Raw genomic sequence first — 72,089 nt, 5'->3', positions numbered from 1 at the left:
TTTCTCAAGTATGAATATGGGATACATTCTCAGTTTCAAAACACAAAGAATTTCCATTTCACTCTGCATTCATTGTAGTCGTCAGAATTTTTGTTTATTCTTTTTTGTTTCTATTCTTTTGTTGAAATTTTGTTCTGTTCATCTATTGTTTTTCTGATTCCATTGAGTTGTCTGCAGCCTGCTGAACTACCTTAAAACAATTATTTTGAAATATTTGTCAGATGATCTATAGATCCCCATTTCTTAGGGTAAGGTCTGGAAACATATTGTGTTCCTCTGGTGGCAGGTTTCATTGATGTGTGCATGTGCGTGTGCATGCACGTGTGTGTGTGTGTGTGTGTGTGTGTGTGTGTGTGTGTGTTTGTGTTTTCTTTGAAACCTCCAGTTGTGGTCTCCACATTTCAAGAAGGAATTGCATTCGGTCATTACTGAGTAGCTGGAAAAGAGAAAGACTCTCACCAGTCAGCCTGGCTATAATTTCTTAGGATCTTCTTACCTTTTCAATAGATTCAGTCATTCCATTCCTCTGGTTCCCTCTTGAAGGAAAGGGGAAGACTTAAGATTGTGTATTTCCTCTTGATCCCACAAAGCTAGGCTGGGTGCTAACAGGCTCCCATTTATTTTCCCTAAGTCAGTCTTCTGAAGTGTTCAATGTCAGCACTTTCTCCCAATATAGCAGAAATGGAACATCTATCCATGAGTTCATGCACAATAAGAGCCCAGAAATAAGACCATACATTTCCAATTAACTGATCTTCCAAAAGAATGCTAACTCACCATAGAGGAAGAGCAGTGTCTTTAATAAGTGGTGTTTGGAAAACTGTATAGTCTCACACAAAAGAACAAAATTTAACCTTCATCTCACACTGTATTAAAAAGCAACTTAAAATGGATTATTATAGACTTAAACATAACACCTTGAACTGTAAAACTACTAATAGGTTCTTGATACTGTCTGGGCAATTGTGTTTTTGGATATAGTCCCCAAATTAGGAAGAAAATGCAAAAAAAATGCAAATAGAACAACATCAAACTAAAAACTTTCTGGATATTAAAGGAAACAATCAACAGAGTTGGGGGCAACTTATGGAATGGTATAAAGTTTCCACATGCAGGCTGAATAATTTCTTAGGACTATGATTAATACTAAAATATTATAATAGTTGAAATTTGCTAATAGAATGGTTCTTTCTTGTTCTTGCAGCAAAAAGAAAATAACTATGAAGTTACCATATATATGTAGTAATCATTTTACAATATATAGTGTGTTAAATATTTCATACACTTAAATTCACAGTTTTTCTTTTTTTAATTCATTTATTCACATGTGCATACATTGTTTGGGCTATTTCTCCCCCTTGCTCCCACCCCCTCCCTCTCCTTCACAACCCCCTCACTTCCAGGCAGAACCTGTTATGCCTTTTTCTCTAATTTTGAAGACTAGACATAAGCAGTAATAAGATAGATATAGCATTTTTGCAAGTTGAGATAAGGATACCTATACAGAGAGATTCTTAGCATTGCTACAATGCACAGTGTATTACAACCTGAATTGATTCATCTCTATTTGACCTCTTCACTACTTCCCGGTCACCTTCCCAAACAGACCTCTGTCATTTTAAGGTTACTGTATTAGCTCCTCTGCAGTAGGGACATCAAACACTTTCAAATTTTGAGTTTCCTACCTATCCCCATTCCTCCCGTATGTACTCTCCCCTTAGCGTGTGACCCTAGTCCAACAACATTGCTGCCTTTGCCTTAGAACTAAAGTCCACACATTAGGGAGAACATATGATTTTTGGTCTTCTGGGCCTGGCTAACCTTGCTCAGGATGATGTTCTCCAGTTCCATCCATTTACCTGTGAATGATAAGATTTCATTCTTCTTCATGACTGAGTAAAACTCCATTGTGTATAAATACCACATTTTCTTAATCCATTCATCAGTAGTAGGGCATCTTGGATGTTTCCATAATTTGACTATTGTGAATAGCACTACAATAAACATGGCTGTGCAGTTACCTCTGAGTCACATTCCTTTGGGTATATCCCTAGGAGATGGATTGTTTGATCATATGGCAGATCTATGTTTAGATTTTTAAGAAGCCTCCATGTTATTTTCCAGAGTGGTTGCACTAGTTTACATTCCCACCATAATTGTGTGTGAAAGTTACTTTTTCCTTGCATCCTTGTCAACACCTGTTGGTGGTGGTGTTTTTGATGATAACTATTCTAACAGGGGTAAGGTAGAATCTTAATGGGGTTTTGATTTGCATTTCTCTTATGGCCAGAGATGGTAAGCATTTTTTCCTGTGCTTTTTGGCTATTTGAATTTCTTCTTTTGAGAAAGTTCTGTTTAGTTTAGTTTACCATTTCTATATTGGTTCATTGACTTTGGGAGAAATTTCTAATTTAAATAGATTTTTTACCTTGTTTTGTTAAAAAAAACTCATTAAAATATTATAGTTGTGCAGGGGTATGCATTGTAATATTTACATATGTACTTTCAATATATCTTAGTTAGATTTACCCTCTTCATCATTCTCTTAGCACAATTTCAACTTTATTTCTAACTTATGTCATTAAAGATGGGAAAGATGCTATCTTCAGTATGTAAATAACTAATTTGTATCATGTTTTCTCAGAATTTACTTGTGTGTTTGGTATATACGTGGAAATGTCACAAGGAAACTCTCTGTGTAGCTATGTTAAACAAACAGAAATGTCATTTTTTTTCTTTTACAAAATTGAAGAACAGGAGGGCTGAACAGGTCCTGTGTAGGACATGGTACCAGTGGGAAGGGGAAGAGGTAAGAAAAGGAAGTGGGAGGGTAAATATGGTGCAAATACTTTGTACACATGAATCTAAGTGGCAAAATGAGGCCTGTTGAAACTATTCCAGGAATTGGGGGAAGGGGATAAAGGAGAATGATGGAAGGGGTGAATTCAAGTATGATATATTTGATATATTGTAAGGACTTTTGTAAATGCCACAATATACCCACACCCAACACAACAATATAAAAGAAAAAGAATAGTTGGCATTGAATAATTTTAGTGACCTTAAATAATATTGTGAAGTAAGAATCATCAAATGTTAGAAATGATGAAACAGAAACAAATCATTTAAAAAGATAAATAAATGCAAATATTCATTAATAAAATAAAACAGAAAAGAGAGTGTGTTATGCAGATAATAGTAAAAAAAATCTTATGTTGAACTGACATTTTTTGTTAGCCTAAGTATATACCTCTTATTTTTGTATCAAATTTCTATCTATATGTTCTTGCTGTGTGACAGATATTTGTTTGGTAATATACTATTAATGCCTTGAAGACAATAAATGTTCAAAAATATCTGAAAAAATCAATTATAGTACTAGGCATATAAGTAGTAAAATTGTAATACTGTTACAAATATATTGGATGTCATAAGAAAGATACTATATTTTTGAAACAACTTTTAAATGATTCAAAATGTTTTTGAGGCTGAGAACATTCTTTTATGGAAGGCAAATGGCAGTCAAATTTATGAACCATTAAAGGCAAAAGGATGGAGTGATGGAAAACAGACTTTCCTAAAATATGCCTTATTATTTATGTACTTCAGAGGACAGGAAATTATAGGAGGAAAATAGAAATATTTGCAGAAACCATTAGTTTTTGTCTCTGGTTTAATGTGTGAATGAGCACATGTCCCAGTATCATTAACATTTGACACAGAAGTCAGCTAAGTAGGTGAAAAGCCATCTTGTGGAGACAAAAATGACACAGAATCCTTAATGGAATATAATTTCTCTGTTTATTACATTTTTAGCAGAAACCTAAATAAGCAAACTGGAAGAAAGTTGATCACCACAGACAAAATTGTATCAGCAGTGTTTATAATGGTGAATATTAAGAGACAAATAGTTGGACATCAACATTTGTATCATAGAACATCAAATTAATACACATAGTCCTGTAAAGTGTAGAATATTTTTATTCATAAATCTCAGGGTTCACTTCTCATTCTTTTTAAAATTAATTTTGTTTACTTTTGTTTTTGTTTGCTTTAAACCTATTGAAGATGAAGAATGGGAAAAGACATTAGAGATAGTTTAAATTCCATTCTTAATCATTATTAGCATGTGTTGCTATCAAATATTTTTCTATTTCTGTAAGAAATTTAGACTTCTAAATTGCTGCAAAGTACAGGTAGTAGAGTACTCTCATTTCTTACATGTTTCCCATAAACTTTAGTGAAATCATAAGGAACAAAATAATCACAAGTTTTATAGTAAATACATATTTAAGTTAGCCAGACATGTAATATTGGATGAGTGTATTAAAATTTTGAATCTCAGTTTTGTTATTTAGAAAATGTCTTATAAGAATTCTCAGACACATTGGTGAGGAGGAAAAGAAAATATATGGGTAGTCCATTGTATTAATGGTAAGGTACTAACCTCAACATTTGTTTTTATTGTTGTGTGAGTTTCTTGCAATAAACTGGAAATGATGCACTCTCTTACTGGAAAGAATTATTTTAATAGGTACCGTACCAATGTTACCAAATGGTATTGCTTTACTCTATCCTAGGAACCACACATATAGATCAGCTCATATATGTCAAACAAGGCCACTAGTTATAACTATTTCCTCTGTTTTAGAATAGGTTCACACTTCCACTGGCTAATAGATAATTATAATGATTGCATATTAATCTAAGCCATGGTTCTGTAAACTTTTTTTGTAAAGGATCAAAGAGTAAATATTTCAGCCTTTGTGAGCCACACAATGTGTTACAACCTCTCAAATGACTGCCATAGACAATAAATAAACAAATGGTTATAGTTGTGTTCCTATAAGACTATTTGCAGAAAGAGGCTGATGGCCAAATTTGGCTGTGATCTGTAGTTTGAACCCTCATCTATTCTACTGATATTAGTTCTTTAAGACAGTGTGAATATTACCATTTTTGTGAGCATTTTTAGAGTATGAGTCTATTTGTAAATGACTTCAGGAGATGATAAAATTACATGGAAAGATTTATTATGCTAAGCACATAAGCATTGAGAGTATGGTTTTCTATCAAAGGATGCATTCATTTTTATATGCATACCAATGTTTTAAAAGAGCATCTCAAATGAATATGACCACACCCTGATTTGTTACCCTTGTCTAGATTTATAAGAGAACATTAGCATGATTCATTTATCATGCTTATGTCATTGTTCTTAGAATATATCCCAAAAAGTTATCATTAGGCTGGGCATAATGGAAAATGCCTATAATCCCAACACATGAAAGGTTGAGGTAGGCTGATTGTTGAGTTTGTGGCCAGTCTGGGCTGCATAACAACATCCTGTATCAAAAATATAAGTTTTCATTTTTCAGACTTTCAAAGTTCTAAGAGGATGTCATTAATTTTTTATACTTAGTAAATATTATCATTACTATGACATACACTCACACTTATTGTCTCATGTCATGAGATAGTTGCTGCACTCTATACAATTTCAACATTCTTCTAGACAGAAAAAAATGGAAAGAGTAATGTTAGTTCCTGTGCTCTTATTTTATCAGAAAAACAGAGTCAGAAATTTCCATGCCAACTTCAATTTATGTCTCATTGGCTAGAAGCATGTCAATAAGTCTCTTCCAGTTATAGCAGAAGTGATATGAAGTTAAGTTGAGAATGGGCATTGAGGAAGCAAGCCAACAATAATAACCATACCAGTTAACACTACGCCATAATACTAGTATAAAAAGATGAAGGCTCATTAATAGTTGGAGGATTAAGACTCATGTTTTATAACTGTTTCCTCATCATGAGACATGTATAAAATGGTAATAAAAATTAAGATTATTTTATAAACACAAAGATTTGTCTTCTTACAGTTTAGGGTGTCTACCCATACAGTTTGTCTTTCTCAGTTCCCACCTAGTCACTTGAAGGCATTCATTTCTTGGCATATCTGAAATCCATTTCAGGTACATCAGTGTGCCAAATAGTACTAAATGGTAGTTCAGCTTAGACAAAAGTAGTTGCTGAGAGAACAATGTTAAGAGCATTCGTATTGTGGGTCAGACACATATTTGTTTAAGATAATTATATAAAAGTTTAACTGAGGAGACAGCCTAAGCTAGTGAATTAGGATCCTGTTATATAATGTGCATTATAAAAATTAAGCATTAGAGGAAAAGATGATGAACTATTGCAGAATTTAAAACTATATTGGTTAGATGTGCTGAGTGACAATATCCATCCAGTGGAACATATACCTGACTGAAATGTCTACTCTCCTCAATATGTAGCAATTAATAAACTTTCAGTGATGATCCATATATAATTATGAATCCGTTATTATGTTTTGGTACATTTTTAATGACGCTGGAAAATTATTCCAAGGTATGTTTGTCCTCAAGAAAAAGGTAGATCACGCAATTGTGAAGGCAATAAGATGGATTTATGAACACACATGTGAATGGATAAAAGACTACAAGACATTTCACCAAGTCAACTTCCAGTGGTGAGATAATATGGAGGGGGGTTATTATATTCTTTCTACTTTTGTACTTTTTGACAGCTTATAAGCTTTTTGTGCTGAATATATACTAGATTTTTATCAGAAAAAAATCAGTTGGTTGAATTTAATGCTCAATTCATTTCAGTCTCTAATATCACAATGTCAAACTAAAAGGTAACTTTTGGTCACCAAAATGGGACTTTGTGCTTCTTGATAGTTGTCCAGTTTTTCCTGCCCACTGTTGTGTTTTTCTTATAATTTAATTACCACTGTATTTTATTCTGATATTATTTTATTCTGTGATTTCTGAAAATAGTATAAGCTTATAACCAATGCATACAGTTAATTTAATAGTTCTTTCCCCAAGCTAATCCTTTTGAAAACTTAATATCTGTATTAATGAGTTTCCTATGATTTTTCTCTGACTGATGACTAATCTATTGAATATTAATGGGCTAATTAAAATTTTCAGACTTGCTACTGTTTGTAGCTGGAAGAACACATGTAGAGTTTAAGCCAGTTGTCTTAATTACTAAAATTATAACCATTTTTCTACTTTCTTTAGAATTAAGCTGATGATTTTACATCAAAAAGAAACAAAGAGATATTCTCTTTCACCTTCATTCATTCAACTGCAGGATTCTCTAGCATTGTGGCCAGTAAGAGCAAGCCCATTTTTTTTTCCTGTAGACAGGACATTTTTTTTTATTTTACTTACATTTTATGAGTATAAGAAACTGTTCAGGGTCACTAATCTCATCACTGCTTTTATTAAGCAACTGATAATGCTAATGGCAAAACTTCAGAGTTCTAACAGCTGGACATCTTTCACTGGTTCCCAGACAAAACAAGAGTTTCTCACTCAGATAGAAGAATCTGAATTTCCATAGGCTAATTATAGGTGGAGCTAAAAGAGGGTTAAAATCCAAAATTAAAACAAAACCTATTTGATTTCTAATCTGGGATTAAAAGATATTAAAGTTTATATCAAGTATCATAGTAAAAACAAAGCAAAATTAATTTTTAAAATGCTTAACAAACTTGACAAATAATATGGGTATAGGATAATTTGATATAATTGTTTCATTATTTCCATAAATATCTATGGAAAACTCTGTGCCCATGCACTATGGTAGCTTCTGGGTAAACAATGAGGAGCAAAATGACCTTGCATTTACCATCTTGTGGTTATAACAGAGAAAATGCTGTACAAAAATTAAACAAATGTGAGTTTATGTTTAAAAATTATTATTGTAGACTGGGAATGTAGCTTAGTGGTAGAGAAATTAACTATCATATATGAAGCCCTGGATTCAAGCTTTAGTACTGCAAAAAATATTTCATTGAGATTTCTAGAGATGACAGAAATGCATGTGTTCATCATACTACATCTAAGGAAATACTCAACAAGAGATACAAGTATGAAAAAAAGAAGAACAAAAGCCATTGAAATCTGGAATTTACTTCTGGAATTCAGAATTGAAAGTTATTTACAGACCAATAACTTGGGAAATATCTGATATATACATATGTATTTATGTGTATAATATTACGCATATACATACACACATATACATTTACACACATATTTGATATATACCTGACAAATTTATTTGATACACATGTCATATATATGTGCACATATGTACACATGTGTATATGTATATAGACATAATTACATATGAGGGTTTTAGAGCTCAAAACATACCTAAAGTAATACTTCAGAAAATGTATAAAAATAAGTGAAATTTTTGGTTAAGGTTTATTCCATGAAATGAAAGAAATATTGATTTTATAATATAAAAAGAAGATGCACATTAAATTTTGTTAATTAGATATTCATTTTAATAAGTGTATGTTTGAAAGATTCTTTTTCAAATTATCTGTCTGACACAGCAAAAAAATGTAAGCTATATGCCTGTATAAGAATTGCTGTTCCGTGAAGCAACACATTAATTGAAGCACAACCATAAACAGATTTCATGCCTTTTGTATTCTTTGTAACTGAGCTAACTTAATTTGGCTCTGCTACTTAAGAATTTGTAGTGAAATATATCAAAGGAAAATAATAAAAATCAGTAGTCAAATGAATGTTTACTTTCTAATAAATTTTTGTTAGGATATATTCTTTATACAGGGGGGATTCATAGCGACAATTCCAATTAGACTAGTATTGTACATTTTCCCCCATTATCTCTTATTTACAGTACCCCCATTATTTCTCATCCACAGCCCCCTCCCATCCCACTTAAAGTATTTGCAAGAGGTTATTTAATTCTGTTCCACAAATCTATTTGAAGTCCATCAAACATATACTGTCACCTTAATCTCCTTCTTTCATCCTTCCTCTTCCCACTAGTACCCCCGCCCCACACACACTGTGCTTGTTTTTCAGTCCTGATTGTTGTTATTAATATTTAAGTTGATGTTCAAAGGGGTCTCTCAATGTATGTCCACTGTGGGTGTGTTTTACTTTGGTCTGTTCAATCTCTTCTAATACTCTCCCTTACCCCATGACCTTCCTCCCCCCACTTTTCAACAGTTTTCAATGCACATCCTTTTATCCTCTACCTTTACATCTTATATGCAATATTACTGATTCCCTATCATTCTCTTTCTTTTCCCTCTTTCCCCAAGTTCCATAGAGTTGTTGCACTGTTACAAACTTGTTCTACATTTGAGTTTGTATGTGATCATGATTGTTTTCATATATATGTTTATCTTTGGGTCTATCTTCCCCATGTGAGGGAAAACATGCATGTTTTTTATTTCTGATCCTAGCTAACTTCATTTACCATGATTTCCTCCAGTTGCATCCATTTACCTTCAAACCCCATGTCATTATTCCTTGTGGCTGAGTTATACTCCATTTTTATATGTACCACAAATTCATGATCCATTCAGCAGTTTTAGGGCGTCGGGGTTGTTTCCAGAGCTTGGCTATTGTGAATGGTTCTGTGATGAGCATCAGTGTACAGGTCTCTCTACTGTATCCTGTATTACATTCTTTGAATAGATGCCCAGGAGCAGTATAACTGGATCATATGGCAGATCTATCTCAAGTTTTTTGAGGAATCTTCAAACTGCTTTCCATAGTAGTTGTACTAACTTGCAATCCTACCAGCAGTGAATAAGAGTTCCTGTTTCGCCACATCCTTGCCAGCATTTGTTGTTGTTCTTACCCTTAATTATGACCATTTTAACCAGAGTGAGATGAAATCTAAGTGTAGTTTTGATTTGCACCTCTTTTATAACCAGGGAAAGTTGAACACTTCTTCAAATATTTATTGGCCATTTGTACCTCTTCCTTTGAAAATTCCCTGTGTATTTGATGTGCCCATTTCTCCATTGGGGTATTGATTCTTTAGCGGCTGAGTTTTTTGAGTTCCTTGTAGATTCTGGATATTAGTCCCTTATTGAATGAGAAGATGGCAATGAATTTCTCCCATTCTGTGGGTTGTCTCTTGAGCCAAGTGACTGTTTCCTTTACTGTACAGAAGCTCTTTAGTTTGAAGCAGTCCCATTTAGTCATTGCTTCTTTTAGATGCTGAGCCTTTTGAGTTCTGTTTACAAAGTTGTTCCCTAGACCTATTTACTCCAGTGTGTTTCCTACTGCTTCGTGGAGTTGTTTCAAGGTTGCGGGCCTTATATCAAGGGCTTTGATCCACTTGGAGTAGTCTTTGGTGCAGGGTGAATGACAGGGAACTAGTTTCACACTTCTGCATGTGGGTATCCAGTTTTCCCAGAAGCAAAAAGAGGCTGTTTCTTTGTTGAAGAGGCTGTCTTTTCTCCATTGTGTGTTTTGGGCTCCTTTGTCAAAGATCAGTTTGCTGTAGAAGCGTGGGTTTATGTCTGGATCTTCTATTCTGATCTGTTGGTCTTCCTGTCTGTTTTTATGTCAATACCATGCTGCTTTTATTGTTATGGCTCTGTAGTATAATTTGAAGTTGGGTATTGTGATGCCTTCAACATTGCTCTTTTTGCTCAGCATTGCCTTGGCTATTCAAGGTCTTTTGTGTTTCCATATGTAATATACAGTTGATTTTTCTATTTCTGCTTAATGTCATTGGAATTTTGATGGGGATTGTGTTGAACATGTAGATTACTCTTGGTAGTATCAATGTTGATTCTCGTGATCCAAGAGCACAGAAGGTTTTTACATCATCTGATGTCTTCTTTGATTTCTCTCTTCAGTGGTTTACAATTTTCATTTTAAAAAAGGTCTTTGGTTTCTTTATTCTGAGGTATTTTCTGGTTTTTGAGGCTATTTTAAATGGGGTTTGTTTCCCTGATTTCTTTCTCAGTTTCTTTCATCATGAATGGGTGTTGGATTTTGTCAAAGGCTTTTTCTATGTCTATTGAGAAGATCATGTGGTTTTTGTCCTTGTTTCTGTTTATATGCTGTATTAAATTTTTGAATTTACATATGTTGAACCATCCTTGCATCCTTAGAATGAAACCTACTTGGTCATGAATGTATGATCTCTTTCACATGTGGTTGAATTCTGTTTGCCCGTATTTTGTTGAGAATCTTTGCATCTATATTCAGTAATTCTCTTTTCTGGTTATGTCTTTGTTTGGTTTTGGAATGTGTGTAATACTGGCTTCATAGAATGAGTTTGGTAGTGTTCCTTCCCTTTCTACTTGTTGGAAAAGTTTCAGAAGCATTGGTATTAGTTCTTCTTTAAAGGTTTGCTAAAATTTCTGTGTGAATCAATCAGCTCCTGGACTTTTATTTGTAGGTAGACTCTTTTTATTGCTTCAATTTTTTTTATGGTAAATAATAGGACTATTTAAGTGGTTAATATATTAATATTTAAGTGGTTCAATTTTGGTTAGTTATATGTGTCTAGGAATTTTGTCTAGATTTTCTAGTTTACTTGAATATAACTTTTCAAAGTAATCTCTAATGATTCACAGGATTTCATTGGTATTTGTAAGTCCCCCCCCTTTATTATTCACTTATTCATATGTGTATACATTGTTTGGGAATCTCTTGCCCCTGCCCCCGCCCCCCATCCCCCACCCCCAAGTTCTGCCCTCTTCTCCAATTTTGTTGAAGACAAGACATAAGCAATAATAAGAAAGACATAGCATTTTTGCTAGTTTAAGATAAGGATGGCTATACAGAGAGATCCTAGCATTGCTTCCATGCACAGGTATATTATAGCCTGAATTGATTCATCTCTACCAGACCTCTTCAGTACTTCCCAGTCACCTTCCCATATTGACCTCTGTCATTTTAAAGTACTATATTAGCTCCTCCTCAGTGGGCATATCAAACACTTCCAAGTTTTGGGTTTCCTAACTTTCCCTATTTCTCCTGAATGTGTCCTCTGCTTAGCCTGTGCCTCATGTTTAGTAATATTACTTCATTTGTTTTAGATCTAAAGTCTGCATATGAGGGAGAACACACGATTTTTGGTCTTCTGAGCCTGGCTAAATTTGCTTAAGATGATGTTCTCCAGTTCCATCCATTTACTTGCGAATGATAAGATTTCATTCTTCTTCACGGCTGAGTACAATTCCATTTTGCATAAATACCACATTTTTTTAATCCATTCGTCAGTAGTGGGACATGTTGGCTGTTTCCATAAGTTGGCTATTCTGAATAGCACTGCAATAAGCATGGGTGTGCAGGTGCCTCTGGAATAACCTGAGTCACATTCCTGTGGTTATATCCCCAGGAGTGGGATTGCTGGATCATATGGCAGATCTATGTTTAGATTTTTAAGAAGCCTCCATATTGCTATTCAGAGTGGTTCTACTAGCTTGTATTGCCAACAGCAGTATATGAGGGTTCCTTTTTCCCCACATCCTTGCCAACATTTGTTGTTGCTGGTGTTTTTGATGATAGCTATTCTAACAGGTGTGAGGTGGAATCATGGTGGGGTTTTGATATGCATTTCCTTTATGGCCAGAGGTGGTGAGCATTTTTTCATGTGTTTTTTGACCACTTGAATTTCTTCTTTTGAAAAAGTTCTTTTTAGTTCAGTTGCCCATTTCTTTATTGGTTTATTGATTTTTGGAGAGTTTAGTGTTTTGAGCTCCCTGTATATTCTGGTTATCAGTCCTTTGTCTGATGTATCGCTAGCAAATATTTTCTTCCACTCTGTGAGTGGTCTCTTCAGTTTAGACACCATTTCTTTTTTTATGCAGAAGCTTTATAATTTCATGTAGTCCCATTTATCCATCCTTTCTCTTAGTTGCTGACCTGGTGGAGTTCTAATGAGGAAGTTATTTCCTATACCTATTGCTTCCAGAGTATTCTCTGCTGTTTTCTGTACTAGCTTCAGAGTTTTGGGTCTGATATTAAGGTTCTTGATCCATTTTGAGGTGATACTAGTATAGGGTGATAAACATGGATCTAGTTTCAATTTTCTGTAGGCAGATAACCACTTTTCCCAGCAACATTTGTTGAAGAAGCTGTCTATGGTCCATTGTATGTTTTTGGTGCCTTTGTCAAAAATAAAGTGGGCAAAGCTGTGTGGATTCATACCTGGGTCTTCTATTCTGTTCCACTGGACTTCATATCTGTTTTTTGTGGCAGTACCATGCTCTTTTTATTGATATTGCTTTGTAATATAATTTGCTCTGGTATTGTGATACCTCCAGCTTTTTTCTTTTTGCTGAGTATTGCCTTGACTATTAGCATTCCCTTGTGTTTCAAATGAACTTTATGGTAGGTTTTTCAATCTCTGTGATTAATGTCATTGGGATTTTGATGGGAATTGCATTGAACATGTAGATTGCTTAGGGTAGTATAGCCATTTTTACTATGTTGATTCTACCAATCCATGACCCCTGGAGATCTTTCCACCTTCTGTAGTCTTCCTCAGTCTCTTTCTTCAGGGGTTTGTGGTTCTCCTTAAAGAGCTCATTTATATCCTTTGTTAAATTTACTCCTAGGTTTTTGATTTGTTTTGAGGCTACTATAAATGGAATTGTTTCTACATATTCTGTCTTGATTTGTTCATTGTTGTTATATAGAAAAGCTAATGAATTTTGAAAGTTGATTTTGTATCCTGCCAAAATTCTGAAGCTGTTTATGGTGTCTAGGAGTTTTTGAGTAGAGTTTTTTGGGTCTTTGAGGTATAGGCTCTTGTCATCTGCAAATAGGGATTTTTTGACAGTTTCTTTACCTATTTGTATTCTTTTTATTTCTTCTTCTTTCCTTATTGCTCTGGCTAAGAATCCCAGGACTATGTTGAATATGAGTGGGGATAGGATAGTGGGCACCCTTGTCTCATTCCTGATTTTAGGGAAAATGCTTTCAGTTTTTCTCCATTAAAGATGATATTGGCTATAGGTTTTACATATATAGCATTTATAATGTTGAGGTACTTTCCTTTTATTCCTAGTTTTCTTAGAGCTTTTATCATGAGCTGGTGTTGGATGTTGTCAAAGGCTTTTATACATGTATTGAGATGATCAAGTGGTTTTTATCTTCGCTTCTGTTAATGTGCTGTATTACACTTATAGATTTGCATATGTTTAACCACCCCTGCATCTCTGGGATGAAGCCAACTTGGTCATGGTGGATGATCTTTCTAATGTGTTGTTGGATTCGGTTTGCCATTATTTTATTGAGTATTTTTGCATCAATGTTCATTAAAGAGATTGGCCTATAGTTCTTCTTTTTGGAGGTGTCTTTGTCTGGTTTTGGGATGAGTGTAATATTGGCTTCATAGAATGAGTTAGGCAGTATTCCTTCCCTTTCTGTTTCATGGAAAAGTTAAGGAGAGTTGGTATTAGTTCTTCTTTAAAGATATGAAAATTCAGCAGAGAATCCATCAGGTCCTGGAGTTTTCTTTTTTGGGAGACTGTTAATTGCTGCTTCAATTTCATTTCATATTATAGATCTATTTATGTGGTTAATATCCTCTTTGTTCAATTTTAATGGTCATAAGTATCTAGAAATTTGTTCATTTCTTCAAAATTTTCAAATTTATTAGAATATAGGTTCTCAAAGTAGTCTCTGATGATTTCCTGGATTTTCATGGTGTTTGTTGTTATCTCCCCTTTTGCATTTCTGATTTTACTGATTTGGGTTTTTTCTCTCTTCATTTTAATCAGACTTGCCAAGGGTCTGTCAATCTTGTTTATTTTTTCTAAAAACCAGCTTTTTGTTTTGCTGATTGTGTGGGTTTTTTGGTCTCTATTTAATTAATTTTGTCCTTATTTTTATTATTTCTTTCCTTCTGCTTGTTTTGGTTTTCACTTGTTCTTGTTTTCTACTAGTTTGAGATGTAGTATTAAGTCATTAATTTGAGATCTTTCTGTTCTTTTATTTTGTGCACTCATGGCTGTAAACTTTCTTCTTTGGACTGCCTTTGGTGTGTCCCATAGATTCTGGTAGTCTTGTTTTCATTTTCATTAACTTCCAGGAAACTTTTAATTTCCTTTTTTATTTCAGTGATGACCCACTGATCGTTGAGCAATGTGTTGTTCAGCTTCCAGTTGTTTGCATATTTTCTGGTGTTGTTTTTGGTGTTAAGTTCTAGTTTTAATGCATTGTGATCAGATAGAATGCATGGTGTTATTTCTGTTTTCTTACATTTGTTAAGGCTTGCTTTTTACCTACAATATGATCAGTTTTGGAAAAAAGTTGCATGGGCTGCTTAGAAGAATGTATATTGGGCAGAACTTGGATGAAATATTCTGTAGACATCAGCTAGGTCCATTTCATCTGTGGTGTGATTTAGTTCCAGAATTTTTTGTTTGGATGATCTATCTATTGGTGATAGGGGGTATAAAATTCTCCCACTACGACTGTATTGAAGTCTTTGTGTGCTTTTAAGTCCTTTAGAGTATGTTTGATGAAATTGGGTGCACTGACATTGGGTACACATAGGTTGATAATTGTTATTTCCTTTTGGTGTATTTCTCCTTTTATTAGTATGGAGTGTCCTTTTTTATCTCATTTGATCCATGTAAATTTGAAGTCTACTTTGTTCAAGATAAGTATTGCTACTCTTGCCTGTTTTGGGGGGCCATTGGCTTGGTAAATCTTCTTCCAGCCTTTCACCCTAAGCCAGTGTTTGCTTCTGTCAATGAGATGGGTCTCCTGTAAGCAACAGATTGTTGGATGTTCCTTTTTAATCCAATTTGATGTTCAGTGTCTTATGACAAGGGAGTTGAGTCCATTGACATTCAGTGTTAATATTGATAAGTATGTGGTGATTCCTGTCACTTAGTTTATTTTTTCTTTATGGGTTTGATTATGTGCAGCTGAGCCAACATTACTCTCCAATTCCTTGTCTTTTTCTTTCCTGTGGTTTGATACTGCCTATCCTCTCGTGGTTTTGTTAGCTTTCATTTTCTGTGTGCAGACTTCCTTGGAGAATCTTTTGTAGTGGTGGCTTGGTGGTCATATATTGTTTTATTTTCTTTTTAAGGTAGAAGACTTTTATTGCTCCATCTATTTTGAATAATAGTTTTGCTGGGTAGAGTTCTCTAAGGTTGAAGTTATTTTCACTCAGTGCCTGGAATACCTCACTCCATGCCCTACTTGCTTTTAAGGTTTCCGTTGAGAAATCTCTGTGATTTTGATGTGTTTACCTTTGTGATTTTATTAATTTGGGTTTTCCCCATTCTCTATTTTGCCATGTTGGCTAAGGATTTGTGGATCTTGTTAATGTTTTCAAAGAACCAAATTTTTGTTTCATTGATGCTTTGTATACTTTGTTTGGTTTCAATCTCATTTATGTCATCCTTTATCTTTATTATTTTTTTCCATATGGTGGTTTGGGTTTAGTTTGTTCTTGTTTTTCTAAGAGCTTAACGTGCATTATTTATTTGAGAGGGTTCTGCTTTTTTTTTAATATAGGCATGTATAGCTATAAATTTTCCCCTTAGAATGGACTTTGCTATGTTCCACAGATTCTGATAGGTTCTATTTTCATTTTCATTGGATTCCAGGAACTTTTTGATTTCTTCCCTTATTACTTCAGTCACCCATTGGTTTTTCAGCAGTATTCTGTTCAGTCTCCATGGGTTTGAATATTTTCTGGGGTTTCTTTTGTTTTTGATGTCTAATTTTATTCCATTATGGTCTGATATGATACAGGGGATTATTTTGATATTCTTGAATTTGTTGAGACTTGCTTTATATCCTAAGATATGATCTATTTTGGAGAAAGTTCCATGAGCTGCAGAAAAGAATGTGTATTGCCTCATTTTGGGGTAGAATACTCTGTAGAGTTCAACTATGTGTATTTGGCCTAATGTGTGGAGTAGCTTTGAAGTTCCTTTGCTGATCTTTTGTTTAGATGACCTATCTATTCGTGACATTGGGGTATTCATGTCCCCCCCATCTCTGTGTTAGCATCCATCAGTGCTCTTAGGGCCATTAGAGTTTTTTTTAATGTAGATGGGTGCCCTGGTGTTTGGTACATATATGTTAATGATTGGTATTTCCCCTTTATGAATTTTATTAATATAAAGTGACCTTCCTTGTCTCTTTTAATTGATTTCAGTCTGAAGTCTACTTTATCAGATATAAGTATAGCTTCTTGTGCTTGTTTAGGGTCTGAAACATTTTTCCAGCCTTTGACTCTAAGCCAGTGTTTATTTTTTAAGTGAGTAGTGGGTCTTGTTTTATAACCCAGATTGCTAGTCTATGTCTTTTGATTGGGGTATTGAGGCCATTTACATTCAGTGTTTATATTGAGAAGTGCTTGTTGTTTCCAGACATTCTTGTTTCCCTGTTATTTAATTTTACCTATTCTTTGTTTGTTTGCTTGTTCAAAAGTGTTCATTCTTTGAGTCTACCTGTTTCCTGTCTCACTGTAGTTTCTTCTTCTATATGCAAAACTCCTTTAAGTGTGTTCTATAGTGCTAGCTTGGTGATTGTAAATTCCTTTATCTTCTCCCTGTTTTGGAATATTTGAATTTCTCCTGTAATTAGGAAGGTCAGTTTTTCTGGGTAGACTAGTCTCAGTTGACAGTTGCTTTCTTTCAGGAGGTGAGTTATGTCTTTCCATAACCTTCTTGCTTTTAGAGTTTGAGTTGAGAACTCTACTGTTATTCTAATGGGTTTGCCTTTATATGTGACTTGTCTTTTCTTTTTGGCAGCTTTCAGAGTTCTTTCTTTGTTCTGTGTTTGGTTTATGATATGTTTGGGGTTTTTTTTTTTTTTTTTTTTTTTTTAGTCCTATTGGTTTGGTGTTCTATAGGGTTCTGGAACCTGGGTGACTCTCTCTTTTTTGAGGTTAGGAAACTTTTCTGCTATTATCCTATTGAATATGTTGTCAATGTCTTTAGTTTGTTTCTCCTCTCCTTCTTCTATACTCATGATTTGTAGGCTTGGTCTCTTCGTGGGGTCCCTGATATCTTGCATGTTCCATTCATGTTTTCTTAGCCTTATTTTTTGATCTTTTACTATTTAGTCTAATTCCTCTATTTTTGACTTCCATTCTTGATACTCTGTTTTCAAATTCTTCCACTCTGTTCACCAAGCTTTTGGTTGTGATATTTATTTGGGATATTGAGTTGTTTATTTTGGATTGATTATTTTTCAGAATTTCCATATTTTTATTGATTTCCTCTTTCATATCATGGGTAATCTTCTTAATTTCATTCATCTGATTGTTTATATTCTCTTTTAGTTCATTTAATTGTTTATTCAAGTTCACTTTGAGGTCAAATATTAACTTTTTTATTTCTTCTTTGAGGTTGTTAGTCATTTTTACTATTGTTTTTGGGAGTTCATTATCTGATGGCTCTTCCTCTACACAGGTGTTTGGATCCTTAGTTGTGGAATTGGATTTTGATGGATAGTGGTTGTCTTGCTGTTTCATTCTGCATTGAGAGTTACACATATGGACATGTTTTTAGTTAGGCATCCCTTATGCCTGTGTAGTTGGGGGGTTGATTTTTTCTTCTGGTGCTCCAGCAGTGTTCCTCAGAGAGGGGTATGCTGGATATGTTACCCTTTGCAGGGTTCTTGTTGTGGTGCTTTTTACCTGTTTTCCCTCATCAGCTAGGGGGCTGGAGTTCCTGCTGGGGTACAGGAACACAGGGTATCTCCTTCAGTTACAGTGGAGAACGTTGGGTCCCTATACACTGTGGGGGTAGGCCTCTTAGCACCAGCAGGATAGTGGATTGCCACTCAGTGGAGTAGCTGGGATTCCATCTCTTGGACAGGAGAGATGTGACTCTTCTGCAGGGAGGTGCATCATGAAGCACTGGGTTTCTGTGTACTTTGGGGGAATAGGGCTTCTGGTGCCTCCTGCAGAGTGGTAGGTTACAGTTTTTCTCCCCTCAGTGGGGAATCTGTCATTCTTGCTCTTTGGCAAGGGAGTAAGGGCTCTCTTGGTGTCAGGGACTATGGGGAGTGCTGTGCCTTCATGCTCTGTGGGGAAGGAAGACTCCTGGCACCATAAAATAGCAAAGCCTGGAGCCTGAGGTTTGGGTGTGTAGTTATAGTGTCCTGGCACTGAGTAGGAACTTAAAGATTCCTGTGGGGCAACAGAGCCAGCTTGCTTGAATCCTCTGGTTCCCACAAGGCAGAAGTGGCCCTGGAGTGTGCTTGCATTGGGAAAAGGGCTTCCAAGAGCTATGGCAGCTGTTGCAGGCATGGGGGATCCAAGTCTGCAAGTAGCAGGAGCCCTGAGGCTTGCTTGCTGGTCCTGAGCTACTGAGAGCCACGACAACTGCTGGATGTGCTGGGGAACCTAGCCTTCAGACAGCAGGAATTCTGGGGCCTACTTTCCAGGAATGGGATCCAGTAAGGTAGTGCAGTAGCACTGCAAGAACATGGAGACCAAGCCTGAGAGTATTGGGAGTTTTTGGGCCTGATTTCCTGTTCCATCTTCAGGGAGCCCAGTTTAGTGGCTCTGCTGCCAGCTCAGGAGAACTAAGCCTGCAAGCAATGGAAGCTCCCAGCCTGTTTTCCCACACAGGCTTCAGAGAGATCAGTTCTGTGGTGTTGCCTCAAGGGAAACTAAGCCTGCTCTCTTGTGTTTTCTGTTACCTATGGAGCATTGGTAGCCAAGGGTACTGCTTGCACAGAGGTGCAGGTTTCTCTGGAGTTTCAAGGTGAGTACAGTAAGTCATGGAGTGGAGACAGCATGGAGCTCTGTGTTCCTATGTGAGCCAGGAAGTAGGACTTACTACCAAGGGATCATCATGTGATGTAGCCTGGAGCTGCTATGGCTACTTCAGGGGCAGGGGATTGGGAGTATTGAGCTGTGAGTCCTTCTTCCATTCCTCCCATGGTTAGTTGGTTCTCTACTTCTGGATTCAGAGAAGGCTTTTCTTCTTGCTGGTTAAGGGACCCTGTGGATGACTTTTGAGGTCTCCTGATTTTCCTTTTACAGGGTAGTTAGTTGATGCTGGGCTGTATTGATGTCAACAATCCACCATCTTGCCCTCACTCCCAAATGAATGTTTACAAATACAATGCTTAGAGAAAAAATACAAGTGGCTATTACTGTCTGCAAAGATAAACAACCTTGCTATTAATCAAAGAGATGCAATTTTAAATGGTGATATTTTAAATTTATTAATGAAAATTGTATTTCAAACACTGTAAAACATACTGTCCATAAAGACATAAGGAAGGAGAATGAGAAATTTCCCTCATACACTAATACCGCAGTATAAATCTGAACTTTTTTTTCAGGAAAGGAATCTGATAGTCTTCTACATATTATAAAATTATGACCCTCTGAAATGACATTAGGAAAATCTAATACCTTTATTTCAAAGCAAAAAAGAGCAAGTGCTAAAAGATTCGTTACAAGGATATTTAATTGTAGCATTATATGTCAATATGATACTTGATAAATGCTTCATGTATATTAAGACTCATCCATACAATAAAAAGTGTCAGAACAATGAAGTGTACAAAGAGATAAGGCTATGTGTAATAACATAACATACATTCAAAATATTGTATTAATGAAAAAGTAGCTATGTACCACTATGCATAGTGTGCTCATGTTTATCTTAACACTTATATTCAGAAACACATAAGTGAGTTTGAAAAGTATTCTAATTAGCTAATAAGAATGTGAGTGAGATTTATTCATTCTGCATTTTCAAAAAGCTTATTCTGCTTTTTAAAAATACAGTCTTAAAATCCATTTATTATGGGATATCCATCCTTGTACATTAATTAATTCTTTTACTCCAGATATACTTATTATGTGCTATGTATTGAATGTTGTTTTAGGCAGAAGTTGAATGTGAACAAAGCAAATGCAAAAACATCACTGCCCTGGTGGTAATTACATTTTCTGGGGGGAACTTTTTTATTAAATAAAATAAAATATATAGGATATTAGTTGATGTTGAAAAGTACTTTGCAGAAACATGAGGTATTGTTTGGAGTCAGGAAATGATCAATTGCAGATCTGAAATTTGTGAGAAAAGATACGACAATGCAAGCCTCTAAGAAAGAGAATATGCTTGGAAAGTTCTACATGCTTGCTTGGAAAAATACAGAAACAAAAAATAGGATATTATTGCGGTAGCATGGTGGTGTTACTCATTTTAGCATGGTAGATTTAATATCATTGTTATAGGCAAATAAATATTTTTAAGTTCACGGCTTAAATTATTAACAAACTATGTATAGATTTAACATACATAAAGAAAATAGCTTTAACAGAAATAAAAGAAGCAGAAAGGAGGATAGGAGAAATAAAAACTTTTTTGTAAAAAAGAAATAAAGAAATTAAGTAACAGAGGACTTAATGCTTTCCAAAAGAAGGTAAGAAGAAAGGATAAAAAGGAGAAATAACTATTAACCAGGCAAAAAAGAGAGACAATAGGACCAAATTGAATTTCCTTCATAAGGGGAAAAAAGCTAATAGGGTAGATTGGGAAACAGAAATAAAAAATGACCCCAAAGAAGATAAGGAATATTAACAACAACAAAAGAAAGACCAAATCCAATGTATTTCTAAGGAGAACAGGGTAGGAGAAACAAACTGACCTTAAAATGGGGGAAAAAATAGAGAAAATAGCACCAATAAAACTTCATTCACAAAGGAGGGGTAAGGAAGAGAAATGACCCCCCAAAATTGTAGAAAAGTACCAAAACCAGAACTAAATCTAATTCATCTCATAAGGGAGCAAGGGTAGGAGGAATTGAGGTGGATTAGAAAGAAAAATAATAATAATAAAGAAATAGTGTAGGACCAGATTCCATTTTCTCTCCACAAAGGGCTAGGTATATGGTCAGGTGGGGCAAGAGGGAAAAAAGGTAGAAGAAAAATATGTAGCCCAACTGTGAAAATAATGCAATCCAACTGAATTAAACTTGTCTGAAGTGAACACTATTAGAAATATTGTACTCAAAAGAGAATAACATGTAGTCTCAAGTCAAAATTTCTGGCATTGATTTAAACTTTGCATAAACTGCCATGGTAGCTCACAAATAAACTTTCTCTTGCATAACTCTTTAAAAACTAGATTTTCAATCATTTAATAATTTCAGTTTTTATTAATTTGAAATATAGCCAGTTTCAAAATTAATCTGGGGAGGTAAAATATGTTGGGGTTGTTGGTTATTTTTGCCATTTACTATTTTCTACTCACACTGAAATCATGAGTTTTCACTTTCTGTAAGTCAATTGTTTCATAAGGATTTTATTAGTAGATATTAGTAAAGAGAACTTTGGAAATCTTATTTCAGTATTTTTACTCTACCTGAGGCTTCTGCAAGCTATAATTTTACATGCAACTTTGTATACTTTTCTCTTTTTTGACATGAAGTCTAGGATCTTATTTATTCTCTTGAACATTGCTCTGGCCAATATATTCTTAAAAAGTCTTTCAACCCCTGTATAATGGATATATCTTAATTAAAAAAATCTTTCAGAAAAACTGATTGTTTTAGTGGGTATTTTTCTGAGTAAATGAAAACTTTTATAATGGTATTTTAGAGAATGCCAGACAAATACATGGTTCAAGTTAATGTTTTTTCTCATCACTTGTATGTTCATACACAGCATAAGACTTTAATAATACTATCGATGAAACAAGAATAAAAAGAAAAAAAAGATAAAGAAAACACTAATGAGACTAAAGTGATAAGAAAGAACAAATATGCATAAATGGAAAAGGAAGAAATAAAACCCAATTCTATACCTATGTTATGGAGGAAATAGAAACTGAGATTAAAGAAAACAAAACAAGGCAAAAGTAAAAAAAGAGACCCTAAAAAGTAAGCACAGAGAAAATAAGAACAATGACAACATCTTTCATCAAGATGCAGAAGGAAGGAGGTATGTGTTAGATATGAAAAAATGACAGCAAAGTGGACAAGGACTAGGGACTAACAAAAGTTCCTTTACAAGAAAGATATGGGAGTAGTGTTGGTATGGGGTCCCTAGAAGAAAGATGACCAAAACTGGAGAAGGATAATCAGGAGACCAATGCAACTCAATGCAATTTCCTTCACAAGAGGCAAGGAAATGTAGATAATTAAAAAAAAACATAAATGGAAAACAATTTCATAAAACAGAACATAACAGACAAGTTTCTACATAAAGGGGCAAAATGGATAAATTTAAGGTAGGATGATAAGAAAGAATAAAGACTTCTCACTGGACAAAAAAATAAGGAAAATAGTAAAAAAAATTAGCAGCATCACAAGGTAAGAGAGAACAGAGAATCAGGGCAGAGTTAATAAGATGGAATGTCTGAGACTAGATGGATAAAAACATGTATTTTTAATGATTGGATGTAAAAGATAAGCACAATATTGCCAAGGGGTTTGGGTCCTTTTTATAGTACCTCCACCACTCAGAAAAATATAAATGTATGTCTTTGAAGCACCAGACCAGGGCAATGCCAGGGGCATCTAACAATGGGGGTTAGTACTTCTTTGAATAGCACTGAGTTGCACAGAGCCAAGTAGAATCTTTGGGCCCTGAAAAGTGGCACAAAGTATAGGCAAATGTCCACGAAGTGGAAAAGCTGTCTTTCATCAGCTACAACTTTCCCTGATTGCTGTCTTTTTCTTTTTGTTTACAATTACTTCATAAGAAACATGATGACAAAAAGGAATTTACAAACAGTATCAATGCAAAAAAATGTGGCAAATACATGGCCAACATCTCAGAATAAGAAAGTGGATATTTTAGGATTTTAAAAGCTAAACAAAAATGAAAATTTGCAGAAGTTCATGTTTACATTGATTTGTAGTTTGTAAGCTTATTGGGTGTGTTGAAGGCAGAACAGAATAGAGTGTTTGAGAGGAGGGTTGAGTATGCTTTGAGTTATTTTTTAAGTGCTTTTTCCTTTGGAGAACATAGAAAAGCAATTAAGGAGTAAAAGGACACTCCAGGTTGCATTCTTATTCATCCTTCAAAGGATTTATGTTGTAATACTGTAACTGCCAGGAAAAATATTAGTTTTCAAAACCTCTCTCCATTTCTTTTTAACTAAATCGTTTTTATTTGGAATAAAAGCATTTAACATCACCAGACTTAACATATTGCCTTTTTTCAATAGATTTAAGAGAATTTAATATATACACTTTCTTTTACTTCTCTTTAAAATTTTTCACTTAAATATTTCTGGCTTTAATATGTAAGCACTAAAGTAATTCAAAATTATGGAGAAAAGAAAAGACACATTTTCATTAGCTAAATGAACAAAGGTCTGTGTGCATAAGGGTTAAGGATTCGCCTTTCCTATGATTCTTTTACCTAATTCCATTCCATAAATACTATAACGGCCTTACCAAAACCTTTGCATTTTCGACTCCTCACCTTTATCATCCTAATGACCCCAAGTTTTCCCTTGTTCTGCATGTTCACCACACTGTACATGTGGTTAATTTCTAGTACATGATGTCATGCTATTTCCTAGAGAACATCAGAGAAGTAGAACCCAAACTAATTAATGTCTTCCACAAAATGCTTTGAGAATTTTGTTTTCCTCTTCTTTTTAATTTTTTTTTTTTATTATTCATATGTGCTTACAATGCTTGGGTCATTTCTCCCCCCTGCCCCCACCCCCTCCTTTACCACCCACTCCGCCCCCTCCCTCTCCCCCCCACCCCCTCAATACCCGGCAAAAACTATTTTGCCCTTATTTCTAATTTTGTTGTAGAGAGAGTATAAGCTATAATAGGAAGGAACAAGGGTTTTTGCTAGTTGAGATAAGGATAGCTATACAGGGAGTTGACTCACATTAATTTCTTGTGCATGTGTGTTACCTTCTAGGTGAATTCTTTTTGATCTAACCTTTTCTCTAGTTCCTGGTCCCCTTCTCCTATTGGCCTCAGTTGCTTTTAAGGTATCTGCTTTAGTTTCTCTGGTTGAGGGCACCAAATGCTACCTAATTTTTTAGATGTCTTACCTATCCTCACCACACCTCCCTTGTGTGCTCTCGCTTTTATCATGTGCTCAAAGTCCAATCCCCTTGTTGTGTTTGCCCTTGATCTAATGTCCGCATATGAGGGAGAACATATGATTTTTGGTCTTTTGGGCCAGGCTAATCTCGCTCAGAATGATGTTCTCCAATTCCATCTATTTACCAACAAATGATAACATTTTGTTCTTCTTCATGGCTGCATAAAATTCCATTAAAAGGCACTAAAAATATATGATGGAGAAAAAGCAGCCTCTTCAACAAAAACTGCTGGGAAAACTGCTTAGCAGTCTGCAAAAAACTGAAACTAGATCCATGTATATCACCTTACACCAATGTTTTCCTCTTGAAAAATTATTTTTGGATTTTTCCATGGCCTATTCCCCTAGAACAATGAAGCTTCTTTCACAAAGGTGGGTAGAATTTTGTGCATTCTTATATCACGATCATTAAGGTTCACAGTACATTACGACATAATCTTAAAAATATCATATAGAGATACTAGTTCTTCACCCCCACCCTCACTGTCATTACTCAAATTCAGAAATATCAAACCTTAGTAGTGAGGTATAGATCCTCACTGAAATTTTTAAAAACATGATTTGCATACTAATGAACAGTAGAATTTGTAAATTTTTCTTATTTTATATTTGGGACATAATGAAGGTGATGATTTTCCTTCGTTTATATATGTAAATTAGTTTTTCACAAATTTATAATCTATTCAGATTAATTTCATTTTACTATTGCTGCATTTATGTATACTTTATGAAAAATTACTGAAGTAGATTGTTGTCTTTGGCTTTTATAAACTTAAAACAAAATCTCCATGTTTTGTTCCTATAAGTTTTTCTTACAAAATATTGTTGCTGGGTTCATACTTGATACCCTAGCTTGTAACACTCGCTACTTCAGAGGCTGAGATCAGGAGGGGTTGGGGGTGGAGGAGTCAACAGGAAAAAACACTGAACACTGGCATGGCGGTATGTGACTGTCACTTCAGCTATGGAGGGAAGCATGAAATAGGTGGATGGTGGTCTAGAACAACATGGGCAAAAATCAAGCCCTTATCTCAAAAATTAACCAGAGCAAAATGTGGTAAAGTGCCTGCCTGGCCAGTGTGAAGCCTTGCATTCAAACCCTCTGTACTTCCCCCAAAATGTTTCATTATTTAGTTTTATGATGATCTATTCTTGGAATACTGATTATTTAGCTTTGAAATTAGAAGAACCTGAAAAAAAATGAGGATGAACAAAAGAGAACAGTTAGGAGAAAAAAGGATTCATAATACCAAAAAATTATAAGAAAATAGGTAAATTAGCAAGCTTAAAGCAAGATGACAGAAGCAGAAATAATAATGACAATGTGTGAAGTCTACCTATTTGAAGAAAAATAAGTTTGGTGAGTTAACAACAAAAATTAAAAAAAGGATTGAAGATAAGAGAATTGACAAAAAGAATACCAGATATAATAACATAAATTAATTAGTCATTTTATTGTATTTATAAAGCCTGATTTACTTTCTCATAATTTAACATTTTCTTTTCATTAATGCATATTAATTGTAAAAGGAGTTTCAATTTGGTGCATAATAAGTATATAGCTCACCCCATTTATTAGTTTTTCTTATTCCCCTGCCTCTATGTTTTATTACACTTTTAATGTGTTTCATGTTACAAGCATGTTAAGCATTTTGATCTTATTCATCACCCCCACACTCTATCCTTTAATCCTCCCTTTTCACACTGGTTCCTACTCCCAAACAATGTCCTGCTTTACAGTTGTCTCATTCAGTTTTTTTAGGTCTGGATTCAACATATGAGAGTTAAAAGCATTGGGGATGAATGGGATGGATATTTTAATTTAATTTTAGTAGCAATAATTTAAATAAGTTTAAATTTCTGTCTTTTTCTAGAGATAGAAAGTGGTACGATCCTCCTGGAATGTATTTTATGAAGACTGACCATGTACCATGCAAATATAATGAGGTTAGATTAACTGGAATTTAGCAGAACTACTCACAATAGACAGGTTATGGAAACAACCCGTGTGCCCTACAACTGATTTATGGATTATGAAAATATGGTATATATACACAAAGGAGTTTAATCAGCCATAAGGAATAATGACATATGATTTGAAGGTAAATGGATGCAATTGGAGGACATCACATTAAGTGAAGTAAGCCAGGATCAGAAACACAAAAGACGCATGTTTTCTCTCATACATGGAAGATAGATCCAAAGATAAACATATACAAAAAATCAAGTATGATCGTATACAAACTCATATGTAGAACATGTTTGTAACAGTAGAACTGCTCTGTGGAACTCCAGGAAAGAAGGAAAGGAAAAGAGAATGATAGAGCATCAGAATATCATAAAACCTAAGATCTGTGAAAGTAGAGGATATAAGGATGTGTATTGAAAACTGTTGAAAAAAGAGGGATGGGAGTAAAGTGGTAAAGGGGAGCAATGGAAGCAGTTGAATGGACCAAAGTAAAGTATACCCACCGAGGAGATACACTTTGAAATCCCTTTGAACATTGACTTATATATTAATAATGAAAGACTGGACTGTAAAATAGGTATAGTGTATGTGTAGGGTCAGTAGTAGTGGTAGGGGGGAGGGTGAATGAAGGAGATTAACGTGATGGCATATAGTTGATGCACTTCATATAACTATATGAAACAGAACAAAGAAACATCTCCCAATTGCTTTAAGTGGGGTGGGGAGGAGGCTGAGGTAGAGAGACAGTGGGGTTGATCAAACAATGTACAATATAAGCCTATTTGGAACTGTCGTAGTGAATCCCCTCTGTACAACAAACATATTCTGATTTTTTTAAAAGCACATTTAATTAAAAAATAAATAGTTATATATTGATCAATTGTTTGCTAATTTCTTATAGTCTGTAACAATGGTAAAAATATTTAGAAAAATTACATGGAATAAAATATTGAGTCAGTAGTGGCTATTGAAAATATTGGTGTTTTTTTCTTTTGTATATATTCTATATTTTTACAATTTTCTGTAATTGGCATGTATTTTAGAGTAAAAATACATTTATTTTCCCTGAAACATGATAGTAATAGTTTTGATATTATTGATTTCCAAATTACATATTCTAAATAAATCATGGCAGAATTGGGAACTATAAACAATTAAAATTTTATCTTTCAGACTGATTTGTCTTAGAAAATAAATTTTTTAAATCTCTGAAGTACTCCACAGAAGTTGTTCAACAAACAATGTTTGCTTTAAATAGAGTAATGAAACATTATTATAAAATGTCCTGTGACTATACCAAATTGGCTTTGGACTTTTACAGAAAAAAAAATCTTGGCTTCTTCAGAAGTTAGCTCCTTTTGCAAAGGAAGGAATGAACTAGACTACTGTGGTACACTAAAGGTGCCATAAGAGGGCAGAAGAGCAATATAGTTGAAAAAAAAAATTCCAGCCTAGAAATTTTGCTGTGCAGCTAAATTTTACCAATTACTGAAGTATTAACTATTAATGCTCTTAAATCTTAATACCACAATGTATCTCTTAAATTCTTTCACATTCAACATATAGAATATTTTGATACAAAATGGATTAAAAAATGATACACTAGAGGATTAGCATGAGCTAATATGTTGATATCATATGCTTTTTCTTGTACTTTAGAGGGCCACAATCTCAGTATGTCTCTATTTTTTTGATTTTTCATTAATCTATTTTATTTAGTCATTTAATAGGGTTGGAGTCGTCATCACTATACCTCAGAGAAGCACTGTGAAATAAATGAAATGAACTGAGTAAAAGAAGCTTAACATATCTGATTATAAAGAGGCTTTAGAGGTCACCTGGTCTAAATCCCTCATGTTATCAATGGAGAAACTCAGAACATGAAAATAACATGCCCAAACAACATGGTATGTTAAGTCAGAAGTAAGACTAGAAATCATATCCCCTAACAACTATATCAGCATAATGAAAATCAGAAAATGTTTATTGGTTTGAAGAATCATATTGAAGATGTAATAATTCTGGCCTCACTCTGGGACAGATCACAGAGCTCCAACTTTGAGGCTGCAGTGACAATGTCTGGCAAAACCTAGAATGGATAAGAGCAACATGCCATATTTGACATATTTGTATTTTTGCCACTTCAGAAGACATATTCTCGAACCGGCCTAAAGAATTCATTTGTAACCCTTCCTGAAGTAGTCTCAAAAGCAGCATCTCTTCTAACCTGGGACTGGGATATAAATAACAATTTCCTACTAAATGCTATCAATAATAATGTCATGGAGTCATAAAGTGATTAAGAAACTTAGGAGTATTGTAGATCAAGATTTCCCTTACCCTAGCTATAAAATGATGGATAGACTGTTAGTCCTTTTTTTTTTCTGAGACAGTATTGGGATTTGAGGTAGCAAGCTTACTGTGAGTGCTATCAGTCAATAATAACACCCATTTAGTCAACATTCCTTTGCTTTTCAGGTAAAAATGACTTTGTGCTGAAAACTGTGGCTATGGAAAAATAACACATTTTTACAACGTTTTTTCAAGCATAGAAGTATTTTGAAGTAAAACACTTAAATAGTTATTTAATATTCAACCTTTGTCATCTGTTGCTCCTCCTCCAGTTCTCACTACACCTTGTATTAACATAAAAAAGCAGTTCATTGACTTGTTTGAAAGCCATGTTTTATGCTAAGCTGAAAGAAATGAGCCCATCATTAAAATACTGTTTTCTCAATTTGTAAGATTTTCTTTGCATCAACTTGGAGAAGTCCCTCTTTCTATATTCCCCTTCCCCAAGCCAGTGACTTACCTATTCGTCTAGTACAGTCTGAATGTATGTATCACCTCTCCAACCCCCAAGATGGTAGCATTAGGAACCATAATCTTTAGAAGGTGACTAGGATATGAGAATGGAATCCTAGTTGATGGGATTAATATACTTATAAAAGCGACTCCAGAGAATACCCTTGCTCCTTCCACCATGAGGACAGTGAAGACGCATCATGTTAGAACCAGAAAGTGAGCTTTCACAAGACTCCCAAACTACTGCGTGGCTCCTTGATATTGACCTTCCAGCTTCAGAAGTCTGAGAAATAAATTTTTTATTCATAAGCTACCTAGATTATGGTATTCTGACAGAGCCATGCAAACAGGTTCAGAAACCATTCAACTCTTGATTTTCATAAATACACAGGTCATAAATTTCCTTTACTTACTGAGAAGCCAAAGAGAAAAATCCCTCCATTCTGGCATCTCCTAGTGATCAAATGGAACTTCTTTGAATTTTAGGTTTCATTCCCATTCTTTAACAGGTTGCATTTAGTCTTCTCTGTTGTCTTCTTTGTTGTTGCTGCTTATTTAGCATAACTGAGAAACACACAGTGGGATACTTATAAATATGAGAAATAATTATCCAATAAATATCAGAGAGCTCACCACTGGTTTAAGAAACAAAGCATCACCACAACTTTGTAGCTCTCATTTGATTTCCCTTTCCTTGTCTCCTTCACACCTCTCTAGCCATGTGAATAGTAGGAATTTGCCTCTCCTTATATATTTTCATTACATGTATTTGTGCCTCAGATATTATATTGTTTAATTTGGACTGTTTTAAGTGTTTTATAAATGGAAACATACTAAAGTATTCTATTTTTTTCTCTTCTTGATTCTTATTTATCTTCTGATATTTTACCAAGTAGTTCCATTGCTATAATTTTTAAAAATTTTCATTACCATTTAATATTTCCTTTTTTAGCTATACTACAACTTATGTAGTCATCTTACTGTTGATAGGCATATGGACTGTTACCAGGATTTTGCAAATAGAAACAACGAAACTATCAGAATCATTGTATACATAAATATATATGCGTATACATGCTTATTCGCTTGTACAGAGTGGAATAATAATTTGAAAGTGAGAACTATGGAATCATAAGGGATGAGTACTCCAATTTTTGAGATTATTTATTATTGTTTTTACATTTATTCATATGTATATAAATGTTTGAATCATTTACTGTTTTGTATACAATGATGACAAGTTTGGATTGTTTCACATTCAGCAGCTATGGATATCAAATGATATTCTATTGCTTAATTGTGTACTTTCCCAATTACTAATGTGACTGCATGTCTTTTCAGATATCCATCTGCCATTGGTGTGTCTTCTTTGAAGTACCTATGAATTACTTTGCTCAATTTTTCTTTTGTGGGTTTTTTAAGACATTCTTCATAATTGGTTGCCACTTATATGTATTGCATTTTTTTATCCTAGCTTCTTTCTTATCTTTTACCTTTATGGCATCTTTTAATGAGTAATATTATTAATTTTAATGCTAATGAATTTACAACATTTTCTTTGGAGTTAGTGCTTCTATATTTTGCTTTAAAAGTACATGTGTGTTACTTTCAAAATCAATCAATCAATGCGAGTCAACTCCCTATCCTTATCTCAACTAGCAAAAACCCTTGGTCCTTCCTATTATTGCTTATACTCTCTCTTCAACAAAATTAGAGATAAGGGCAGAATAGTTTGTGCCAGGTAGCGAAGGGTAAGGGGGGGTAAAGGAGGGAGCAGGGGGAAAGGGGGAGAAATGACCCAAACATTGTATGCACATATGAATAAAATAAAAATTTTTTAAAAAGATAATTTCATATCCCAAAGAACTGATTTCATCATATTTCTTTTCAATAGTTTAACAGTTATGCTGTTCCCATTTAAGACTTTATATATACCTGAAATTTATTTTTGCCTTTGTTTTGAGGTAAGAATCTAATTTGATTTTTATATGTATATATATTTGTTTCTTCAGTGTTTATTGAATAGTGATTATTTTCCAGGTGATTTGCAATGAAATCTCTGATACAATTCAAATTGTTTCTACACCAGTCTTTTTTGACTGTTTCTGTGCCAACAACCCTTATTGTTCCCATTGCCATACCTTTCATAAAAATTCATACAGCTTAGTAAGGAAACCTCTTTCTATACTTTGTTTCAACTTCAGGATGGAATTAGTTATTATGGGAGCTTTGATTATCCCTATAAATTTTAGAATTGGCTTCTCAAGTTCCATATCAAAATGTATCAATTTTAACAAGATTTACATTTGTAAATTACATTTGTAAATCAATTTAGAAAAATAAGTTTGAATGCTTATAATGAAACGTCTCCAATCCATGATACAGTACCAACTCTCTTTTCTTTAGGTTTCTGTAATACTTTTCATTAAAATTACATGATTTTTTTCTTACATATCTTGCATATTTTGGGTTGAGATTTACTTCTGCATAATTATTAATTCTTGATGCTTTATAGCAGGTACTATTTTTATTTTATTTTGTAACTGTGCATTCTTGGTGAATAGAAATAGATTTTTGTGTGTTGATCATAAAATGCAACACTTACAAAATTATGTTATGACTTGTAGTAATTTATCTGTATATATTTTAACTTTTGTACAGAAATGTTATCAAATTTAAGTAATAAGCAGCATCTTTTGTACCCTTATATCTTTTTTCCCTTGGCTTTTTTTTCAGTTTATAATATGTTGTTCACAGTTTTGAATAGAAGTTGCAGCATTGGACACCCAAGTTATTGCAGCACTATTCACAATAGACAAATTATGGTATCAGCCTAGATGACATTCAATAGATGAACAAATAAAGAGAATGTGAAATTTATGCTACAGAGTATTATTCAGCCACAAAGTGGAGTGGAGTTGTCATTTGCAGGAAAATGTATAAAACAGGAGATCATGATATTAAGCAAAATATTCCCAGCCCAGAAAGACAAATACTTTATATTTTCTTTCATATGTGAAATGTAGATCTTACAAAAGGAAATAAACATAATTGGGGGACTCTTTGGCTTGGGAACCACTGGGAACTGGGAAGGGGAATAGGGAGGGTATATGGGGAAAATGGTACCATGTGCATAAATGAAAAGGATATAATGAAAACTATTTAAAAATTTTGTGACAAATTTTCATTCCCCCCAACAATATATAAGGGTTCCTGATTCACTGCATTATCACCAGCACTTGTTATTGTTTTGCTCTTGAAAATGGCCATTATAACTGAGTTGAGATGAAATCTTAGTGCAGTTTTGATTTGCATTTCTTTTATAGCCAGGGAAGTTGAACACTTCTTCATGAATTTACTGGTCACTTGTACTTCTTCCTTTGAGAATTCCCTGTTTAATTCATGTGCCCATTTCTTCATTGGGATGTTGATTCTTTGGGGGTTAAGTTTTCTGTGTTCCCTATAAATTCTGGATATTACTCCCTTTGGATGAATACCAGGCAAAGATTTTTTTGGGCTGTCTCTTGAGTTTGGTGACTGTTTCTTTTGCTGTTCAGAACCTCTTTAGTTTGATGCAGTCCCATTTGTTCATTCTTTCTTTTAGTTGCTAAGTCATTGGAATTCAATTTGGGAAGCCATTTCCTATGTCTATATGTTCCAATGTATTTTCTGCTACTTCCTATAGTTTTTTTCAAAGTTTAAGGATTTCTATTAAGGTCTTTGATCCACTCTGAGTTGGTAGTGTGAGAGACATGAATCCAGTTTCAGTCTTCAGAAGATGGATATCCAATTTTCCCAGCAACATTTGAAGAGTCTGTCTTTTTTTCTATTGTGTAGATTGAGTTCCTTTGTTCAAAGTCAGTTGGCTGTAGCTGTGTGGGTTTTTGTCTGGTCTTCTATTGCATATTTTTGGTCTTCATGTCTGTTTTTGTGCCAGTAACATGTTGTTTTTATTGTTATGTATCTGTAGTATAATTTGAAGTCAAGCATTTTGATACTTCAAGCATTAGACATTTTGTTCAGAATTGCTTTGGGTATTATAGGTCTTCTGTGTTACCATATGAACTTCAGGATTGAGTTTTCTATCTCAGTGAAGAATGTCATAGGAACACTCACATATTGGATTGTGCATCTGGAAATTTGGATTATAAATTCATTCCCACCTTTATACTTGACTCACTTGTATTTTTCAAACTGACAGTTTAATGGAAAAGCTACACAGGGTTGTCCCCTGGTGACATCTAACAGGAACAGCTCTACCTCTTGCAAATTCCAGTGAGGACTAGCAAGATTCTAGGCAAGATAAAGGCATATTTCCTTATACCTTTACCAGTACATTTTTGTCTATCACTCTATTTTGCTAATACAGAATTCAAACTTTGAGCTGCAAGACATATGTGGAAATAATTTAAGTATACTAAACTACAGCCTGGCATGAAAGCCTCAGTAGTTAATGGCTATCAGGCTGTCTTTAGAAAACTAGAGCTGTACCTTAGGGTTTTATCCAAACTCAACTGTAACATTAAGACAACATTAATTTAATTTGTGCAATTTTTTTCAGCAGAAGAGTTATCAAGTTCTTCAAAGTTATTCTCCAGGAATGACAAATTCAATAAATTAAATTTGTATATCAGGCAAAACAAATATAAAAAAGGACACTCTTTCTTGTTATCACCTTACAACTTCTTCTCTTAAAAAATAATAAAACATCTCTGCACAAAAAAAGAAATGGTCTCTAAGCTGAAGAAACCACCAACAGAGTGGAAGAAAATATTTGCCAGCTATACATCAGACAAAAAACTGATAACCAGAATATACAGGGAACTTAAAAAACTAAACTGTCCCAAAGTCAATGAATCAATTAAGAAATGGGCAACTGAACTAAACAGACCTTTCTCAAAAGAAGAAATTCAAATGGACAAAAAAACACATGAAAAAATGCTCCCCATCTCTAGCCATAAAGAAAATTCAAATCAAAACCACACTAAGATTCTACCTCACTCCTGTCATCAAAAACAACACTAACAATAGGTATTGGTGAAGAAGTGGGGAAAAAAGAGCCCTCATACACTGCTGGGGGGAATGCAAGCTAGTGCAACCACCCTGGAAAAAATTTTGAGGCTTCTTAAAATCTAAACATAGATCCGCCATATAATCCAGCAATCCCACTCCTGGGGATATACCCAAAAGAATGTGACACAGGTTACTCCAGAGGCACCTGCACACCCATATTTATTGCAGTGCTATTTACAATAGCCAAGTTATGGAAACAGCCAAGATGCCCACTGCTGATGAATGGATTAAGAAAATGTGGCATTTATACACAATGGAATTTTTCACAGCCATAAAGAAAAATGAAATCTTATCATTTGCAAGTAAATGGATGTGACTGGAGAATATCATTCTGAGCAAGGTTAGCTAGGCTCAGAAGACCAAAAATCATTTGTGCTCCCTCATATAAGGACTTTAGATCTAGGGCAAATACTGCAATGTGGTTGGACTTGGGTCACATGATAAGTGGAAGAGAACATATGGGAGGTATAGGGATAGGTAAGAAACTCAGAATATGAAAGAATTTGATGTCTCCACTGAAGAGGAACTAATACAGAAACCTTAAAGTGACAGAAGTCAATATGAGAAGGGGATCAGGAACTAGTGAAAAGATCAGTTAGAGATGAATTAACTTGTGATATAACACATTTGTACATGGAAGCAATGCTAGGAATCTCTCTGTATAGCTATCCTTATCTCAACTAGCAAAAACTCTTTGTCTTTCTTATAATTGCTTATGTTTTCTCTTCAACAAAATTAGAGATAATGGAGGTGAGGGGGAGAGGCAGGGAGAGGGGGGTAGGGAGGAGAAGTGGCCCAAACAATGTATGCACATGTGAGTAAATGAAAAAAAATAATAAAGTATCTATATCAATGCTAAGAATTCAAGAAAATAAGTGCAAGTGATGCGCATAACTCTCAAAAGTTAATTGTGGCATATATATGCATATACAAATACAAAGAAAGAATATTTCTACCTTATTTTTAGTCTAATTGGACCAGTTTATACATTCTGTAAACTACTCTGTTATCTATTCTGTTTCAGTCATATGTCTTCTATGTGTATCAAGTAGGGGATGGTGATGAGGAACCATAATACTAGAAAAGAAAATAATTCAAGGTAAACATGTATCTAAAAGCAGGATTTAGATTTTAGAACAAAAAGATTATGAAATATTTCTAATAAATCATCTGTGTTACTTTAAAAAAATCAGTTCAAAATAGACATGGTGTTTATAACCCATTACCTCATAATATGGCATCTTGGCATTTGAAAAAAGTGTGGAAGAAGGAAGGTCTGTCTCACTTTCACCTTCCTTCAATCAATCTCTTGATGCATGTCACATGATGCTCATTTGAGACTTACTGTACTCATACTCAGAGGAAAAGAACATCCATACAGCTGAAGGTACTAGGACACACAGAATCTGAAACAAAATCATAAGTAAATTCTTTCCAGTTTATTTCTGACCAGTTATGCTTATCTGCTTATCCACATCTATTCCTTTCTTCATGAACATAAACATGCATATTTAGTTGCATCTAGTTATCTACTAAGTAGAAATTCATGCATCATTTTCCCATTAAGAAATCCTTTTTTCTCTCTCTCTCCCTCTCTCTCTCTCCATATGTATCTATCTATCTATATACATATAAAGAGTATATGTGTATGTGTTTATATATATATATATATATATATTACTCCTTTCCAAATAACTAGAAAATATGTTAGGTACTCCAAATTAATGTTATTAGAATCCATTCTGAGATGACAGTTTCTGAAATATGATGGTTGGTTGTGGGGATGATATGCATTTTATTTTTCACTGGCATATCCTTGAATTATAAAATACTTCAAAAATAATTAATCCTCTGGATGTTTTACTACTTGAGTCACAATTTAGTCTTTCATTGTTTTCATCTTGTCAATTAATACCATATCCTTTTATGGTGATATGCTTAATATCTCTATTGTCAAAAAGTGGGCTGTGTGCAAGAAAACAAAAGAAGCAGTAAGGCAGAATTTAATTCAAGTAGGATACAAGGGGGAAGAGCAGGGTTATTATGAGTAGGAATGTATTGGCTATGCATAGATTACCACTCCTCCCAGATTGCAAGCTGTTTGAGGACATGTGTGTACTCTTAAAATATAAATATTCTACATTAACCTTATCATTTATTCATTAAGCACATATTTATTTTGATTAGTCATTGATGAGCACCTACTTTATATGATGTTAATTAATTCTATAATCACTTATATACTTCATTTATAGTTATCACAGAGTAGAACATTTATTATTTATCCTATTTGTTTATTTAGGTAGAAGTGGGAAAGGATTTAATAGCTTTCACTTACTCACTGAAACTTTTGTCCTTATTTCTTGGTCATTAAGATGGTTTCCTATGAGAAATGTCTCTAAAAATGAAAAATGATTCTATAGTTGATGGATGGAAGTAACAGCATGAAACTAAAATGATAATATGGTTATGCAAATGAAAACATCTCATAGCTGCAGTGGATTTGACTGCTTATTTATGAAATCCTCCAAGTAAAGTGCATAATGAAATTGCTGTTGGAACCTTAGTCATAACATCTATCACAGAGGGTGATGGTATGAGACTAAATGATAAATTGTCAAGGTCAAGTACCAATCAATATGCCAACACTCAATATATAAATGTGTGACTTTTGCACACCAACAGCAAAAGATTAAAAATATTATAGATTTTATTATAGATTCAATCTCCTTTTTCCCTTAATGGAGACCATCTTTAAGATAAATGATATAAATAACTTTATAATAAGGTCACACCTTGTTTTATTTATTTGGACTCAAGGTAGTATAGCAAACTACTTTTTTGAGATGAAAAATGCTTGGGTTTTTTTTTGTCTCAGCCATTATGCATATCTCAATTTAACATGTGGGGAAGTGTGATAACTACTGATTACCCACAATTGCATTAAAAATTATGATTTTCACATACTTTATGTAAAGCTTCTCCTGTGAATTTTTGCACTCTTACTCATTTATTTGGACAATCACTAGTTCATCTTTTCTGTGCCTTTTTATTTCATTATTCTTTTAAAATTTTATTTGCATAAATTAATTGTGAGAGAGGTTTCTTTGTGATATTAACATATATGAATATAATGTACTTTTTTCAAATTAACCCTGTCTGCATTTCTTCTCTTTATAGTAGCATTCTAATTTTCCTAATGTTGTGCTAGGTAGGAGTATATTGTGCCATTCGTAAATTCTCTTACAATATATCAAATGTACCATACTTGAATTGACCCCCTCCATTATTCTCCTTTCTCTCCTTTACCCACCATTTCTGGAATAGTTTCAACAGGTATCATTCTTCCATTTAAATACATATGTACACAGTAATTGCACTATATTCATCCTACCATGCCCTTTCCTCCACCTTCTCCCCCTCCCACTGGTACCACCCCCCCCCACCCCAGGCAGTACCTGTTTCACCCTCCTGTTCTATGGTTTTGTAAGTGAAAAAAAAACTGGCATTTTTGCTTGTCAAGATAGCTATGAAAAGAGTTTCCTCGTGACATTTTCATGTATATACACAATATAACCCAAATTGGTTCATCTTCTCTATTTTACTTCTTTCTTCCTTAGTCCCCTTTATATGGTGGCTTGAACAGGTTTTAAAATTCTATATTTATTCTTGTGTAGAGAGTACATCAACAATATTCACCTTCTTAACTTCCTTCTTTTACACTCCCCCTCTCATATGTGACCAATCCTTAGCATGACCTGTTTTTCATAATACTGTTGCATTTGTATTAGGTCTATATTCTACATATGAGGGAAAACATGCAGCTTTTGGCCTTCTGAATCTGGCTAACTACACTTAATGTTCTCCAGTTCCATCCATTTACTTGTAAAAGACAAAATTTCATTCTTCTTTGTGGTAACATTCTAAATTTTGTCCTCTTTATTTAGTCTTTTCTGATTCATGTTGTATCCTCCAATATGTACGTGGAGTGTATCATCCTTTCAGACTCAATGAGAAAACGGCTAGTCTAATTTGATTGATGTGTTTTCCCACTTAATATGGAAACATTAACCTAGAATGTTTGATTGATAACACATCCTCATTTGCTTGATAACCAGATAGAAATAGTAGGGATTTCAGAAAAGGTAAAAGGGATGCCCAGTGATGGGGCCTATTAAAAGGGAATTTAGGGAAAATGAGATTATGGACATGTAGGCAATGGTTCTAGTTTATTATATTCTTCTGTAGTATGATGTAGAGCTTCCTCAAAAGGTCTTTAGCCACAGATGTAATTTTAGATCTCACATTTGTGATTTAGGTGACTAAGAAAGTTTCTTAATTATCATAATCCCAATCTCATGGAGCTGTGAAGTTTAAACAGATTATTGGAAAAACTGAAGTGCCCATCAACAAATGAATGGGTAAAGAAAATATGTTATATAGGCACACACTAGAATACTAATCATCAAGTAAAATAAGGAAGTCTTGCCATTTTTAATACCATAGATGAACCTGGAAGACTTTATTCCTTTTGAAATAAGACAGAAAGAGGACAAATACTGCATAATTTCACATTTATGAGAAACAAAGAATAAAAGAGTGCTCTCAAGGGACTGAAAGATGGAGGGATGGGTGTTTTTGTTTACAAACAAAAACTTTTTTGTTTACTCATACAACTCTTCAGACACTGTTTATGAGCTTTTATTTTTAAACACACCAATGAAATCTGCCATTCACAGCGAATACTGGCTTGATGTCTTACAATTTAACTCAATTCTGACACTAACTGTCTAACTGTCCAGTTTTAGTGCCGACACCTACAGAAGTCTCAGTCCCACAGGACTGATCCCTCTTCAGATACCAATCTTAAATCTATGTCTCTCATAATTCTGAGTGACCAGCTATTAATCAGGGTTTCCCACAAATCTCTTCTCAATTTCAATAATATTCTAGAATGCCTCAAAAATCCAGGGAAACATTTATTTACATTTCCTTGTTTATTATAGAAGATAACAATAGAAGAGATAGATAGGATAAGGTATGGGGAGAAAGACAGTGTTTTTGTGTCCTCTCCAAGCATGACACATTCCCAATACTGCTGTGTTCACTAACCTGAAGGCTCTCCCTAACTCATATTTTAGGAATTTTTATACACATGAATATGATTAATTATTAACTTAATTTCCTGCTTTCTTTACTCTCTGGTGAATGAAGGATAGTGATGAAAGTTCTAAGCTTCTAATCATGGCTTGATCTTTTTTGTGACCTACTCCCCACTCAGGAGGCCACCAACAATCTCCTCATAAAACAAAAGACTCCCTTACCACTCAGAAAATTTAATGGATTATGAATTCTGTGTCAGGAACATGGTTCAAAGACAAATATTAGAACAAAAGACAACTCCAGCACCCCTATCATTAAGAAAGCTATAAGAATTTTGGAGTTTTGTGTCAAGAACTGAAGGATGAGACAAATTTCCTCCTGTATTACATTGTTCTATGGGTAAAATGTTTCATTTACTCAAGATGACGACAGTTCTAGAGATGCACTGTACAATGCAGTACCTATAGTTAACAACACCGTATTATATACTCAAAATTATTGCCTGAGTAGTCTTCAAGTTAAGTGTTCCTACCACAAAAATACCAAGCCAAACAAATCCAAAAAAAAAAAAACAGACAGGGAAACTTTGGGAAGTTTGGTATGTATATTACCTTTACTGTGTTATTATAATAGTTGTTTGCATATGTCCAAACTCATCAAAGTGTACATATTAAATATGTGCAACACTTTGTAATCACTTAAATATTACTATAGCTATTACAAAATAAAATATTAAATAAGGTATGCTATTGATTTGCAATCTATTTGACCATAAGCAGGTATGTCATTTTATGAGCATCAGTGCACTTATCTGGAAATGTCTGGTATCGATAGCTATGTTAATATATTATTACAATGATCAAATTTATGTTCCTTCAGATGGTAAAAGTACTTAAATATGATACTTATATAACTCAGTAGATAGTTCCTGAGCCTCTATCATAGGTTCGTATTAAATACGTAGCATAAATCTTTTCCAAAGTCAATGCTCAGGGTCCAATGCTCAGGGACTGTTAGCTACCAGACCATGCTCCATTCTACACTGACAAGTGGTCAAAATAACAAGAAGCCCCCATTCACTAGCAGACTTCTTGGAGCTCACTTGTTTCCACAGCTTCCTGTAGGGATTAATGTGCTACTGAGAAGTTGTTTACACGGGACTTATTTTTAGAACTTATTTCAGGGTAAGATAGCTAATAAGACATTGAGGGAATGTTACTTTCACTTTCTTTAATCTGTTATTAATTTACACAGGTTATTCTATCTCCAGAAATGTGTTATTTATAAACACGTAAATCTATGCCAGAGAGAAGTGTTTCTTGGTGATGTGAATGTTATTACATGACACATGACCAGTTCCTGAATCTCTTACTTCTCTAGGACTTATTCTGATTTTTAGTAAGGTCTTAGATTAATAGACACACAACTTTTAAAATTTATGTTACTTCGGGTAATAAAGATACTTAAATATTACAAAGAAATTTAAAAAGGAAGCTAGAATACCGTTTTGTTTTATATGTTTAAAAATCCAACCTATAAGGGTTGGGGTTGTGTCTCAAGTGGTAGAACACCTTCCTAGCAATCACAAGGCCTTGAATTCAAACCTAGAACAGCCCAAAAAATAAATAAATAAACAAGTAAAATACCAACCCACATAAATATCACCGTGCCTTCATCAAATACTACATTTATTACATTCCAAGGGAGACTGGATCTACTCTAAATTTGGCATATGAGGTGTGCATTTCTGCCATTACTACCCCTTTGCAACATATATTTTTCGAATTCTAGCCATACAATTCTCACTGCTATCCATTAGGCTTTTCTAATTGAAGTTCATTGATTACAGACTCAAGCGGCTTCCTCTGCCACTGAGTTGGTACCTACAATGCATCTTTCTTCCTATAAAAGATTGTACATAAGAATGAAAACAAGTGTAAATATGAGCTGTACAAAATAAAAATTAGACAAAAGAAACCAATTCATTCAGGAGGCTGGAGCTGGAGGATTGCAATTTTGAGGTTAGCCTGGGCTACACATTGAGATACTGGCTTAAATAAATAAGTAAAATGTTTTCCAGAATCATCAATAAGTAATTTCAGGATGAAGTGCTCTTTATGATTATCCATTGCACATATTAAAATAGTGGTCCCATCTTAACCACAAAGCATACATTTCAAGACCCCAGTGGATGCCTAGAACCATGGATATAACTGAATCTTATAATTTAATGTATCTTCCATCTTAATTAAACATGTATCACACATTGTGACTGTAAAATTTGTGTTTTGTAGTGCTACAGCAAAGCAAACAGGAATTTCTTTTTACTTCTTCACAATTTCAGAGAGAAATCTATTTTTCTGTAGATCTTAGGAATCTCAGTATATAGGTATTTTTCTTTCATTAAGTCAAGAACATTAACTTTTCATCTTCAAAGAATCATTTTATGGTTTCTCTTTGGCACATCTGAATGTCCAATAATCACTACTGCAGTGATTTGGGGGTCATTATTAAGTAAAATAAGCATTAATTGGACACAAAACTGTACAAAACTGCAACAGTTGATCTAATAAGTTATAAGGGTATATTGATTTAAGAGCAGGTAGTGTGGATATACTAGACAAAGGGATGATTCACATCCGGGTGGGATGGAGAAAGATGCTACTGAAAGTGGCATGCAATTTAAAACTTAAGAATTGTTGGATTCTGGAATTTTCCATATATTTTTGGACTGTGCAAAAGGAAACTACAGATATATGGGAATAACAAATATCCATAGATTGCTTTTTTACCTCTTTATGTCTCATCTATCTATTCACTTTAACTTAAATGACCTACAAACACAGAGGAGAGAACAATATTTTTGACTACCAATTTAAACTAGTAGCATGTCATTTTCCTTTAGTAAACATTTGCTTTTAGATTACCTCTTTCATTTGAGTAAGGAATACATGAAAGGAAAGATAAAAGTAAGGCAAAAGTCTGATTACTAAAAATCAAATGCTGCAACATTTATTTAATGTTGCGAATATGAGAGGAGCAGACTCAAAAGGCAATAAAAGTTGAAGGGAAAAAGCAGTATGAAACAAAAGTGATGATACTGGAACTCAAAAGCAGGGGTTAAATTGGAATGCAGATATAAAAAATTAAGTATATACAAGAATTCTTTGCTAGGAAACGTACTATGCGTCCCATGGTTTCATCAGGTGTATTAATAAAGTGGGGAAAAGAATAGTATGGAGAAGTTATGGTGTCAGATTAAGGTTAAAACCCCATTTCTACCCAGGTACAGCCAATTTTTCTCTAGGACTTTGGATATTTTACTTACCTTCCCTGAACCATAGTTTCCTTACTGTTTCAGAAGGATAATGATAGTATTTTTATTTAGGGGCTAAAAGAAATAATGCTGGAAAAGTACATTACTCATAATACTTTTAAATGTGTATCTTTATTAATGTTACTATAACTCACTCTACGACTTGCCTGGAATAAAAATGAAGGACATGATCCAAAAGACAGCTAAAATAGGATACAATACATATTTGTGAATGTTAGATTTTGGAGGTTATAAGATAAACTGTTTATAAGGAAATGTCCTAGAAAAGATGAATAGACCTATCCCCCATAAAATGTGATCTTTTATGGATTTTGGATTCTATGTCTTGATTCCTCTCTTTCTGTACTACCATTGTTTTACAGATGTCAATCTTTTTGAATAAACAATGTTGAAAACTTATCCCAGATAAATTTTATATTAATAACAAGGTCACCAACTAATATGTGCCAGCATTGCAAATTTGAAGGTGAAAAATATACTTTCTCATTCTCATGGTTAACTGTATAGACAGCACATATGAAATAGTTTAAGACAAAGAGTGGCATACTCATCAGTTTAGTAAAACCACTACGATAACAGTATAAAGAAGGGATTATAAGGGAAACTATCAACGGCAAGTTATCTATTATGCCTCTCTGTTTTGTCCTTCGGAATATCATTTCCTGATCTATTTTTTCCCATGATGATCTTGATAATAATATATAATTTCATGCAGTCTCTTAGAAAGTTTTCATATCTCTTTCCATGATTTATATACCAAAGGGTGATTTTAATTTTATATATTCTTTTTAGGTCAACATGTCATCAAAATTACATACTTGCTAGTTACTTTTCTCATTGCTGTGACCAAATACCTGACAGAAACTACTTAATGGAGAAGGGACTTATTCTGACTCGTGGTTTAAAGATGCCAGTTCACTATGACAAGGAGGGCTTGTCAGAATAGAGGTTACTTCGTGGTAACTGGGAAGCAGAGAAAGGAAATACAGGAAGAAGCTAAGATAAGATGTAGCCCCCAAGGACATGACTACAGTGATCTACTTCCTACAACTAGATCCCGTGCTCTACCTTTCATCACCTCCCAATAATGCCATCATGATTATGAGTCCATCAAGGAATGAATCCATTCATTAGGTCACAGTCCTCATCATCTAATTGACTCTGTACACACCATCATAGATATGCTTTACTAATCCCCTCAGCATCTCTCTGTATAGTCAAGTTGACAATGAGACTAAGCATCAAAATATCCCTCACTTATATGACATATGTACTATAAATAATACAAATACATAAAATTACATTTTATATTTGTGTTTTACAGGTATATTTTGTTTAAAAATACATTAAAATCATATATCATGCACTATTTTGATGTCAAATGTATGTTAAAATAAAATACAGAAGTTTCTTCTCAGTTCAAAGTATGACAGGTTTCTTTCCCATTGCTTGTGACATAATAGATTCAACAAAAAGAGTTACCAGGTTAAATTACGAAACACTAAATTTGTTGCATGTATTGAAATTATGCTCTGGTATCCTATAGTCCATTAGCATGATGAGTTCCATTTAGTATAGATTTTCTCCTCTTATACCTTCTTTTTATTCTTGACATAAACCTTACTAGATAATGTTGTATTATTTTTTTAATATTCTGTTGGATATGGTCAAGGTAATATTTAGACTTTTATCATTTCTTATGCCATCTTTTCAGTTGTTTTCAAGATTATGCTAGATTCGTAAATGAATCATGCAATATTATTTCATTTTCCATCATCTGGAAAAAAAGTATAAAAAATGGGTTATCTACTTGTTTTTTTTTCTTTTTTAAAGTTGGTAGGAATTACTAGTTCTAGGCCTAGGACTTTGCCTTAAGACAGTGCTTCCCAACAGAAGTTGCAGGCACTTTTGCTTCCCAAGGGATATTTGGCAATTCTTGGAGACACATTGGTTATCAAAATTGGGGGTGGGGGGGTGAGTACTGCCATCTAGTGGATGTTGCCAGATATACTACTCAGCATCTCAAATACAAAGTTCAGCTCTCAACAAGGAATTTTCTAACCCATAATATTAAAAGGCTGATGTTAGGGAAATCACTGGTTAAGGGAAACAGGAAGAAATTTGTGATGGTAATTTCAATGTATTTTTTTCTGTGTAAGACTTTTAGTTCTCTTTATGCTAATTTAGTGTTTAAAATTTCATAATTTTATGTACTTTATTGCCTTTTTGTTTATTTATTTCATAGTGACTGAGGATGGAATCCATACTAAGCAAGTTCCCTACCACTGAGCTAGATCATCAGCCCTATTCATTCTTTTCAATTGTTTTGGCAAGTTCTTACTTGCTCTAAGTATTCTTAAGTACTTTAAATATCACATATTTGTAGATCATTTACCACTTCTTTGAGTAATTTTGTTTTTCATCTTCTGATTTTGTTTTTCTTGAAACAGTATTATAAACTATGTTTATCTTTTTAATATTTTGAATGGATTGGCCTTATTCTTGCTAATTATCTTTATTATTTTGGGGTTTTATCTGTTTTTCTATTGATTTCTGCCCTTATCGTCTATCCCATCCTGGTATGTTTTGAAATGTCCATCAGAGACTTTTGTTGAATGCTCAGTCCCCAACTAGTGGTGTTATTTTGTGAGATTGTGGAAACTTTAGGAGTTCCGGCCTAGCTAGAAAAAATAGGTCTGTGGGAGTGCCCTTAGGAGATTGTACTTGACCCCTGGCTCCTATCTTACTGTCTCAGCTTCTTGTTGAGAACCTTCCCCACCACAGGGTCTCTGATGTTCTGCCAAAGACCATGGGGACAAGTGACAATGAACTGAACCCTTTGATACCATGACCCAAAATAAATCTTTTCTCCTTTAAGGTGCACTCTTGGTAATTTAATTAGAGTGATGCAAATATAATTATTATACCACCTTCCTTTTATTTTGGTTTAGTGTGTTATCATTTTTCAAGCTTCTTTTGTAGATGTAATTTTAGTTCCATAAGAATTGTTTAATTTTAAATTTAAGAAAAGGCAAAACTATAGTGGTAGAAAGCAGATTGGCAGACTTCACTGGTTTTGTCTGTGAGCTGGAAAGCAGAAGGAATTAACTGCAAGAGGCCATATTTTTTATAAAATGTGTCAAATATCACATTTTAAATTGGGATTTCAATTAGATCTCAAAAACCACTTTAAAAATAGTTCAAAAGGATCATGCATTCCAGTCTCAGTACTTAGTGTCTGACTGACACATTCTGTATGTATGCTGTAAGACAAGCAAGCTCCCAGTACCTTGGCCCAGGCCAGGCTTGCCACCTTCAAATCAACTCTGCTGATCCATCAGTTTCAGTATGTTTGGTTGAAATAGATGGTCTTCACAAGGAAAATGATGGCATGTATAATGCATGAAGGGTGCAGCCAGGAAGAGATTATTATAACCTATGGTTCTATTAACAGTGAACTGATATTAAAAGTCCAACAGGCCACTGTGGCAAGCAAGGAAGAAACTGTGAGGACAGCAAGAAAAGATTGGAAAGTCTGGGTATATATTCCTGCTTTCCGAAAGGAAAAATAGTAATACATATTGGTGATGCCTTGTGGGAGAAGAACCAAGTATTGGGAAGTGTGGTGTCTTTGGGAATGGGGAAAATATTAGTAGAAGGTGTGGGAAAAATTAAGAGTGTGTGAATATTTGCGTTTATGATATTTGCTTGTCACAGATGATTAGGAGACCTATATTGCTTTCTGAAAGACCTGACCATGTGTTCATTGAACAGCAGAATCCTATAGGCCTTTGTTGGAATCATTATTCCATTTAATGTCCTCTATCTCATTGATTGCTGGCAATGTGTCCTAGAAAAGAAGTTCCAACAATTTTACTCATCACAAAGATAATATCCAAGGTTCTGGAGGACAATAAGCTTCTTGGTGCAATTTGTTCCTTTCCTTGTGGTGATAAGCAGATACCAGCACAAAAATAACTAAAGGTGAACTGGTGAAACTGCTGTCCTTTACCAGGACCACTCAGATACAAAAACATGTCTTTTATGGTGAAAGTGAAGTTTGTGGAAAGTTGTTACTGCTTTGAGGAAACAATGCCATTATCATTTTTTAAGGATGCAAACCTTGCTTAGTTGTTCCATCAGCTCTCTTCGTCCCCATGGCGAGAACCAGGAGAGGCATACCACTGCCAGGTGTCTGTTTTTATATAAAAGCATTCTCGATGAAGTTGTAAATAAACTTTAAAAGGCTTATGTACAGATCCATGTCAAGAACCTGTGGAACCCTAACATTCTCTATGGGCCACTCCACACCAAACAGACAATGAGCATGTTTCTTGAGCAGTGAAAGTACTAAAGAAAGGATGCATAGTGGTATATTGGGGCAAAGTTATGGATCATCCTGGAAAGTGTATGTAGAAACCACAATGGGTCTTGCCCATGATGTGTCGATTGCATACACAGAACTTTTGTGTCAATTCTCCTTGTCTTCAAATTTAAGAATGAAAAAGTCTTAACATGGAATACAGAAGTAAAACAGGGACATTTGTGGTACATGGGGTTGAACTCAGGACTTCACTTGCTAGGCAGTCCAGTCCTTTGTGCTTTAGTCAATTTTGGGGTTGGTATGTTTTTGCGAGGACCTTAATCCCTCTATTTATACTTCCCATGTAGCAAGGATGACAGATGTGTACCACCACACCCTGCTGTTGGTTGAGATGGGATCTTGCTTTCTGCCAAGGTTGGCTTTGAACCTCAATTCTCTTGCTCTCTACCTCCCAAGTAGCTAAGATTACAGGCACAAGCTGCCACATCTGGCTAAGAGTGACTTTCAAGTAGCAGATTTTCTGCTGACTTGGACCTAAAGGATTAGACTGCAGCACTGATGATATTCTAAGATTGGAAGAGCATTTGGAGGCAAAAAGCACATTGGGGGTGACAGGGAATCTGGCAGTAATGTCTGGAAACAGTCATGAGATCTTTTTTTACCATTAACTATGGTAAGGACCAAGTAATCAATGTTTGAGTAAAGGTGCTTTAATCAGGCATTACATAGGCATGCCTGTGGCTGATCTAAAAAAGCCCAAGAAAATTAAAATTTGTCCTAAATGAATGCACCATTTGAATATGAAAGTGGTTACTCTCCAGTGACTCCAAAGTCTTGACTAAATCAAGAGACTCATTAAAAAAACAAAACTAAATGTTTGCAACATAACCATATTTAGCAAAAACAAGAAATAGAGCAAAAGCCAGATCTTGTGTGCCTCCTGATGTAATAAATCAAAAGAACTGTACTCTTTTTTTTTTAAGTAAAGAGTAATTTATTAGGAAAGCATACTTTGAGGCATGAGGCAGAAAGTTGAGTGACAGTCAACTGCTTCAAGGAATAAGGTGGGATGTTGGATAAAAGCCAAAACTTATGCAAACTGTCAAGGCTTGGGGTTTTGTCCAGTTAGGTGGTGGGGTTACTTTATGGTGCAAAACTGAGGTCTCCCCCTTTGTGGCCCATCACAAATGGTTTGGTCACTGAGCAGAGGTTGCCAGGGTATAAGAAAACATACATCAGCCTATTTGATTTTTCCTTTCCATTTGAACATCTCAGCCCTTCCCAATTTATCCTTGATATGGGGAGTCAAATCCATAAGGATATAGTGTCATCATCTTAGCTCAGGGAATAGGCCATTATGTTAATTTTTGGTCCAGGTATGAGCCATCTGTGAGCTTTAGAATTAATTCTACTAGCCAGGGGCATTTCCTGTTCCTGCTCATACTTACCAATTTACCTACAATAACATTCCCTTGTGAAAAATTCAGGACATTGAAATCTTTCACGAGTATAGATGGCAAGATCCATCAGGTTGCTTACTGTTAACAGAGGGCAATGAGATTACTCAGAGTCCAGGTGAAGGACTGAAGGATGGACTGCAGGAGGTCCCAAAAGGCAATAAGTGGTCAAGGAGACACTTCTCCTCCCTAGGAAAAGCCTGTTTGCATCTGAAAGGCATCTCTGCCCTCAAGCAATGCAAAAATAGGCTATAAAACCCACTCCCCACCCTGACCCACAGATCACTGCTTTCCAGGTCCCCCTGCATTCTCCAATATGCAGTCTTTTTCTTCTGTTTTCTCCAACTAAATTCTCTACAAATAAGATCTTTCTGACCTCTGCTGTTAGAGTCTGTCTGTGCTTTCATTCTCAGAGCAGGCTCAATCACCCTGAGCACCTGAAATTCCTACACGTGTCATCTGTGCATCATATTTGGCAACACACGAAGGGACCAGCCATCACCTGAGGTCGGTGTAGGTTGTGCCAAATTGGGAAAGACTGCCTAGGAATGTGACCTTGAGCATCCGGCACTCTGGTGGAGTCTGTTTTCCAGGAAAGACCCCCCACCATGGCCTAGCTACGGTGGAACTCTCAAGTTGTCCTTTTCTCCCTCTCTCTCTGTCTTGTTAAGGAGGGTTTCTTCCTTGGGAAACTGAGTTAAAGGTCCGAGCCCACTACAGCTGTATGGCAGGCAATCTGAGGAAACTCAGAGGCCAGGCAGGGGTTTGTACCACACTGCCAATGCTATGTGGTCAGAACTCGACTTCAGTGCACCGAGGCTTTTTCTTTTTTCCTCTCCTTAAATGCTAACACTCTTTCAAGATCTGACCAGCTTAAGGGGAGGTCCAAAAACAGCCAGTGGAAAGGACAGTTTGTCTTCAAGCACAAAAGGTGTTCTGGCCGGGGCACTCCCCGGTGTCACCCAAGGGCTGGAGACGCAATTGAGGCCCCAAAGGCAGCTAAGTCTTGGACCCCTCCAGCCATGTCTGCGGCAAACAGACAATCAGATCTCTCATGCTTTCTTCATGGTTTCCGTGGTCCGAGAGTGGAGGTCACCTCTTGCTTCCAGTGCTCCAGTACTGCCTTTGGGCAGGATCGACCTGGACAGCAGGGATGATCAATAATCCCTCATGCATTGAGCCTGGAAACTCTCTTTTTCTCAACCCTCAGCCTCTCCTTCCCCTTTCCCAGGCAGTTCAGGATAAGTGTCCCCCTCCCTGCCTTTGCTGTAAATAGCAGTGCGCTTCTTCTTCAGGGATTTTGGGAAAAATCCCTACAGGCATCAGAAAGTGATAGTCTCCAATTTATGTTTAACTGTCTTTGTCAAGCATCAGATTAACTGGTTAAACAGGTTCCACAGCCTGCCCTCAGGGAAAGAAAAGAAAAATAGTTAAAAGGCAAAAACCTCAGGTCTCCGTTTTTGCCCCTTACCAGAGCAAAAGCCTCCAGATGCTCTCTCTCTCTCTCCTTTCATAGAAAGCATACATGCCTCACAGGATATATAGGGGAACAAAAGTCTACTTCATCAATATTCCCCATCTATGCCTCTAAAGGGGTCCTCCTTCTGACCATGCAAGCCCTCTTGGTTACTTTGATAGAGTTATTTTTTTAGTTATAAGCGTTCAGCTGGTGGAGGAGAACTAGGGCTACCTGGGTCTTGGGGCAAACAGGCAAGTCAAAATAGATGACAGATTGATTACAGATCATCTCAGGGGGCTGAGTGCAACTGAGATATCTATCTGTAAATCCTCCATGACTCTACCCATGAGTGGCAGTGGAAGGAGCAAGGGAGAGTAGGATGCCCTCTCCCACTAGTTTCTCCTCATCTAGGGACACTTAGATAAAAGGAGAAACCTCTGTTAAGGTGACCAATTTTCTCTTGTTTCCCTTTTTAGATGGGAAATCAAGCCTCAAGGATCCAGGAAGGATCCCCCCTTGCCTGCTCATTAAAACATTGGAAAGATCTTGATCCAGAAAGTCTTCAGCAAAAGCCACTCAAGTTTTACTGCACCCAGGCTTGGCCACTGTATCCTCTGGGAGATGAGGAAAGATGGCCAGAAGGAGGGATCATTAATTACAATACCATTCTTCAATTAGATATGTTCTGTAAAAAGGAGGGAAAGTGGACCGAAGTTCCATACGTTCAATTGTTCTTTTTCCTAAGAGACCACCCAGAATGGCTAAACAAATGCAGGCTAGATACCCAGACCATGGTAACCCTTTGCAAAAAGCCCCCAAACTCCCTTGAGCAAAACAATCCATCTAATGCTCCATCAGCTCCCCCTCTTCCCCCTTACCCAGCTACCTCACACACTAGACGCTGTCTCACAGGACTCTACCCCCTCCAGTTAATTCTTGGAGGGGACAGAGCTCATGGTCCTTATAGAGTGAGTGAACTTAAAGAAATAAAAAAGGATTTAGGAAATTACACAGAAAATCCAGATCAGTACATCCAGACATTTAGAGAAGTCAGCCAAAACTTTGAACTGAGCTGGAAAGATGTAATGGTATTGCTATCTCCGACCCTCACCTCTCCAGAGAAACAGCAGGTTCTAGATCAGGCAGTCACAGCTGGAGTAAATTATCACTTAGATAAAAATGGCCCTACAGGCCTGACTCATACTGGGCCCTCACAGGAGGAGGAGGGGGAGGAAGAAGAAAGACAAAGACATTGGACACCTAGAAGGAAGCCTCAATTCCCAATTCCAACAGGAGATCAGGCAGTGCCTAGGTATGACCCTAAGTGGGACCCTGAAAATGACAAGGATGAATGGAGTCATAACCATTTCATCCACTGCATTCTTGAGGGTCTAAGGAGAGCCAAGGTAAAACCTTTTAATTACTCCCGTCACGACTGTACAGCAAGGACCCTTAGAAACTCCAGTAGCTTTCCTACAGAGACTTAAGGATACTTTACAAAAGCATATCAAAACTATACCAGAGTCACAGGAAGAGGAAATCATCCTAAAAGATAAATTTCTAACACAGTGAGCACCAGATATCCGTAAAAAAGCTTCAGAAACTGGTGACTGAAGGGAGCAGAGATCTAGACCAATTGATCCTTGTAGCCACATCTATATACTATATTAGGGACTTAGAAAAAGAAAAGAAGGACCTGGAGAAGTAAGTGAGAAAGCATAAATGGCAGGAGGCTCTGATCTCAGCACTCAGAGAGGCTTCCCCAGGGCAAAGTCCAAACTTGAGGACATTCTTTCAATGTGGACAGGCAGGCCATTTTAGGAGGGAATGCCCCTGGAGAAAGCTACCTCTGGGACCATGCCCTATTTGTTGGGGAAAACATTGGAAGGCACACTGTCCCCAGTTCCCAGGGGAACTGAGGCCAGAGCCTCCCTCCCAATGACAGTTCCGGGGCCTCTCATCCAGGCTTTGTAACCACCATAAAAGCAAAGGAGCCCCAGGTTAAACACAAGGTCAGCCTGCTTATAAATATTGGAGCCAGCATCCCAGTTATTCCTTTCTGTCCTGGACCCAGGTCCTCCAAGAAAATTACTTTTTGAGGCATACCAGGCCAGCCTGTAGTGCATTATTTCACTCAGCCTTTAGTCTGCTTTTGGGGAGATTTCCTTTTATGTCACTCCTTTTTAATTTTCCCAGAAACTTCTACTCCTCTGTTAGGATGAGACCTTCTATTTAAATTGGGGGTACAGCTCCTTTTACCCCCAGGAGAGTACTTTTGCTTGCCCCTAATAGAGGAACAAGTAGACCCCACAGTGTGGACAGATGCACACACCATGGGACAGGCACAAACATCTGTCCCAGTCCTAATTCACCTCAAGGACCCTTCCTGGTTTCCCCATCAAAAACAATATCCTTTAAAGCCAGAACTAAAGGAGGGGGTAATTCCCATAATCAAAGATTTAAAGAGACAGATACTGCTAATAAAATGCTCCAGCCCACATAATATTTCTATTCTCAGTGTCAGGAAGGGACCTAACAAATGGAGGCTAGTCCAGGATCTCTGCCTGATCAATGAAGCAGTACTGCCTCTCCACCCTGTAGTTCCAAATCCCTATACACTTTTAGCCCAAATACCTACAGGTACTGCTTACTACTCTGTCCTGGATTTAAAAGATGCCTTCTTTTGCATTCCCTTACACCTTAAAAGTCAACCTATCTTTGCCTTTGAGGACCCCACAAGAAAGTATGGACAGGTCACTTGGACTGTCCTCCCCCAGGGATTCAGAGACAGTCCCCACCTCTTTGGGTTAGCTCTAACCCAAGACTTGGCAGAGTGGCAATTTCCACAAGCTACTATACTACAATATGTAGATGACCTTATGCTCTGTGGACCAAGTGAGCCTGTCATTTCATGAGACACTGAATCCTTACTTAACTTCTTATCAGATAGAGGGTATAAAATATCTAAAGAAAAAGCCCTATTGTGTCAGTCTTGACACAATAAATATGGGGTACATATTTAGGTCTTGTCCTGGAGAAAGAAATGAGGTCTCTAGGAAAAGACAGAATACGTCCAATCCTGATGTTTCCTCTACCTAAAAGTCTAAAGCAATTGAGGGCCTTTTTGGGGGTCACAGGATACTGTAGAATTTGGGTCCTGGGATATGCAGACCTAGCCAGGCCTTTATATCAAATCCTTAAGGAAGCACAGAAAGATACCCAGCCCTTTATTGAGTGGGATGGCAAGTCAGAAAATACATTCCATAGGTTAAAAAAGTCTCTTATGACGCTCCTGCCCTGGGTCTGCCAGTACAAGACAAGTTTTAACTATATGTCTATGAAAAGGAAGGACTGGCCTTGGGCATGGTAACTCAGCTCCAGGGCATCACTCCTTAGCCAGTTGGCTACTTAAGCAAAGAGTTAGATCAGGTAGCCAAGGGATGGCCAGGATGCCTTAGAGCAGTGGCTGCATTTGGGCTTAGACAATACTTTGGTTTTGGTCAATAAAATGTTTGGGGGAACTAAATTAAGGGACACTGCCCAACAAGTTGCACAGGGATGTGAAACATGTCAAAAAAATAATCCCAATAGTAAGAGACTCCAGGTGCCAGGGGCACAAAGACAGGGATCCTATCCTGGGGAAGACTGGCAACTAGACTTCACCCATATGCCAGGGGGACCAAAGTCAAAGCTACTGTTACTATTTGCGGATACATTCACTGGGTGGGTGGAGGCTTTTCCTTGCAGTACAGAACGTGCTAGGGAGGTGTCTGAGTTCTAATCACAGAAATAATCCCTCGCTTTGGCCTCCCCAAAAGCCTTCAAAGTGATAATGGGCCTGCATTTAAGGCGTTAGTAATTCAGGGACTCTCTAAAGCACTAGGCATAGAATACAACACGTCCACTGTGCCTGGCGTCCCCAGTCATCTGGAAGGGTAGAAAAAACAAATGAACTTTTAAAAAGACACCTGGCTAAATTGACCCAAGAAACCCACTCCCCCTGGACCAAGCTCTTCCCTGTTGCTCTCATCAGGCTCAGAAACACTCCAGGCAAACAGGGACTGACCCCTTTTGAATCTCTATATGGCAGGCCCTTCCTAACCAATGACCTCCTTCTTGACCAAGAGACAGCCCAGTTAATTTCCCATGTCACTCAACTTGCTAAATTCCAACAAGCACTCTCGGAGATCAAACAAGCCACCCCTAGGGAGGATATAAGGGGAACACCTCTCTTTTCCCCTGGTCACCTAGTCCTGATAAAGTCTCCAAATCCAATCTGGGATTTAAATAACCCACTCTGTGAGGGGCCATATCCAGTTATTCTATCTACTCAGGCCTGGATTCCTGGCTCCATCACTCGAGAATCAAGGGCTGGAATTCCTCTGCATGTTGTGGCAATATAGTCAGAGGAGAAACCAAGCAACACTCAGAGGAGTGGAGAACTCAGATTTTAATTTTACGCTAGCAGGCCCAGACGTGTACATCTGTCTGAGCCCTGAACAAAGGATTCACAGGATATTTAAAAGGCAGTGCAGGGCATCAGGTTACAAGGAATGTGCTCTCCCATAAAGTAGGGCTAGTAGTGGGTTAAGAGACCTAAGGTTTAGATAAGAACAGCAGGGGAGTCCTGCTTTGGAAAGTTTATTTACAAGCGGAGACAAAGAAAGGCAGGAACTGGTGCTTATCTCTGCATGGTGCCTTTCATCTCAGTCCTGAACTTTTGCATGGCTCTAATGGGCAATTCCTCACAGCTCTGTCTGAGGTTACAGCTTTTAATTGACAGTTTACCATGTTTACAACCCTGTTTCAAGGCTATCTTCCTCTTCATCTCTCCCTTTTGATGCTTTTTCCACTTGTGGACAAGCATCAACACTAGATTTTAGAAATCTTATAAGGTTATTTTTGTCCCAAAGACCTATATTGTGTTACCAGGAGCTGTAACTTTATCACCTCCATTTGCGAGGTAATGAAGTTAGTTATGGCATTAAGAAGGCACATACAAACACAAGTGCCAACAGAAGCATAAGGAGAGGGCCAGACAATGGAATCAGCCATATCTCGGACTATTTCCATCTGATTTACATAGAACAACACTCTGGGCTTAAGAAAAGTCAAAGTCCTCCTTTTTGACAGTGGGTAAATCCAACCCTCTGTGTTTTGGGGGGACCACTGATGTTAGAGAGTTCAGCTGATCCTGCATGATCACTATAGACCTAGCCACTTGTTCTATGTCATTTGTTAGGTCCACAGATAATTGATTATAGTAGGCGACTAACAAGGCAGTCCCTCCTGTGACTGTTCCTTTCCCAGTCATTAGCCCCAGTCTGATTAATAAAGGTGTGAATTGGATAGCTCTCTTCGACCGCATATGAGCCCATAAAGGTGTGTGTGGGAGGGTCTGACTGTTAGGCGCTTTGTTTATCTGGGGTGAGTAATGTTAATGTGCAATGCCTTTCCAGTTAGCTGGCAAGTACTGATAAGCAAGGGTCCCTCAGTAAAGGAAGATTCCCAGGCTGGTGCAGCATAGCCTGTCAACTGTACATCTAATGGCAGTAGCTGTACAGTTGAGATTCCAAGTTAAGGTTTCCTGTCCTAGAAGGAAGCCTTAACGGGGGATCATGGTGGTGTCAGATCAAGGTCCTTTACTGGCCCAGGTCCACCTAGGTAATCACCTCTGGGTAGCCTCCTAGATCTGTGGCTCCCCCCTTAGTAAACTGATATGGGGGAGGGATGGAAGGGTAGGGTGACACAAAGAGGTTTATTTCCTCCCCTGTTTTATGACTTTAAGGGGTCCCTGTCTTTCTGCCAGCAAACCATCTGCCCTATAGTGCCTTTGTTTTTGTAACCCAGTTAAGCCTATCAGCTTTCTTTATAGTAAATCATCCCTCTCCTGGTGCATTCAGAGACCGATATGCTGTATATGAGTGACAGATACTGATAAAAGGGGAAGGCATACATCAGTTTTCCCTGGAAAGGAAGCGGCCTTACGCAGGCCGAGCAGTCATCCCAGCCTCCCAATTGGACAACCTCAAAATGTAGCCGAGTCAGAAGGCAATAACACATCAGAGACCTCATGCCTGAAACGGGGGTCTGGGCTACAGATGACACCAAACAGCAGTAGGGTTTCCTACTATGAGAAGATAACAGAAGGCCAGCAGTAATCTCTGGCCTACGTTCCAACCTTGGGGAGCAGTGACAGCCAGTCTAGTGCAAACAGATTGCACAACGCTAATCAGCAGGATAAGATATGGGTGATAGAAAAGAGGATACATTTGTGTCCTGGTAAAATGAATCCTCAGGCTTCTACTGTGCGTTGACCAACCAGCTTCTAGGATGTGGCTGGGGCAGGGCTGGAGATCTCTCCAGTGATGGCATGCTGTTGTGAAGTTCTCTGGAATTTTAATCTGAGGGGGGTTAGTTGAGTCACGGACAGCCTGTCAGACCTTGGGCTCTGCAGGGGCGGCTGTCCTTCTATACAGGAGTGATGAGTCCTGTGAGTGACACCTGTCACTTTAACAGCCATAAGAGCTGCTAACATTACTAGATGGGGACCCATCCAACTGGGTTGGAGTAGTTTCCTTTTAATCTTTTATGTATCATCTCTCTTTTTTTTTTTTAACTGAGTAGAATTACCTTGGCAACAATATACTGTCAGGGACTGGAGGTGTGGCTCAAGTGGTAGAGCGCCTGCTTTGCAAGTGTGAAGCCCTGAGTTCAAACCCCAACCCAACCAAAATCAAACAAAATATTTCAGTTAAACAGTATACTGTCAGTATATATGTCCAAGAAAACTTATTTTTTTAGAAAAGTTAAAAACACCATCTTTAAGTATTAAAGGACATTTTTATATCCAGTGAAAATAGTTATTTTGTCTCTATTTTAGTAGAAGACCCTGTCTAAAAATGTGAGTTTGTGTCTGGAAAAGCTTTAATGTCAGATAGCCACACATGCATAAGAACCATTTCTTTAATCCTCTTGGCCTTGGTTATCTTTGAGAGGTCTGGCACAAATGACTCCATTGGAACTTGATGGCATTCCTCCCTTTGTCTCCAAATTGCTAGTCTCTGAGCAGTCTCTTCTGAAGATCTGTCTTCCATCCAAGTACTAATCAGGTCCGACCCTGTTTAGCTTTAAAGATCAGATGAGATTGGGTGCGTTCAAAGTGGTATGGCTGTAGACTGAAGATCTTTCTTGATTGGCTGTTATTTTTTTTTTCCCCTGGATTCTGTTTGTTTGGTTTTGGTCATATGTTGGGAGGGAATAACAAGCAGATCAAGTGGGAGTCAGTGCCAACTAGACCCTTTTGGCCAAATTTAAGCAACAAAGAGGCTTAGAAGGAGTGGCTCTTAGGTAGTGGACTTTTAGAAAAGGACAATACAAAACAAAATCTAACAAAAGCAGATGTCTAAATAGTTAGCTTGGTTGACACATAAGCACTTATTAGAGTCATTTTTATGGACTTGATTGTAAATGCCCCAGGAGGATCAGAACTGAAATGACAAAAACTTAAAAGAGCCATGTTTAAAATTGTGATGTACAATTTAGCAACTAACAGAACAGTACATCAGTACCACTAACTTTTTGTTACCATTTTTATCTAAATTTTGTATTGTAGAAGGCTTGATATCCTTGAAAAATACAAATATATTTAATACGCAGGAACCAGCAACAGCATCACAATTCTATAAAGGTTAATACACATATTAATTTAGTTGTTGCTCTTGAAGTAAAACTTTAGATTTTTATCAGTTGTAGGAGGAAAGAACAGTTTTAGCAAACCCAAACAGCCCAGTCACAAACTAGCCTAGGGTACAAACTGTTTTAAAATCATCCAAGACAACAGTTGTTTAACCATGAGGTCATCTAGAAAATTGTATATAACTGTTAGAAAATAAGAGGCACGGAATAGGCACTGAGACAGCTCAAACACTGGTACAGGGTTTATTATTTAGTCAGGAGCCCTGTGGAGGGGGACCCCAGCAATAGAGCAAGAGCCCATTGCCATACACAGGCTTGGGCTAGACATAGGGGGCTAGTGGAAAAGTACCAGGAAGGTCACTCTCTGTCCAACTGTCCCTGGCATATATCTAGGATGATAAAGGTAAGCCATCTGCAAGGGGGAGGGTCTAGTCCTAACATGGCTGTCCTCATTGTTAACCCCAACATAAACCAACTCTTAAATGAACATGACTCAGTTACCTTAGCAGTTAAAACCCTGACAAAAATCACCAGAGAACACAGGTAAATATTTATGGAGATTAAGTGTGGAGTTAGGAAACATAGTGGCCAAGAATCATAGCTCAGATGTTGATAAGGGATCACATCCCAGATTGTTGACATTAATGGATGGCTTATGACATACAGTACCAACCTGTAGTCAATGGAGCCCCCCTAAAATAACAGGTCCAATCTGGCCATCCCAGGTAAAAACTCCCTCCAACTGCCATGTGGAAGGAGTAGGACTAACATCCCCACTCTGTTATGTCTAATAAAAACTGGAGATCTTGACTTCCAGTGTCATCCTCCTTTTGGAGTTTTTATTTATTTATTTATTTTATCCTATCTGGGGGGTGCACTTTGGCTTTACATAAGTAAATCTGTCTTAACTCTCATATCAGTGCAGCAGTACTCCCTGTGTTCAGCTACCTCTTGTCTCCCTTTGTTTTAATAAACTCTTGTTATCTTGACAAATTTATGGATTAACCTGTACTATCAAAAATTTCTGAGTTATCTTGACAAAACAAAACCATTATAAGACAATCTTTTTTGTAAATGTTATCTAGACCAATATAATATTTTTAAGGTAGCCATGTTGTTATGAGCTTAGAGAATTAAGTTTTAGTTTAACATCAGTAAATTATATTTTGACCTTATAAAACCTTTAATGCAACTGGATTTTAGTTAACTTAACCAGTTATATACCATCTATAAGCTGTATCATTTTATGACAATTTACTCTGTATCTTTGTGACAATTTATTTTGTATCCTCTGGGGAGCCGGTCTTTATCCTCCTCTTTATCTAAAAGTATTCTTTTAACCCTTTATTTATTTTGAAAAAACCATATCCTTAATACCTTTTATATATTTTGTCACTTGTTGAAAATAACTCATAAAATCTTTTAACTTAGAGACTTACATTTGTATGAAAAAACAAGAAAGAAAGCAACCCTGAAATTATTTTTTGTATAAAAACAATTTATAGAAAGCTCATTTGTTATAGACCCATATATTATAAGAGAGAATTAAATCCCAGATTTTATTTATGACAGAATGAAACAGGCTAAGGTCACTTTAACTACCTAAATTCCAAGATTTTATTGCAGACTGTAGCCTCTTTTTTCCTTCCTGACTAAACCAGAGTGTCAATCCCTGAATGTCTGCATCCTAGTGAGACCTGACTGAAATAAGTTTGAAAACCTGTTTTTTGTTGTTGTTGTTTAAGGCAGCAGTAGAACAGAGTAATAACTTTTACATTTACTCTATAATAAGAATCATCCTTAAGATGTTTACATATTTAAATGTAAATGCCTAAGCAGTTTATAACAAAGATCTTTAAAACAAATGTCCTGGTTTTTGTTACCTTGAGTATCATATTAACCTTATAGTAGCAATTTAAGAACCATTTTGAAGATGTTTGCATACACACACAAAAAAAAGTTTTATAAATTAAGCATGCCAGAAAAAAATGTCAACTTAAGCGCACATCAAATGAGCTGAAATTCCAGGAGCAGATTAAATTTTGCCCATGCTTTAAACAAATTCACACACACACACACACACACACACACACACATTCACAGTGAAGTTATAACAGCGACTTGTGAAACTCCTCTAGGAGGTTCCTGGAGTGGATCAAGCTCCCCTTCCATCCAGTGGGACGGGACCTGACTTAGGACTGATTTCCCAGGGTGGTGCTTACTGAGTCTGCACAAAACTGCCAGATGAGTTGGTCCATTTCTCCTTGGAGTCCAAGCCTGGTCAAGACTGCTCAGAGAGTTGGAGCATGGGGCAAAGGAGGACCAGGAATACCATCGGGTGGCACTCCACTTCATTCAGTCCCATGTCCCTCCCTGCACTGATGCAGCCCAGCTGCCAGCTGGTGGCACAAGGGGCCAGTCAGTTGGAATCTTGCTGGGGACTCCATATGTTGTGGCAATATAGTCAGAGGAGAAACCAAGCAACACTCAGAGGAGTGGAGAACTCAGATTTTAATTTTATGCTAGCAGGCCCAGATGTGTACCTGTGTCTGAGCCCTGAAGAAAGGATTCACAGGATATTTAAAAGGCAGTGAGGGCTTCAGGTTACAAGGAATGTGCTCTCCCATAAAGTAGGGCTAGCAGTGGGTTAGAGACCTAAGGTTTAGATAAGAACATCAGGGGGTCCTGCTTTGGAAAGTTTATTGACAAGTGGATACAAAGAAAGGCAGGAACTGGTGCTTATCTCTGCATGGTGCCTTTCATCTCAGTCCTGAACTTTTGCATGGCTCTAATGGGCAATTCCTCACAGCTCTGTCTGAGGTTACAGCTTTTAATTGACAGTTTACCATGTTTTACAACCCTGTTTCAAGGCTATCATCCTCTTCATGCAGACATCACATCTCCACTTCCAGACCCAGAATTGGAGCCTGCCTCCTTCTCATGTGAACCTTTCGATGGATTAAAACTGCTGTTCAAAAAGAAAATACCTACAGATACAGCTAAGTCACCTTTATAAGCCTTCTTTATCCAAACCTCCTAATCAGTCTATTCATTCTGCTTAGAATTACTTTAAAAATAGGGTTAGCTCCCCCCTAGCTAGGCTAGAGCCCCCAAAAGACAGCATCAGCATGTTCCCTTTATTCACTAATTATATTGCTATGGGGCTTGGTCTTCTGGGTACACTAGCACCCCCATATGGGAAGAGCTATAGCCCTTCATGGAAAACCAATGTGTTCTTAAATCTCTCTTGAGCATTTACCCTTCCAAAATCTCCACTAAAAGACTCCTGGGTTTGCTATAAGAGACCAACAGCTGCTCACCTACCAGCAAGGGTCCTATTAAATTTCACTCAGGGTCCCTTCCCTTCGTTGATATTCAGGCCAGACAATTTCTCCTATGCCACTGTTCCTCTTACAGGGGTCCCATGGAAGAACCAGCCTACTATGTCTTACTCTTGGCTTGGGTTCATTTCTCAGATGAAAATTTAGATGTTTAACATTTCTGTCCCAGACAACTATATGCCAGTCTGTCATTCATCAATAAAAGACCTAAGGCCTACATACCAAAAAGACATTTTTGACTTCACCACCCTTAAAGGTGACTATCATCTCACTGCCAGTTGGTGCTGTATGAATAACTCTAAGAGCCCCACTTTTATGAGTCCTGATATGCTTAGGGCTAGTGCTTGTAATGGGAGCCTTGTCTCTAAGCCAAATGAGTCCTCAAACCTCACTGGTAAAAACTCTTATTGCATACTTATGACTGTCCATCACAGATGTATCTTAACAAAATAAACGACAGGATTAGGAGAACTGTATAGCTCTACCTTTCCACCCCCTGCGTCTCCATCTTTTACCAGCAGCCTTAATGTCTCTGACTACTTGTTTCCAGGAGACATCTCCCAGGCCCAAGCTAACAACACCCAAGATATCTTATGCCTTGAAGAAGGATATCTCTTTGTAGGGAGGTCATGGAAAAAGGACCAGGTATGGAGGATGCCATGTCTACACCCAAACCATACTAGAGGAAATTGGGCAATTGCCCAACTTATACCCAATCCTGAACATATCTCTTTTTGGAATAATACTATAATACAACAAACTGAATTTTCCCAACAAACAGGAATGGCTTCCCATAGGGATAAAAGGGAGGTTACTTTAATAGTTTTAGGGATAACAGCATTAGTTGCAGCACTTGCTGGAATCAGCTATGGGGTAATTACCAATCATGTAACTGCAAAAAACCTAACCAAAGTGGTAGAGAACATCTCAGACCAGGTAGGCTTTGCCATTAAGGACATGCAAAGGTCTTTGTCATCCCTTGCCTGTATGGTAATGGACCACCACCTGGCCCTAGATTTTCTTTTGGCCAAGCAAGGTGGGGTATGTGCCATTACCAATACCTCCTGTTGCACATATATAAACACTTCAGGCATTGTAGAGGAACATGCGGATTACATTTTCCAACAGAGAATATAATCTCCAACAGGCTAAATAGCTCTGGGAGCAATCTCTTGAAACTCAGGTTTCTACTCAGGTATGGGAACAAATAAAATCCTGGCTCCCCTCCAGGACTTGGTTCCTACCCTTTCTGGGCCTATAGTTGCCATTATTCTCTTGCTTGTGCTTGGGTCTTGCATTTTAAACTTACTTGTCAAGTTTGTTTCTTCTTGCCTAGAATCTATTAAACTACAAATGCCTCTGGTGGAGATGAAAACTGCCTACTACAGGGGTCCCATGGACAACCCCTCTCATGGTCAGCCCTTATTCTGCAGGCCCCTTCATCGCCCCCTGTCAGCAGTAAGCAGTTACTGAATAGACCTCATCCCTAACAGCAGTTAGGGGACCATTGAGAGGGGGGGAAATGAAAGACTGAAGGATGGACTGCAGGCGGTCCCAAAAGGTGATAAGTGGTCAAGCAGACACTTCTCCTCCCTAGGAATGGCCTGTTTGCATCTGAAAGGCATCTCTGCCCTCAGGCAATGCAAAAATAGGCTATAAAACCCACTCCTCCCCACCACCCACAGGATCAGTGGTTTCCGGTCCCCTTGCATTCTCCAATATGCAGTCTTTCTCTTGTCTTTCCTCCAACTAAATTCTCTACAAATAAAATCTTTCCAACCTCTGCTGTTAGAGTCTATCTGTGCTTTCATTCTCAGAGCAGGCTCAAGAACCCTGAGCACCTGAAATTCCTACGCATGTCATCCGTGCATCACAGGGTCTTGCTCTCTATGAAGACAGAGGAAATTTGATTAGGCTTTGGCAGAGACTATTGCTGAAAATTTTATCTTTCCATTGTTGTGCCATCAGGTCTATAGCTATCATGAAATGAAAAAGCCATCATATCCAAAGGTGAAAAGGCGTTCTGTAACTTAGAGGTGAGAAATTTAATGTGAATGTTAAAAGTTAAAGGCCTAAATGAGACAAATAACAGGATTGGGAACCTAGGACAGAAATATGTATTATTAAGCAGTCTCTATCAAAGGTGTGGCCCAGGTTCATCTCAAGATTGGTCAAGCAGAACCTTGTCAAACTAAGTCATTAAAACCATCTATATTCTTGCCATAGATATTGAATATGAATCTGATCAAATCTTCAGATCCAGCTGCCAATTCAAAGAAATCATAGAGGGCTAGGGAATATGTTAAACAATACCAAGAGTATGAAATCAACATGATCTACAATATGAGAAAGTATATGTCAAAGAGCCAGTTCTTCAATAAATACTTTATATGGACTTAAAAGATGTATTAAATTGAGAAAAGAATAGGCATGGTTAATCAATAATGTATGCAGATTCATTTTTGTTTGGCCAAAATGAAAAGAAATAGGAAGGGATTACTACCACAATCAGGATGCTTGTAGCTTTGAAAGGGAGGAAGGTATTATTATTAAAATGAGCCACACTGAGGGTCTTCCAGGGTGGCTGGAATGTACTAATTCTTCACCTGGATTAAGATTATGAAGTTTAAACAATTCAATAAGAAAGAAATGATCCAAATTTAGGCTCAGATAAACAACATCATCATCTCCTGGAAAATTGTTAGAAATGCCAATTTTCAGACCCCACCCCTAGCTTCAGAATCTGGAACTCTCAGGATGGTGCCCAGCAGGCTGCCTTATAACAATCCCTCCAGGTGCTTCCTAAGCACTCTGAAGTTCTTAAATCACTACACTAAGTCATACACTTAAGTCACCACACTAAGTCATTTATTCTGTGTGGATTGCTGATTCTGTTTTATTTTGTAATAAGAAAGTAAAACATTTTTTAAAAGTTGCTGAGTAATGCATTCTTTTAAAAGGAAATATGAGAACCTCTATTTGTGTATATAGATATAAGCTTTGTCTATCTATATGATAAAAGTTGGAAAACACATATGTAGAACCCTTAGCATTGATGAACTCTGGGAGATAGAATTAAAATGAAAAATCTAAGTTCCTTTGTATTATTCAGTTAATAATTTGAGTTGAATATCATCTTAGTAATTTAAAATAATTATAAAGCTTAAAATATTAAAAAAACACACAAGCTAAAAGGTTGACTAAGATTTTTCAAACTACTTCTAGCAAACCCCAGTATCTCACAAAATGTTAGTAGGTATTCCATTTAAAATGTTTAATAGTCAAATAAATGTATAAACTACATCTTAAACAAAAGGTGCAAAGTTTCACTTAAATAGGAGGAATAAGTTCTGATGATCAGTAATACAGCATGATGACTATTGTGAATAATAGTATATATTCAAAATTGCTAAAAAAAGGGGTTTTCTAATATTCTCACAATAAAGAAATAACAAATATTTGAGATGGTAGGTATGCTAATTTTCCTGATTTGATTATGACACAATGTATACATGTATTGAGACATCATATTCTACTCCATAAATAAATACAAATATTACTTTCAATTGAAAAATAAAATAAAATATTTTATATAATAAAATAAAAATACAATAAAGCACTTTAAATGTTGTGAAGATGGCCTACATATATTAAATTTGATCAATAGTGCCCATTTTCTTAGAAACTATGAATGCTTTCTTCATAAAATTCTTCATAACATCTGACATCAGTAGTCAAGGAAGTAGAAATTTTTTAGCTCACACATGCTTGTGAGATATAATTGTTCACATATGGATCCAAATCTGTGTTCAGACACATCAGGTTGCTATGTTGAAATTAGTCACAACAGAGTATATTCATCATGGCAGTCAACACTGCATTAAGATCAACCTCCACCCAAATTAGTTGCTGAATATTTTCAAGCATGCTATAGTCTACTCAACTCAGCTTTTCATGGGATACTGAGAAATTTGGCAGTGATAACCTACCCTTGTTGTAGCCTTGTTAAACCAGTAGGCAATTTCACCTATCAGACCAGACACAGAGTTTCTGTCCTTGAATTTTGTGACCCTCCCTCTCACATGCTCGTTAAAAGACTTGAACAAAAACTAACAGTTTCTAAGAATTCAATGCTACCCAGCCCTCTTAACTTCCTGTCTGGGAAATTTCAAGGTTACCAATAGTATTTATTTGTTCCACTCAACACTGTTAGGTTCCTGGCATTCTTGGGGTGGGCAGAGAGTCCCAAGGTTAACACCAAAACAAGACCCCCTGATTTATGACCACTTGTCAAACTCCCCTGCTTGTTTCCCTGCTTGCAAAATCTCAGGAACTTGCAGTTTCTCAGCTAGCTAGGCATATCAATCCATTCCATCTGGTGATCACAGATAATCAGAGATCAGGAACACCCTCTCTCCTTCACACTTGGCCCTTCCTATAAAGACCACTACCCATTCCAGCCAAGCTGCTGGACTCTGATCCTGAGGGAGACAGCCCAGCAGTCTGTATTTCAATAAATCTTTCTTTTCCACATGTGGCATAGTCTTTGTTCTGCAGTTCCTTACGAACACCAAATGCTCCTATTTCCTGGTTGTCTGTGGGAGGTGGGATAGGAGTCTAACTTGAATAAGTACTGATCACCAAACCTGAGGGAGTTTCACATGAACCAAAGTTCCTTTAGGTTTTTTGCAAATTTTATGTCCCTGACTGTTCAAGTCCCCTCTGTTCTCCCACCTAGTTCCTCATTCTCTGTTTAAACTGCTTAATCATATTGGTGCAAATTAGAGTTGAGTTCAGTTCACTAAAGAACCTCTTTCTGTTTCAATAAACATTAATATTTCAGTCCTTAACATTTCAGTGGTCAAGTTTATTTTTATACTAGTTTGAAGTATAGCTCCAATAAAAGACATCATTGCTAGCACATATGTCATGTCTTAATCATTGCTCAGTTGTGTTTGCAAGCCCCATACAAATTAAAATATTTTTGTGACACTGGAGATTAAACCAAGGGTCTGACCCATGTAAGGTAAACATTCTACCACTGAGCTACATTTATCCAGTCCCTAGATTAAAATTCAAGCCAAGAGAGTAGTTAAAGAAAGAGGGTTAGCGATATTAGCAGTGATGTTCATATTCATATAATGAACAAATTGTATTATTCCTTAATCTAACAACAAAAGAGACAGATATTATAACCAACATGCCATCTAGGCAATTCTTCGGTTTTGTAGTAGTACCATTCCTTAGGCAGAATTAGAACACAACACACAGATAACCTATGTAACATGTGTGTGAAAGCAGAAATTAGAATTTTAGAAATGGGGTAAAAACTATGTTGCTCAGTAGTAGTTTGGCAATATGCTCTATAGTACAATCAATCCCAACCTTTGAAGCAAAATTCCAGTTTCCTTCATGGAAGTTTATTTGTTTTTAATCTCTTTCCCATATATGTAAATATATTCATACACACACATATGTTTGTCTATCTATTTATCTATCATCTATCTATCCATCTATCTATCTATCTATCTGAAAAGGCATGGAGACAGCCCCTATCTCCTGGAGTCTGTGGAAGGTAGAGTAAGAGCCTAACTTGGCTAAGCACCAGTGTGTGTGTGTATATATATACTTATACACATAGACTAAAGACGATGTTACACAATATTTTCAGTGCACCTTCATTTTGAGGGTAGCTCATCACATGAAACAAAGTGTGTTTGTTATTTTCCATTTGTGGCATCATGTCAGCAATCAGAAAATTTCAGATTTTGAAGTTTCACATTAGTAAGGCTCAATCTGTATACACACACATACGCAATCTTCCCATTTGATTGAAAGCAAATAAACTTCTATGAATGAGGAATTTCCACTCCACTAATTTCCTCCTTTGTCTTATCCTATACATTTTAAAATGTAAAATTTTAATCATAATTATCATTTAAGTATTTCATTATTTTCCTTTTCACAATTTCAAGTTCAAATACTATCTATTAGTATATTTTTCCAGAGGATTTTGTAAGTCATCTTTTTTGAGTGAGATCTGATTTTATTTTATTATAGTTAAAGGAAAATATTCTATATGATACTGATGCTAATTATTTGGAATTTATTTATATTTCTTTTATGTCATGGTCAAATGTAGTTAAAATTCCATTTGTCTTAAAAAATAACAGATACTGACTTTTGTCCATAATGTTATACACATTTACTAATGATAAAACTCTGTGTCTGGTTTCTCAGGATGCTATGAATATAATAACTCATTAATTCTTTATCCAAATTCTGTTCAGATATGTATTATAATTTGCATTTGCCAAAGGGAAAAAAACTGAGGCAAAAAAAATGTTAAATAACTTTCCCCAAATCAAACAGTTAGCATCAAGTAGTGAGTGAAATTGCACTCAGGTATTCTGCCTTCATTAACTATGCTCTTATGTCCTATTCTTTCTTATATCTTAACACATTTTTAACTGTGTTGCTTAACTCATTCAAATCACTTGTTTCTTTTTTGGTATCCTTACCGATCAGTTGCCAACAGAAGTGTGCTTGTATTGCCAATTATAATTTTGGAAATGTCTTTTTATCTCTGGTTGTCATTTGCAGTTTAATAGTGTTGTCCTCATGTTCCTTCTGTGTTCCTGACCCATTTTTCCTGTTATCAGTAAATAATATATCTCTTTGTCATTGATAATTTTTCATTTTAAATTCTATTTTATCTGACATGAATTTGCTGTGGTATCTTTTTTTAGCTTACATTTGCTTCATATATAACTTGGGATCATTTTATTTTACCTTTATGTGCACTCTTGTTCTAAAAAATGTTTCATAGATACAGTGACTGCATAATTTACTATTGCAATTGCGTAAACTGTGGAATAAGATGAATGCAAGATGGGAAGAGAAAGCTTAGGAGCTTGCCAACCTACATGCATGTTATTAGTTCTCCATCCCAGTCAGATGTAACCACACTTGGATTATCTTCTTCTGTTTCTAGCTACCATTGGGCTGGTATTGGACTAGCTTCGATAATTGAATTATTATTTATTTGTTAATTAGCTGCATCTTACTACTAGAGTACAAATAGTTGTTTGTTTATTTACTACTGATTTTCTAGACTCTATAGCAGTGTCTGATACACAGTTGACATTTAATGAACATTTATGCATAGAATGAATCAGCTAGCACTGTTCTTATTACTAATTAAATACAGATTAAATTGACCTATAAATATAGGTCACAACTATGCCCATTTTTTAATATAACATGGAACTTCAGAGTGTGATAAGGTTTGTCATTAAAGATTATGTTTCTGGGTTCATGAGTGTGTGCAGATTGTTTTGTTTTGATTTCTTTTTAGTGAATGAAAATGTTAGGCCCATGTTCTAACCAGTCAATGTACATAAACTGACAGAGCAAAAAAAATGGAGTTTCTATTTTTACACACATGGCTGTCTAGAATTTTGATAGAGTCAAGATGATTTCCAAAAGACTTTTCTACTAGGGAGTGATTTGGGAATTATGGAATGTTGCACCCATGTGTGGAGTTTAAACTGCCTTTTTCTATATCAAGTAATATACACCATTTAGGTGGTGTTAGGGCGCAGGCACGGTTAAAAAGGTCATAAACAAGGAGGACAAAGGTGAAGACATCTCCTTCAGGATGGATGAAGGCATCCATTCAATATTTGATCTCAATAAGACATGCCTGATCCCTGACCTTTAAACCTTTACTGAATAGTAATTTTAATTCCCATTGCTATCATTCTGAACTTAACCTGCTATGTTACCTGCCTTTCCTGCTGATGCCAATGATACAATTGATTGCTTGCAAAATAATTTTTTGGCCATTTGCTGTACTCAATAAAAGCTGCAAGACAACAGATTCATGGAACTAGCTAGTCCTGAGCTAATCTCCCCCTCGGCCTTTCTTACACATATGCCTGTGTTCAAGTCATCCTTCATTCTCTGCTTCAAGTGTGCTGGTAAAAACCCAATAAAGTGGCATGATACCACATCTTGCACAAAACACCATGAAGTTTTCTCTTTTTGCCCAGAGCTAAAGCCAACAGTCTCCTACAGCCTTCTATAACTTGGTCCTTGATTACTCTCTGATTTCCCATTCCATTTTTCTGCTTTGCTAGCTCAAGTCCAGCTACCTCCTTGTTATACCTCAGAAAGGCTGAGGTATAACATATATACATATACATATATATGTATATCAAATATATAGCATAAAATATATTGATGTACTTTTATACATGTATAAACATTGTTTATAATATTATTTTATACATTTTATATACACACATGGAGCTTTTCATTGTCTGTTTAAGCCCATTACAATATAAGCTCTATGAACATAGGGAAGTTTGTTTTATTTACACCTCAATTTTTGACATTTAATATGATGCAAGGCATAGGTATTCAACAAAAATACATTACCAGTGAACGCTTTAAACTATCTAAATTAATTTCTGTCCTAGTAAGGAAGAATGTGTCTGTTCTAAATACTTGGGAGGCTGAGGTAGGAAGAATCCTTAAGCCCAGGAGTTTGAGACCAGCCTGGGCAATATATGAGACTCTGTCTCAAAAAAAAAAAACTGCAGTCTGCAGTGGCATACTCTAATAATCCCAGCTATGCAGGAGGTAGTGATGGGGGTATCATGATTCAAGGTTAGCCTAAGGAAAAAAGTTAGTGAAACCCTATCTCAACAAACAAGACAAGTGTGGTAGTTCATACCAGTATTCCCAGCTGCATGGGAGGCCGTAGGAGGGAGAGTTACAGTTTAAGGTTGATCCTGGGAAAAAACTGGAGACCCTCCCTGAAAAATAACTGAAAAGGCAAAAAGAGGGATTTGGACATGGCTCAAGTGGAGAGCACCTGTATAGCAAGCACAAAGCTTGAGTTCAAACCTCACTATCAACAAAAAAGATTAAATTAACTTTTACATTACTTTAATATATGCAATTATATTTCCTAACTCATTTTAATTGGTGATCTATTGATATTAATAATAGTAGCTGTCATTTTGAGTGCTTTCTATTAGCCAGGCATAAAGCTAAGAACTTTGCATAGAAAAAACCCTACTAGCCAGGTGCCTCATACCTGTAATCCTAGCTACTCAAGAGGCAGAGATCAGGAGGATCATAGTTCCAAGCCAGCCCTGGCAAATAGTTTTCAAGACCTTATCTCAAAAATAAATAAATAAATAAATCCATCACAAAAAGCAGTTTGGTGCAGTGGCTCAAGGTGTAGACCCTGAGATTAAACCCCAATATTTCAAAAAAAAAAAAAAAACAGAAAGAATCCTACTAAAGATGATAGAAAAGAATTCTAGGTATTCCTTTTATAAGTGGTTGGAGTGGCAATAAACTGAGTTTTGCTCTCTTAAAATTTTTTCAGTTTCCTATAGAGTTCATAATGAAAGTCGAGGATAAGAATAGCTTTCCTATGCAGATAGACAAAGTAACAATCCAGAATCAATTCCTCTATCATTACTAGTTTTAAGCAATTCACATAATATATAGGTTCTTTTGAATTAGCAGGAACATTTATGTTTAGAATAATAAAAACAGAACAAGAGAATAAAATATGCTAAATAATTACTTAAATTTCTTTGCTTTATGTATTTGATAATAAAGCTAAATTATTACAGTTTTCTTTTATTTATAAGTCTTTGTATATGTGAGATCATAGCATATTTTCTTCCATATGGTCTATATCAAAATAGACATTGTTTATGAACTCAAAGGGCTTTTATTCTTATGTGATATGAAACATTACCAGTCAGTTTTATTTATGCAGAAACTAAAATCATTGTAGCAATAACTAATGGGCCTTAATATCCTCAGCTATTTTTCCCCTTAGTTCTACACATTTGGCACTAAGTGGCTTGTCAGGCACACACTGGCACTACATTATTATCAATATATTGGCTTTTGTTTTATTTACAAACTCCTATTTATTATAATGGGTCTTCTTGTAGTCATAGCCACAAATGTGATAATTTTCTATTGAGACTTGATTCTCTAACATGAAAGAACAATTAGTTAAGCATAGCATAGCTGTTTTAATTAATAAGAATGATGAAAAAGTCAATGGAATAATGATAATATGAAATCCATTTAAACGAGTAAAAAAAGGAAAAAGTAAGCCTTGAGGAATGCCATGAACCCTGAATCATATTTTCTTTCTACATGCTTGCAGATATGTTATACCTTTTAGGGTTTACAACATTATTATCTGTCATAATCACACAATCATTCAAAATGAGGAAACAGAAATTGAGAAATATTAAGATAGCTCATGATAGCTCACTACATTTGTGGGGTTAGTGTAACAGGTACTTACTTAGCTGCTTTTGCTGAAAAGCACAAGTCTTTACTTGGGCCCATGAATGAACCGAAAGCAGGATAAATGCTTGGCATCTCTGCCTTCATTTTGTATGTGTCCTTTGCTCTGAGTGTTTCTGCACTGCACACACCTTGGGACCCAGGAAGGACAGGACTGATCTTTACAACAGAAACTACCCTAAAGGAAAGGAATGCAGAACCTCCTCATGGCAGACCACCTGCTGGGCAACAATGAGTTTATCCTAACAAGGTCCCTGACCAATCCTGAGACAATGAGCAACCTGA

The 72,089-nt window shown here is 36.1% G+C and overlaps 1 pseudogene; it reads left to right on the top strand.

Moving 5' to 3' along the window:
- Positions 1 to 25,821: 25,821 nt before the first annotated feature.
- LOC141419839 (alpha-aminoadipic semialdehyde dehydrogenase pseudogene) lies at positions 25,822 to 47,817 on the top strand (annotated as a pseudogene).
- The last annotated feature ends 24,272 nt before the right edge of the window (positions 47,818 to 72,089 follow it).

This window comes from Castor canadensis, chromosome X, assembly GCF_047511655.1.
Source record: "Castor canadensis chromosome X, mCasCan1.hap1v2, whole genome shotgun sequence".
Classification (NCBI taxonomy): domain Eukaryota; kingdom Metazoa; phylum Chordata; class Mammalia; order Rodentia; family Castoridae; genus Castor; species Castor canadensis.
This window is presented reverse-complemented; position numbering and strand designations above follow the sequence as displayed.